Raw genomic sequence first — 72,089 nt, forward strand, 5'->3', positions numbered from 1 at the left:
GCAACTTGATTGTTATCGGGGTCTAATTTCTTTCACAATCTAAATTAGAAGTGATGGGTTATTAAGTTTTGATCCGACCCAACCTGATTGTTATCAGGGTCTAATTTAGATTTCTTAACCTATTAGCAAACACGACTCGATCTGAACCTAGAATACCCATTAACATGAGATGGGATGGGGGTATTAAGCACCTAAACCTATCGGTGCTTAGAGGGTGAGAAGAGAAAACAATTTGGTCTTCCAACTTTGTTTGACAAAAAAAGTATTTGATTCAATGGATGCTGTTTTTATATGTGGACCTACCTCGATCTGAATGACCCATTGGGTTAAAAAAATTTGGCCATGAACCCCACCCGATATTATATTGGGTTGGATTTGGGTCCAACATTAGGACATAAACAATGAATCGAATCAAGTCAAGATCACTCATGACCCGATCTGACCCAACCCATTTGCACCCGTACTCGATCAGGTAGATCTTCTCTTCCAAGCCCTCTTTACTCCTCTCTATTATCTTCTCCTTACTCTCCTATATTGCCACCTACTTCAGTGCCCTCTCTGTCACGATCCAGCTAGTCCTTGACTTGTATTGTTCCCATTCTTACCTTTTTACTTCTAGCCTCTACCTAGTGTCGTCTCTAGGTCCATATAACCACTGCCTTCTCTCCCGCCATCTCCATGAACCTGAGGTTAGTCCGGTGCTTAAACCCATTTAAATTCCCTCCATCTTCCTTGCTCCTAATCCTTGTCTATTTAACCACAAAAGAAGGTTTTCATATGTTCCAAACTCACCACACCAAAAAAATGTTTAAAAAATTTAATCATTTTGATTGCATGCCGAACTCCACTCCTTATTATCCTAAAATAAAACTAAAGAAAAGTAGTAGAGAAAGCATAGCACAACTAAAGTATTCCATAATGTAGAGAGCCTAAACTTCTCGGCAAATCGAATTAGCCCTGAAATTTTACAATTAAGCTATTGCACAATACTTCAGTAACCCAAGCTGGCAAGCACTTGAAAGTTGAAAGAATTTAAGTAACCTAGAGATGCAGCCAAAAAGGATTACGTGATGCAAAAAGGATTAGGTGATGCAATTTTTTGTAAGTTTTTGTTAGTTTTTGTAATGCATAATGCATTAGTTTTTGTAAGTTTCCCTTCCGTCCAAAAAGGATTAGGTGATGCAAACTGGAATGCCAACTCTGATGTAACCAAATCCATATATAGTAGATGCAAAAATAAATAGTAAGATGGCTATGGACCTAACACAAATAGCAAGCCCACCCAAGGGTTCTAGAAAAATTGTGGTATCCCATTTTTAGATATAAACATTTTGAATTTGCAAAGCAATTACAAATTTACTGTTAGAAGTATACCGTAGAAGCCAACGTAGCTGACGCATATTTGTAATCTCGGATATAAATTTGTAATTTGACACTTATTAATAAATAAGATTGGATAATTTGTTTTTCATTCATGTTTGTATGTGTCCACGAATCGTCCAAGAAATTAATAGATGATGCCACATATTCTGAAGGAGTTGAGAATTTGAGGCATATGTCATTAGAGATTAATTTCTAAATGCTCCTGATCGATCCGCTGAGATTAGTGCACAGATCACTTAGTCAGATGGACGAGTCTAGAGTCCACGGTGTAGAGACACTGGAGTGATTATGCAAATACTTGTTAGATAACAAAGTACTGAGCGTGACCAAAAATAGTAGTCACGTGGATATCTATCCACTCGTCAGTGACTACTTATGCTGCAGTTGTATGATTGGTCCTTTGACCTGCGATGCCTCAGCTATTCACTGTGAGTTTACTGTAGTTTGACGAGCATGTGAACTTGGGCCCTAGCCATTCGGGTCCTTGTAGTGCGGATTGGCTACAGTAGGTTCATTTTGGAATAGAGTTGCATCTAGATGGGATCTATCGACCTTGATAGATTAGGAGTGATCCTATGTGATTTATGAGACTGAGTTCGATAGATTCCTGGCCAGGTATTTTGGAAAAAGAGTTTTCCATATCTCGAACTGGAAGTCGTATAAATTTGACCTATGACGGACGATGGAGTTTGACGAGATATCCATAACCTCCGTCACGTCGGGATCCATGATAGAGGAACTGTATCATACGCTAACTACACCTAAAGGTTTAGACATTCCATTCTGCTGGGTTGCCACTATATACTGCTAAGTGTCACAAGTGGATTGTGAGACTCGAAGGCATTCACTTGGTGATTAGTGAACCCTGAGAGTAGAACTGAAATTGTTTCAGTCCACTGAAAGGAGTTTCAGTAATATTGAGATGGAGATCTCAATATGTCTCACTACCAGTCAGAATAGAACCTACGGGGTCACACATATAGAGAATTTAATTAGTCAGACTATTATAATTATGATTTGGAATCACAATAGAAATCAATCATCAATATGATTGGTGACTGAATTAACCTACTAAGTGTTAGTAAATTAATGAAAGAAGAATTAAGTGGAATTGATTGCAATTGGGCTGATTTAATGAGCCAAATCAAATTGGGTTCGATCCAAATTGATTTGGGTTCATGATTGGGTCAATTTAATTAAACCAAGATTTGTGCGGATTTTAAAGACCACATATCGTCGTAAGATGAATATGACTTAAGTCATGTTCACACTATATGGACTTTAAAGTTCACATGGCGTCGTAGGATGCATGTTCCCAAAATAATTAATTCTCCTAATGAGATTAGGAATGCTAATGTGATTAGAAAATTAATCAATTGATTAAGTGGACACATGTCATGCATCTATAAGCACAAAGATTGGATACTTGGCATTAATCCAAGGATGAATTATAGTCCCATACTCCTAATAAGATTAGGAGAGGCCCTAAACCCAATATATAAAAGGGTAGCAAGGGAGACATTATGAATTAATTCTCTCTTCTTCCTCTCCACGCCTCCTCTTCTTTCTTCCTCCTTCTCCACGGCAGCAAGGGGTCTTCATCCCCCTCTTCTTCCATAGTAGCAAGGCAAGGAAGATCCACGTGCAAGGTTCTTCCTTCCTCTTCCTCCATTGCGAGTAAGATCAAAGAAGAAAGGGTTCTTCTTCAAAGAGGTATGTTGCAGATTTCTTCCAATCTATTTGATAGTCATGAGAGGTCTTTGCAAGGAGCTAGCATTCCGGTAAGATCCTATCTCAGATGATTAGATCCTCGTGTGGATACCTGTAGAGGCCGGATACATATGCGGCTTAACCAGGAACCTAGAAAGAACATCAAGCTGCGGTGTTCTACATCTGCAGAATTTTTGAAGATGAGATCTTCAAATTATTTACTTCTGATTTTTGTTTTAGTTATATGAATCTTAATCAGCCCTCCTCAGATCCTAATCTTCCTTTTCTAATGAGTTCAAAGATCTTCTGGATTTGGATCCAGAAAATTTTTTGAATTCTACGATCCGAGGCGCGTTCATACGATGAACGACGTCCCGTTCGAGTTCCGCTGCGAACGTCGCATCGAACGGGGCGTAACTTAGCAGTGGTATCAGAGCCATGGTTCTAGGGAGCCTGATTAGGACTTAAGAATTGATTACCACATTTTTAATCTGATTTTTAAGGGAATTATGCTTACTGGATTTTTTGCGTACTGAAATTTCAGGTTGCTAAAATTTTCAGCATGCAAATTTTTATTTGCTATGATTTTGCAAATTATTTTAGAATTGCAATTACATTATAATATTTTAAATCAAGTAATGCATGATCTGAAATTCAGAGAATAGCATAATAGGTTTAAAGTTTCAGATCTGAAAATATACATGAGATGCATGTGGTAATCATAATGTTCATACTTGTTTAAGGTTATGTTTAAAATAATGTATGCATGAGATGTATGTATTAGTTAAACAAAAATTTATTTGCATGAGATGTAAATAAAATTCTTAAACAATATGACATTTACATAAGATGTAAACTGAAACAATTATGTCATTTACATAAGATATAATCATATAATATATGAAAAGATTTCATAATTACATAGGATGTAAACCTGAACCAATGTGACATTTACATAAGATGTAAATCGAATGACATATGGTATGGGGTAGATGGTTACATTAGATGTAAATCCCAAGAGACCTAAAACCTTCCTAAATCAATCGAGAGTGAACGATACATTGAGCTAGCCATATTTGATTAATTGATCTAATTAGTGTCTAGGCAAGCTCAAAGATGATTACTTAATTAGGACCTTACTCTCTGAGTAAGGGGAGCCTCCCACCTGCTTACCTGGCCAATTGATCGATTACCCCCTATGGAAAGCTCAAAGTTGGAATCACTAAGATCTGATTACCCAATATTAAGTCGATTGGTCTTTCACCGTAGTAGAGTTGCTAAGATCTTTCCGGCATTGATTAGTCTCGGCTGGATACAGTGGGCTAGTTGCATCGGAGGATTGGACCTCTCTATTAACATGAGATGTTGTGGGAGAAAGATGGGGTTGGGCTCCAATAACTATTAGGTGAGGATCCAATCACAGCTTTATTTTCGCGGGATATACGGTGGGTCTTACTTAACCAAGGAACGGGTCCAATAACTGTTAGGTGAGGTCCTTATGACTTGGAGACCAGGTTAGCTCAATATGCTTATGAAGCATTGTACAAGAGTTTTACACTCATCGTCTATGTATCTCCAATAACTACTAGGTGAGGTGACATATAGATTGGTGGGACCGCAGCACCCCACTCGAAACCCTAAGTCGCAGGTTTCCGTATCTTTACCAGGAAAGTGTGAGAGATCCAAAAAATAGTGGGAGGATTTGATCCAATTTTATTTTAAAAGTTCCTAAAACAAATTAATGTCAAATACAAATTTCTAATTAGAATCTTTACTCTCTGCAGATGTCAATGGCTTCCAACCCGATAGTTCGAATTCTAGATAACAATAGGTTGATCGGACCAAACTATAAAGATTGGCTCCGCAACTTGAAGATTGTCTTGAGTTGTGAAAAGATAGTTTATGTTCTTGACCATGAACTCCCGGTGTTACCAACCCGTGCAACCAATGAGCAGCATGAGACGCATGCAAAATGGTTGGATGACGACAATAAGGTTAGGTGCTACATTTTGGCATCCATGTCCAACGAATTGCAGTGCCAGCATGAGAGCATAAAGACTGCTAAAGACATACTTGATCACCTACAAGAGTTGTATGGTGAACAGAGTCGCGCAGCGAGGTTTGAAGTGTCCAAGCGGCTCTTCAAAGCCAAGATGCACGATAGGCAGTCCGTCCATGAACATGGTTTGACCATGCTCAAGGATCTTGAGGAGCTTGAGAAGCTTGGCATGACCATGCACAAGGATTTGCAAACGGATTTGATCCTACAATCGTTGCCATGTTCATGTGGGCAGTTTATTGTAAACTACCATATGAATAAAATTGAATGCACCAAACTTAAATTGTTGAATATGTTGGTAACAACTGAAGGAGCTTTGAAAGGTTCAAGGGGCACAGTTCTCACTGTTGAGCTAGCTTCTACTTCCAAGAGAAAGTTTACTGGAAAGAAGAAGAAGCCTACGAAAAAGCAGAAGACCGAGAAAAAGCCGAAGAAGGAAGTTCCTAAGAAGAAGGCCGAATCCAAAGGAAAATATTTCCATTGCAATGAAGACGGCCATTGGAAAAGAAACTGTCCGATCTACATGGAAAACATAAAGAGCAAGAAGGGTGACACGCCTTCTAAAGGTATGTCTAATATGCTCACTATTGAAACTAATCTAACGGTTTCTTCTATTTCCAGTTGGGTTATAAACTCTAGTTCTAGTGTTCACTTGTGCACTACCATGTAGGATCTAAAGAAAAGTAGAAGGCTTACGGAAGGTGCGATAACCCTACGGGTTGGCGATTGAGCAAAAGTTGCTGCTGTTGCTGTGGGCACATTCCCTTTGCATTTACCGTCATGATTTAGTTTGATACTTAGAGATTGTTATTTTGTACCTAATGCTAGCAGAAATCTGATTTCTGTATCTTGTCTAGCATAGGAACATTATGAATTCAATTTCAATAAAGATTACGTTTCCATTTATTTGCGAAACAAACTGTTTGGACGTGGTTTTATGATTGACGGTCTCTATCACTTACATATGTATGTATCTGTGAACGTATCTGAGCATACAGTGAGTACCATAAGATCTAAAAGATCTAGAGATTAGATAAATCAAAAGTATTTGTGGCACTTCAGACTTGGTCATATAGGAGAAGATAGAATTAACAAATTGGAGAAACATGGGCTTTTGAGTTCATTGACTTCTGAGTCATATCCGATTTGTGAATTCTGCCTTCAAGAAAAAATAGTCAAATTACCCTTTGTAGGACACGGGGAGAGATCCGCTGAAATACTTGCCCTAGTACACACTGATGTGTGTGGCCCATTCGATGTGCAGGCTAGGGGTCAATTTTTCTACTTTATTACTTTTACCGATAATTTCTCACGGTATGGTTATGTCTATCTTATAAGACATAAATCTGAAGCATTTGAAAGGTTCAAAGAATTCAGATTTGAAGTAGAAAAACAGACAGAAAAACTCATTAAGGTTCTTCGATCAGATCAAGGAGGAGAATACCTTAGTGGAGAGTTTCGCGATTATTTCAAACAAAATGGTATAGTTTCATAATGGACACCTTCTGAAACATCTCAACTCAATGGAGTGTCAGAAAGGAGGAATCGGATCCTATTGGATATGGTCAGGTCCATGATGAGCTTCACTAACTTACCCTTATTCTTGTGGGGAGATGCCCTACTTACAGCTATCTACATATTGAATAGAGTTTCCTCTAAGTCCGTTCCTACCACACCGTATGAGATATGGCATGGTAAGAAACCAAGTCTTGGTTATAGACTAAAGCAAGCATCTCGGAGTTGGAACATTCATTTCGATGATGTGATCAAATTGTTTGATTTCATCAAAAACGAAGGGGAACTATGTGTGTACAAAAAGGTCAGTGGGAGGGCTATAATATTTCTCGTATTGTACGTGGATGATATACTCCTGATTGGGAATGATATTCCCATGCTCACATCGGTCAAGTTATGGTTGTCTAAGAAGTTCTCCATGAAAGACCTAGGTGAAGCATCTTATATTTTGGGGATTAAGGTCTATCAAGATAGATCTAAGAGGATGATTGGGCTATCACAGAAAATATACATAGAGGAAGTGCTGAAGAAGTTTAGCATGGAAAACTCTAAGAGGGGATTGTTACTCCTAAGGCATGGGATAAATCTATCCAAAAAGATGTGCCCTAAAATATCTGAAGAGATTCAGTGCATGAGTAGGATCCCTTATGCTTCGGCAATAGGAAGCTTCATGTATGCCATGCTATATACTTGACCTGATACAGCACATGCTGTGAGTGTCACGAGCAGATATCAGTCAAATCCAGACGAGGAGCACTGGATAGCTGTGAAAAATATCCTTAAGTACTTGAGAAGGACTAAGGATATATTTTTGGTCTTTGGAGGAGGCACAGAGTTAAAGGTAGAAGGATATACTGATTCAGACTTTATGACTGATCCTGATGATAGAAAGTCTACATCAGGATATGTATTCTTATGTAATAGAGGATCGGTAAATTGGAAGAGTTCCAAGCAACCGATATTGCAGATTCTACCATGGAAGCAGAGTATATTACTGCATCGGATGCTGCAAAGGAAGCATTCTGGTATAAGAAGTTTGTCGAAGAGCTAGGAGTCATGTCATCAGATGCCATAACCCTTTTCTGCGACAACAATGGCACCATAGCACTGGCTAAGGAGCCAAGGTCTCACCAGAAGTCCAAGCACATAGAGCGGCGATTTCATCTAATTCGCGACTATCTCGAAAAGAAGTATGTAGAGGTGCAGAGAGTAGACTCCACTGATAATGTGGCGGACCCATTCACTAAGCAGTTGAGTCAGAAGAAATTAGAAGTCCATCTTAAAAAATTGGGACTTAAATACATGTCTGATTGGATTTAGTAAAAGTGGGAGATTGTTAGAAGTATGCCCTAGAAGCCAACGTGCCTGACGCATATTTATAATTTGACACTTATTAATAAATAAGATTGGGCAATTTATTTTTCATTGATGTTTGTATGTGTCCACGAATCGTCCAAGAAATTAATAGATGATGACACATATTCTCAAGAAGTTGAGAATTTGAGGCATATGTGATTAGGGATTAATTTCTAAATGCTCCTGATTGATGGATCCATCACGAGGGACGGTGATCGATCCGCTGAGATTAGTGCACAGATCACTTAGTTAGATGGACGAGTCTCGAGTCTACGGTATAGAGACACTGGAGTGATTATGCAAGTACTTATTAGAGAACAATGTACTGAGCATGACCAAAGATAGTAGTCACATGGATGTCTATCCACTTGTCAATGACTACTTATGCTGCAGTTGTATGACTGGTCCTTTGACCTACGATGCCTCAGCTATTCACTGTGAGGTTGCTGTAGTTTGACGAGCATGTGAACTTGGACCCTAGCCATTCGGATCCTTGTAGTGTGGATTGGCTATAGTAGGTTCCTTTTGAAATAGAGATGCATCTAGATGGGATCTATCGACCTTAATAGATTAGGAGTGATCCTATGTGATTTATGAGACTGAGTTCGATAAATTTCTAGTCAGGTATTTTGGAAAAAGAGTTTTCCATATCTCGAACTGGAAGTCGTATAAATTTGACACATGACGGACGATGGGGTTTGACGAGATATCCATAACCTCCGTCACGTCGGGATCCATGATAGAGGTTCAGACATTTCATTCTGCTGGGTTGCCACCATATACTGCTAGGTGTCACTAGTGGATTGTGAGACTTGAAGGCATTCACTTGGTGATCAGTGAACTCTGAGAGTAGAACTGAAATCGTTTCAGTCCGCTGAAAGGAGTTTCAGTGATATTGAGATGGAGATCTCAATATGTCTCACTACCAGTCAGAATAGAACCTACGGGATCACACACATAGAGGATTTAATTAGTCAGACTATCATAATTGTGATTTGGAATCATAATAGAAATCAATCATCAATATGATAGGTGATTGAATTAACCCACTAAGTGTTAGTAAGTTAATGAAAGAAGAATTAAGTGGAATTGATTGCAATTGGAATGCAATTGGACTGATTTAATAAGCCAAATCAAATTGGGTTCGACCCAAATTGATTTGGGTTCATGATTGGGTCAATTTGATTAAACCAAGGTTTGTGCGGATTTTAAAGACCACATGTCGTCGTAGGATGAATATAACTTAAGTCATGTTCATACTATGCGGACTTTAAAGTCCACATGGCATCGTAGGATGCATGCTCCCCAATCAATTAATTCTCCTAATGAGATTAGGAATCCTAATGTGATTAGAAAATTAATTAATTGATTAAGTGGACACATGTTATGCATCTATGAGCACAAAGATTGGATACTTGACATTAATCCATGGGTGGGTTATAGTCTCATACTCCTAATAAGATTAGGAGAGGCCCTGAACCCAATCTATAAAAGGGTAGCAAGGGAGACATTATGAATTAATTCTCTCCTCTTCCTCTCCACGCCTCCTCTTCTTTCTTCCTCCTTCTCCACGGCAGCAAGGGGTCTTCATCCTCCTCTTCTTCCACGGTAGCAAGGCAAGGAAGATCCACGTGCAAGGTTTCTCCTTCCTCTTCCTCCATTGCGAGTAAGATCAAAGAATAAAGGGTTCTTCTTCAAAGAGGCATGTTGCAAATTTCTTCCAATCTATTTGATAGTCATGAGAGGTCTCTGCAAGGAGCTAGCACTCCGGTAAAACCCTATCTCAGATGATTAAATCCTCGTGTGGATACCTGTAGAGGTCGGACACATGTGCGGCTTAACCAGGAACCTAGAAAGATCATCAGGCTGCGGTGTTCTACACTTGCAGAATTTTTGAAGATAAGATTTTCAAATTATTAACTTTTGATTTTTGTTTCAGTTTTATGAATCTTAATTAACCCTCCTCAGACCCTAATCTTTCCTTCCTAATGAGTTCAAAGATCTTCTGGATTTGGATTGAGAAAAATTTTTGAATTCTACGATCCGAGGCGCGTTCATACGATGAACGATGTCCCGTTCGAATTTCGTTGCGAACGTCGCATCGAACGAGGCATAACTCAGCATTTACTACCTCTTCCACATTTTTCTATTTACATCACACCATGCATGCAATAATATGGGTGCATTTCTCCTATTGAAGGAGATTCTCATGAGGCCAAAATTATCCCGTGGGAAGAGATCAACTATTTCCCATACAAGAATCACTGTCTTGGTAGTGTCCTAGAAGTTTAGGGTTATTCTATGTTCATCGATGAAATGGAAGGGCATTTCTACCTATGGTTTGGTGTCATAGAGCTGGGATGGATCTAGGCAATCAGCTCTTCTAAAGCTGGGGTCAGTGCCAAAATATTCGATCCCGACCTCGAGAGTTGTAAAACTAGGCTTATAATTGGGCCTAGATATCTCATCATACAAATCCTAGCCCTTGCCTTTGTCCACATTCACTTTTGGTGTCTTAAAGGCCAAGCCTTGCTTGAGGGCTTGTTTGGCGAACCTGACTGGACTTTCCAAGAGTTGGCTCCACCTATTGGCATATCCAACAAAAGATTGATCATGAATTAGAATGCTCGAGAAAAGGAATGTTATACTCGTAAATTTGGGGATGCTTACAAGGATTACTCCCTTTGAAACCAAGTGATGTAAACTGTGGGTTCGATATCACCCAAAGTGCATGCAAAATCTATCAAGTATACCACAAACATCTCTTCGAAATTAAGTGATGCAAACTATGGGGTGGATATTACCAGAAGCGCATGCAAAATCTACCAAGCAGACCATAAACACGGTCAGATCAAGAAGAAAACCTCTACATCAAATGTTGGAAATCTAAAATATCCGAACACACAAAATGATGTCCACAAACAACGTCAAAGTGGTCGGGAGAACCCATACTTACGGCAGAGAAGCAAACAAGATATGAAGGATCTAGCAAAAGTCACAGCACAAGCCAAAAAATTCACACTCAGTAAAGCAAATATGAGAAATGCCATCATGCAGGATAATTCAAAGAGGATGCAACTTCTGGGGGCGCTGTGGCACCATGCCGAAGTTAGCCTTTAAGAGGTCGATGTAGAATGGGATCTGCGCCAGAGCAAAGAATGATACGAGCAGGCCAATAGCTGCATATATTGGATATATCGCATACTTTAGCTTCTGCTCAATAATAAGAAAATTGCCGGCACAGAAGGAGGCGAGGTTTGCAACAATGGATAGGAATAGGGTGGTGAGGCCGAGGATCAGCTTCATAGGGAGTATCCTCTTGAAATGTGGCTCCTGATGGTGGGAGGTGAGGATAGAAAGGAACGTTATCAGAGAGGTAATCGAGAAGAAGAGGGCTATGAGCGAAGAGAGGGCAAACACTTGGAAGGCACGCTTGCCCTCGAAGATGGGGAAGCCTGAATTCTGGTCGACACCCCCGGGCACGGTGGTTGCAGAGGCGAAGGCCACCGTCGCGATGAATACGGCAACCACGGAGCCCGCCTGCGAGGTATCGTTGATCCACTTGCCAGCGTTCTTCACTAGAGGCTCGTGAGTGTTGGTGAAGATTTCGCGAGCGGTCTCGCCCTTTGCATTGTGATGCATAAAGAATTTGGATCCCGTAGATTTCTTCACATACTGAAAAGTCCGGAGCAATACATGCAAGCAGGCATTATATTAGCCAGATAGCAACAAAATATATATCATTGATCCAATGAGCAGGGAGTATTCATCAAATGGATAGGGGGCATTTTATCAAAAGATATTTATAGTTGTTAACTATCTCTAACATACCCCTACAAATGATATTCCAAATAATGAGGTTTAGGGACTATAGCCATCCACTGGTGCGTGCGTGCGTGTGTGCGAGCACGAGAGAGAGAGAGAGAGAGAGAGAGAGAGAGAGAGACCTTGTACCATTTGATCTCCCATTGCATTTGAAGGGCTGCTACAGGGATGGGCCAAGGCCTATTAGAGCCGAGCATGGCAGCCAAATGTAGCGCGCTATTGCCGTCCTTGTCCACGGCGCCAAACACAATCTCCTGCATTAAATGCATTAATTTCCTCTTCATTATAAGTTCATATACTTGGGATTGCCGGTTCTCCGCTGCTATTAGTACTATGTTCTTCTCATCTTGATCCAGTTCAACTGCTGCCACCGGCGTCTCCTCCAGAATTTTCTCCACCATCTCTGTGATGCCCCTCTTTGCTGCAACTAGGATTGGTGCCGCTGCCAAAAATTTGAATTTATAGAGGGAAAGAAAATGTTAGGCTCCCAGATATTTGAATACATCATATCGATGTCATCTATTTGACTGAATATTTTTGTCAACTCAAAGGGGCATATGACTGTGAGAACACTACTGAACAAAATGATCTAGGTCAAATATTTGAAAAACAACACCATCAAGATTTGAATCCACTAGGCCATGGCATCGTTTGCTTATCTTTAAAATTGTTGACCAATAGAACTACAGTGATTAACTTTCAGAATAAAGCTTGAGATACCTCGAACTGGTTTTTGTTTTGAGTCATCTTCAACTTGTTTGCAGCAACATTTTTCAAGTTTTTTGAGAATTTCATCTTGAATTTGTTGAGAATTGGGTTGCTTTGATCCATCGTTAACATCTGGTGGACTCGTGGTTGGAGGCTTCTGATCTCCTTGTGCCGTGCCGCGCTTCGTTCCGTCTTTAGCATAATTCCATAACCTGTGTTGGCGAAGAAGTTCTTCCATGATCTGGAATGCATGTGTATTCGTTTGCTTCTTCTTTTTTATTTTCTGGACCTTCCATAGCCCTACAATTGCAGTAACTGACAAAGTTTAACAACACACAAATGTTTTTTAAGTGGTAAATATAATTGTATACATATCACTAATAACAAGCTTGCTGCATTAAAATCAGCCCATTGATATTTTCTCTTAGAGAGATTTAGCCAGTAGGATGTCTTTTCTTGTTATATTTAGAGTTTTTTTAATGAACTTCTTTTTTTCGGGCTGGCTACAGCGCCGTATTTCAGACAGGCCTTATTGAAAATTTTAGAATCCCTTGGCTAATTTGAATCCCTACTTTCCTTGTGGTTTTCTGCTTTTCAAAAAATTGATTCTAGTAACTTGCAATGGTTGTTAGAGATGCTAATGGACTGGCCTACAGAGTACTTTAAATTGTTTGGGCCAGGTTATCAGGCTGGCCATGTGAAAAATTTTGCAAGCCCTTTCCCAGACCCGGCCCATTTGTTTCCTTAAATGGCTATGGTCATGTATGCCCCATCTCGAAAGCTACAAAAGTTATTGAAATCAAATCCTTTCTAGTTTGCGGTTAGACATGAGAGGTCTGATCTCTCAAGGATGACAGTATATGTATTGCATGATAGAGTTGACTGGGAGAGCCTCACCTAGCTAATACATGAGATAGCAGGGTATTGGATACTATCTTGTTTTCTCCTCATCAATAGCTGTTGCGATTGAGAGGCTGGATGTTATATCGCTTGCTCCAATCTATAATTAAACAAACTTGGAACTCAAAATTATTTTTGTCAGGAGCCCAACTTCTGAAAAGCTTGGGTTATTTAGATTTTTGAAAAGTTCAATTTTACAATTTACTTAATTAAATGCTCTAGATCTAGTTCTGTGCCATGCCCTTATGCCACATGCAGGGGAGCTCTCCATGTGCACAAAATGGGCCACTCTTGGTATGCCACTCTTTTGTATTGTGAAGATTATTATTCTAGTTCGCTCTGGTGCCCAAAATGACTGTCTCATGATGAACATCCAAAGTTCATAGATGCTTATGGGTTCGTAACATATTAAAATGTTTTGAGATCTTCGAGTTCATGTTGACATATCGATTTTAGGTATACTAAAAGTAAAGCATATAATATAGAGGCTAATGGTGCTACTTGGATGAGGCCAAGTTACGGCAGGCTACATGCTCGGACTCAAGAGCCTTTATATAGAAGAGAAAAAGGCATAACTCAAACAATAATCTTTCACTACCCAATTTCATATATTAAAAAAAGAGCATTTGTAATGAGATGAGTAATGGAAAAAAAAATCATAAAATCAAGCTAGAGTACGAACCAATTCTAGTGATAATTAGCAAGAACTTCACTACAAGCTTGAAGAAATAATCGAAGCATGTGCAGTACTTGTTTGGATATCTTCGACGATTTTGCGAGCCATTTTGTCGTTCTGTTACACCGTTCTCTGCCAAGATAAATAAAGAAAAATGCGATCAGGGCAATTAGCCTAGCAACAACTTTTCAAATGAGTGGTGGAATTAATAACCCTATGTACTATCTATAGTATGATGGCAATTATTTCAACCACTATTGTCATTGTATACTTCTGCCAGAGGTTTTAACAATGGTTTCTCAAAAAAGGGGAAAAAAACTTTTACCTCTATGAGTTGTACTGTTTGTCTTTGGTCAATCCTAAAGGCCACCTTTTTTGTCGAACAATGCTCTTGCAAGCCATTGTTCTTGGTCTCAAAAAGTATATGTAGAATATATGACACTCCAAGCATCAGTGGGCAGTCAATCTGAAGAATATATTTGGGTGCCTAGCATAAAGCCCATAGTTCAAAGTTTCAAATTGTGCATGGTGTTATGGAAAGTCTCCAGGAAAGATAGGTTACATCTTTTGCAAGAAGACAGTGATGCAATTAACCAGCCAAAAAAAAAAAATCTCGGAATCGAACGAAAATTGAAGAAGTTTCAGCTTAGCTTGATGAGCTCCTTTCCTATCTATTTTTCCCTTTCAGAAAAAGCTTATAACTAAATAAAACTTCTTTAAATATTGACTTCTCCCACACGTTTACTTCCTATGACCTCAGGCTTCCTGTTTACCCTAATGATGAAAGGAATAATTTTACAAACTATGCATGCCATATTCTCTTAAAGAATAAGTGGGGACTTTTTTCAAGACTTTTTTCGGTGACCATTTGTGTGTGTGTGTGTTTTTTTTTTTTTTTTTTGGGGGGGGGGGGGGGGGGGGGGGGTTGAAGTGATGCTGTTGTTGGGGCATGAGACAAAAGCAAGATGATATACAGAGGAAGTTCAGCTTAGCTTAGCAAGGTCCTTCACCAATTTCTGTTCATTTTTTCAGGGTTTGAAATCCTTCAAGATATATTGATTTTAAATAAAGGCCATCTTTGTTCATAAGTTCAAGTCATCGACAGAAGAAGCCACAAATGTATGGGACAACAGTAATCTGTCGCTCCTAGGTTGTGCATACCCAAGTTTTCCTGCATCCATAGAGGAAAAAGAAAGGAGAAAACTAAAACCAAGTACGTGTGTGTGCACATGTGGCTACAACAAAATAATCCATCTGTTGCTCGATCTACTACTATGCTTTTGCAAGAATTTACCTGGGTCTCTTTTATCCGTTGTGCGGATGCTACGAACTGCATCTGAAAATAAGAACTCACCATTGTCAGTTTTGCAGAAATGCTAGATAAATCCAAATAAAAAACCTATAAAGGGAAAGAGAATAATCGCTGAAATATTTAATATAAAAAAACAGAAGCTAATAAGTAACCAAAAATATTGAAAACAATATTATATATTTATAATAAATTTGACTTGCGCTTTGCTCCTCTAAACTTGCTGCAATTCTATATGACCAACTACCTACCTAAGAAGAGGCACAAAACGCTCATGAAGACAACATTTTAAAATAATGACCCAATAATGTCGCCTCAAATAAAATAAATAAATAAATTGAATCTACCACATGATTGGCCATGTTACTGAGAAAGGTTTTTAAAACAAAAACAATTGAGTCAAGTTATAATTCTGAAGGCATCAAATATCTGAGTTGGTTATTTTGGAAATGGTTTATGATGGCAAGAATGGTGGTACCCAATATTAAGACTACAGGTAATGTCAATGTAAAGAATAATTTTAGTAAAAAGCGATGCCCAATTTTTATGTGGGGCAAAAGATCCTCTCCAGTCGTCTCTCTATCGTCCCCTTCAACTCCTCACTTCTGTAACTCCTCACTTTTATTTTCACTCTTTTTTGAAATCAATAAATCTTTGCTACCAAAATCTCTAAATATTTTACAAACAATTTCAAAAACCAAAAAGGCTTCATCATGAATGTTTTTCAATTTATTCTTTTTTTTTGTCTTGGGTTTTGAAAAGATTAGACAAATGAATCTTGAGATTAGTAAACCTAGGAATGTGATTAGCCAATACTCTTAAATAGTCCCAAAAGTAGGCCGGGGAAGAACATATGACACCTCAAGCTTTACAATTTAAAAGATAATCAAATGGCAAGCATATAACTTGGCTGATACGTACATACCTACATATATACATTCATAGACAAATACATACATATATTACCTGAGATTTCAATTACAACATCTATACTATGCCTGGGCCTATCATTATCATCATCATCATTGGTCAAAGGTGCTGCAAGAAAAAAAGATAAATCATCTTTTCAACTTAATTAATAGGAATCTGTTTGATAGTTCTAATTGATCTATATAAATTGGATAATTAAATATTTCAAGGAATTATTTCAACAATCCAAAAACAGATCATCTACTTCCCTAACTAGTTCTACAGGATCTTAATTCTTTTTCTAACATAAGAATCACAAGAACTTTTACATACATAGATACGTACATACATACATACATACACAGATACGTACATATATGCGTATGTATGTACATATGTATGTACGTACATAGATACATAAATACATACATATATGTATGAATGTGTATGTGTATGTATATATATACGTATATGTATATATGTATTACCTGGCATTTGGATTTCAACATCTGTAATGTGCTTGGACTTACCATCCTCACCACTGGTCCAAGGACCTACAAGGAAAAAAGAATGAGAACTCATCATTTCAACCAAAATCTCTAAATATTTCACAAACAATTTCAAAAACCAAAAAGGCTTCATCATGAATGTTCTTCAATTTATTCCTTTTTGCCGTCTTGGGTTTTGAAAAGATTAGGAAAAATGAATCGTGAAATTAGTAAACCTAGGAATGTGATTAGCCATTACTCTTAAATTGTCCCAAAAGCAAGGGTAGAACACATGACACCTCAAGCTTTCCAATTTAAAACATAATCAAATGGCAAGCATATAACTTGGTTGATACGTACATACCTACATATACACATTCACAGATAAATACATACATACAAACATGCACATAAATACATAACATACTACCTGAGATTTCAACATCTATACTATGCTTGGGCTTGTCATCATCATCATCGGTCCAAGGTGCTGCAAGAAAAAATGAGAATTCATCATCTCAACTTAATTAGTAGGAATCCATTTTATAGTTTTGATTGATCTATATCAATTCGATAATTAAATTTTTCGAGGAGTCATTTCAGCAATCCAAACAAGGATTATCTACTCTCCTAGCTAGTTCTACAAAATCTTCTTTTACTAAGATAAGAATCACAAGAAACTCTACATACATACACACATGCATACATATATGCGTATTTAATTACATATGTTTGCATGTATGTACATACATGTCTACATATATACATACATAACATATATAAATAAATCCATACATGTATGTATGTATGTATATATGTATGTGTGTAAGTATATGTATGTATGTATGTTTGTGTTACCTGGGATTTCGATTTCAATTTCTATAATGTGCTTGGACTTATCATCTTCATCACTGGTCCAACAAGTGCAAGAAAAAAAATGGGAACTTAATTGATCTATATCATTTGGATAATTAAATAATTCAAATTAGAATTATTTACTCTCCTAGCTAGTTCTACAAAATCTAATTTTACTAGGATGTGAATCATGATTACCTTAATAGTTTTAGTCCTGGTTTCTTTTGTTAATATACTCTGGAAATCCAAGAAAAATAAATGTCTTTCATATCTATGAAGCCCTACTTGATTCCTCTCTTCCCTTTTTCTTTGGGCTCATACAAGTGTGGTAACAATTCTTTAGAAGTTTTGTGTATATGATGTGTGCATATATATGTGCGTGTGAAGTAGCAATTCTTTAGAAGTTTGTTGTGATATAATTGAATCCATGCAGTAATTTTTTAAAGGGTTTCTGAATTTTGATTTAGAGTGTGACTATAATAAAGTTGATATAACAAATTATTGCTTTTTCAGTAACTAGAGAATACCCAGATGGCAAGGTGTGAAAAGTAGCCTTAGATATTAGTAGAGACTACAATCCATGACATGGTTACTACATCACTAGGTATTTGTCTCATTCTTCTTTTTAGGGAAAAAATAGCAAATTGATAGATGGTCCTTCCATTGATCAGACTATAACTATTAGTCCCTATTGACTGGAACTTTTATACCCACCTCAAGTTTCAAAGTTTCTTTAATTTTGGGTCCCTAGTGGTTGTATACACTTATTCCCCAATACATACACAATTGCATAAGTATATGCAAGGTTAATATAACTATTTGCAAGAAGAATATAATTGTGTACAAAAATAATTTTTAACTATGTGCACAAAGAATATAAGTGTTTGTTGGACTAAAAATTAAATAATCATGGTCAAGAGATCTCATGTTAAAGTCCAGTCAAAAAAATGACTAGGTGTTAAGTTCACCCCCCAAAAGAATGGTTCGGTGGATTGCTAGCAAATATAGTTGTTCCATATAAATATCTACTACTTGTAAGCATCCTTGACTAGCCTCTCATTATTATTATCTATTATTTTTGTGTTATAAATGTTATTGTATTCATATATAACAATGTGACCCTTGATTTATGTTGTATCTTTGAGCATTAACTATTATGCTCCCTTCCCTTAAAAAAAAAGTTGAGGAATAAATGTTCAATCTCTATTCTATTTTTCCCTTACAGAAGCACTTAGTTTATTAATATGATAGTCATTTTGCTCAAAATAAAAGATGATAATCATCACCTATTGATGATGATGCAAAATAAGCTATCATGATTATTTCCTAAGACCTCAGGCTTCCTATTTAATTTAATGAAAGGAATAATTTTACAAATGATGTATGCCATATTCTCTTGAAGATTAAATGGAGACATGTTACAGTTTGTTGACTATTTGTGTGTGTGTGTGTGTGTGTGTGTGTGTGTGTGTGTGATGCTGTTATTGGGGTATGAGACCTAAGTAAGAATATATTTAGATTAAGTTCAACTTAGCCAGCAAGAACTATTTCGACTATTTGGAACCAGCAATGCAAGTCCTTCAACAATTTTATTTTTTTTAGGGCTCAAAATTCTTCATCACATATTTCGTACGTATGTACATATGTATGCATGTATATACACACATACACACATATAGAGAAATACATACATATATGTTGGGATTTGTATCCTAAATGTCAATCGTCAGCATGTTGATGATTGAATTTTGTAAATAAATTGACAAATTAATAAAGTGTTATTTGGCATTATTCATCATTTCATTATACATCTTCAAATAAACTCTGATATGATGAAGTTCTTAATACTTATTTTATGATAAAGAAGAATTTATCTTCAAGTTCTTAAACCTATTTGCGACCAAATGATATGGTATTTCTAGGACGACAGCATTATCGAGATTAGGTCGTTGTGTGACATATACGTTAGTTGTTCTTTTAACCAAGGAGTGTGGAGACACTGATATGTCACACAAGTAAAGTGTAAGAGTACATTTCACTAAACGTGATCAATTTCGAAACGCTTTACTGTCAAGAGATGTTCCAAGTGGATATGGGTGTAAGTATCCCTCAGACCTGAGATCACCACAGTGATTAACAAGCAACTCACTGTACTTTGGTACCGGACTAACAGAATTTCTAATTCTACGACGGAAGGTTACTGGGTGTAGTCAAGTACTTACAAAAATTGGTGCATGAGTCAAGATAGAATTGACCCCTCCTGAAAACAGGAGATAATGCTTTGTGTTCAATTTAGCAAAATCTTGGCCAGGGTAATCCTTGTGATAAGTCACAGGATTTCTAAAGTTGATTACATAGTGGATGTACTAATTACAGAGTTGACAGAACTCAGGTACCATTGCTAGATGGTCATATCGATTAGTACAGAAAGTTGTTTCTGTACTGCCGTCTTAGGTTCGAATCTATGAGGTCACACGCATAGAAGTTTCTTGATTGATCAAGATGGCTGATGGATAATTAAGAATCATTCAGGGGCAAATTGGTCAATTTGATTGGCAAATTATCATATAAAATAATTAAAGTAATTATTGAAGGATTAATTAGTAATTAGATTACTAATAAACTCAATTTGATTGAGTAATTGGACTAAGGATGAGCCAAATTGAATTGGATTCAATTTTGGGCTCAATCAGGGTTTTGACCTGATTTGATTAGGTCTGAACCAAGAGGACTTAAGTTGACCAAATTGAATTAGATTCAATTTGTGCTTAATTAGGGTTTGACCTAATTGGATTAGGTTCAACCCAAGGAGATTGGACTTCCCTAATTGTTAGGATTTGATCGAATGAGAATGGGTTTGATCTGAATTGTTCGGATCTCGAAATCCACATGTCACATGCTCATTCATGGTGCCATGAATTAAATTTTAATATGATTAAAAATTTATTTAAATTGTTTAATGGCACCATGTGACACGTGGAAGGGACTTTTCATTTGATGGGGCGACATGAAGAGATGAAATCATGAAATAAATTTGGATGAGATCAAACATCATCTCTTCATGGCACCATGACACATGTCATGCACTTCACTCACCCATTTCCATTTGAGTTTGAATTTTGAATTCAAACTCCACCCACCTCCACATGATCCTCTAACCATCAGATTGTGGACATGGGAGGTGGAATGGGATGAGGGAAGAGGCGACATGATGGAGGGTTTGGATGAGATCAACCCTTCATCATGTGATGGCGCATGACACTAGGTTTGAATTTTGAATTCAAATCCCTACTAAACTCCACAAAATCCTCCCAAAATATTGGATGGTTGGCGTGTGAAGAGGAGTGGAGTTAGGAGGTGGGGCGACAATAAGAGGGGGTTCATCTCGCTGGTGGTCGAAGGCAAGGAAAAAGAAAGGAAGCCTAGTTCATGCATGGGAAAAATTTAGCCTTCCATCTAGCCGACTTCATCCTCTTCTAAGTCCATCTCGCCATAGCTGATAGGGGTTCCTGAAAAGAGCTTTTAGATCAGATCTAAGTCCTCTTTAATTCCTATAAACCATTCCTCTAAGTTCTTCCAAGAAGGCAAATCAAAAGTTGATAGCGTCGGGAAGAACGATTTTCAGTAATAAGGAAGATCCTACGCAAGCTAGCACTTCCGCGGGATTGGATCTCTCCAGAAGCTTCACGTGGACTACTTATAGAGGCCAGACGACTATGTGGCTACGAAGCTCGAGTATCAAATCCATTATCTTCTGATTTCATAAAGGTATGAATCTAGATCTAGTTTTAAATCTTATAGGATCCAATCCCCGAGGGTTAAACCTCTTTTAGGGCTCCTTACAGAGTAATCTCTAGAGCCTATTCGATGGGCATTCGGAGATTAGTTGGGTCATACATTAATTGATTAAGAACTTAATAATAATTATATTTCAGATCTGATATTAATCGTGCAATAATGCTTAGCATAATCGTTTGAATGATCCCGGCATATTGATCATGAATTCTTGTGGTGATATTTAGAGATTTGATTTCTTGTGCATGCTAGAATTAAAATGTTTAATTCGATTTTTTCGCTGCAATTTTCAAAATTAAAAGAACTACGTATGGCTTGATCCCCCTTGTGAAGGGGTACGTAGGCAACCCGAACAGGTATAGCCATTGATTTTGAAAAATTCTAAAATTTTAGCATATTATCACTACTAGACTGCATAGATTACTTTCAGCATATAGAGAAATACATACATATATGTATGTATGTATGTATGTATTACCTGAGATTTCATTTTCAACGTCTGTAATGTGCTTGGACTTATCATCTTCACTACTAGTCCAAGGAGCTGCAAGAAGAAAAATGAGAAGTCATCATCTCAACTTAATTTGTAGAGATCATTTGATAATTCTAATAGATGGATATCATTTGGATAATTAAATGTTTAAAGGAATCGTTCTAATAATTCAAACAAGAATTATTTACTTTCCAAGCAAGTTCTACAAAACCTTCTTTTACTAAGATGTGAATCACGATTACCTTAATGGCATTAATCCTAGTTTCTTTTGTTAATATACTCTAGAAATCCAAGAAAAAGAGAAGTCTCTCATATCTATGAAGCCCTACTTGATTCCTCTTTCCCCCTTTTCTATGGGCTTATGCAGGTGTAGTAACAATTTTTTAGAGGTTTTGTGTATGTGACATACGTGCATATATTCAAATGAAGTAGCATTTGTTTAGAAGTTTGAAGTGGTATAATTGAATCTATGTAATAGCATTTAAAGGGTTTCTGTATTCGGATTTAGAGTGTGACTATAATGAAGTGGATATGACAAACTGTTATTTTTCAAGATCCCATGAGAAAGGTTATACGTTGAAGCAATAGTATTTGAAATAATAGATATTATGCTGCTTTTTCATGTTTCCATGAGATAAAAATTCCATGCTTAGCCATTTTCTAATTTTTGCTAGGTCCAGAATATATAGACCTCTACATGTCTGATCAACTTATTCTGCTAACTAAACAACTTCATGACCATTGACTAGGATATCATCTCAATCTTAATTCTCCAATCAAAAATCAGAAATTTTTTATCCCATAGAATAACTTTCAAACTATTTATAGTACCTAGATGGCTATTCCTCATTCCCCCATATTTGCTCTACACCCAAATAGCACCTAAAAATAATTGTATGATATGTGAATACATGTAAAGGATAAATACAGATAGTTGAAAAAACAAGTCCATCAAAATTTGTTTAAACCAATTGAAACTAATTCTATAGAAAAAAAAAATATCTTTTTGCAAATGCTTTCAATAAAGAAACATTATTACCAATTATTGAATGGTACTAATATTTATATGTGTTATGTAGCCTTTTGCACCTACCAATATTCTTGAAGGCATGCTTTAGCAGAGTAAAGATGTTGTAGTATGCTTTGTAATTATCTGGTAATTTGTCATTTCCATCATGCGAAACCTTTTCAAAATCAATGCCTTCATTTTTGCGGAATTTCTTCTTGTAACTTAGATATTCGACTTTGAGTTGATCCACAAATATACCTACACATGAAGGAAAAGGGAAGAAATTTAAAAACATCAATGCAAAAATTGCTACTTTGCAAGCTAAGGCTTTAGGCCTTAAAATATAAAACTGCAAGCAATAATTAAAAGCTTATCAAAAAATATACTTCCATTGATACTTGTGTATCGTTGGTACTTTAGGGTTCACCACCATAGTTGCTCTACATTTTTTAAATCAAAGGAACTATAGTTTTGATATTTTAAATAGACAAATCAATTATATTTTTGACTTTCACCATTTTGCAAATTAACAATCATTCGCTATCAAAAAAATTATGTTTTCTAAATTATAATCACTAAATTTATGTGTTGTTTTTCAAGAGAAAATTAATTCATAAATTTAATGATTATAGTAAATTTATGCATTAATTTTGTCATTTGTATAAATTTCATATATGATACAAGACCAAATTCCTTAGCTAGCTATATATTATATTTTTATTTTAGAGGATATATTGGGATCTTCCAACTTAGAACTACAATCCATTAGGGTTTGGATTGAGGGATTTGTGTTAGGATGATCTCTTTATTTTGGGAATTTGAAATGTGGCATCATCAAGAGATTTGTATTGTGATTTCTTTTCACTTTCTAGATATCTACCATTGGCAAGCTTTCTTTGATAGCATCTATCTTTGGACATAAGTCCGAGATCAAATTGTTGGATATATTCAAATTATTTAATAATTATAAATATTTTTCAGATTTTTTATGATTTTTAAATGATTTTTAATTGGTATTTGTCGTTTGGCAAAATATTAGATCTAAATGGAAGAGCTCAAATATTAGAGAACTAAAAAGAACTCTTTATTGATCTTTATTTAGTCCTATATTAAATTTGTTTATGCATGTCTACTTGTATTTATACCATCCCTAACTAGGAGAGCCTAGTAGGGCACATAGATTTTCAGGTTAATTATGACATGCACCTGTGTTTGCAGGGCTTGGCTTAGTGCAACTAGCCATGCACATTCATGACCCATGTAGTATACTTTGTTAGTATTCTATATTATATTGGTTTTTTTTTGGGTAACCGCAACATTAATATGCATTCAATCTATTAACCGTTGGAGGCTCTTTAGGGCGTGTTTGGTATGGGTGATCATCCCAAGATCAAAGATGATATAGATGAAGGTGATGAGGATAAAAGGGATGAGATCACCGATTTGGTTGCACTATGGTAATTCTATACGACGGTAATTGCAAATCATTTCTACTCTTCAAATCACCACCCACCTTGGTGATGGGATACCTATTTTTGAGGTTGAAAATTCAAATCAGCCCAGAGCAATGATCTCAGGCTGAAAGTTGAGAACAAAAATATCCTTTAGTCCCACAAAAAAAATTGGTATATCAATATACCGTTAATATAATACATCAATATTATACATATGATATTATATTATATTGATATTATGCATTATATTTATGATATATTATATTATAATATATTATTAATCATATTATTGTCATGTTATTATTCGATGATAATTTTAAATTATAGTAGAAATATATTATTATACTAATATTAATATAATGAAAGTATTTAATATATTACTTCCATTTGCCTGATTTTCCTAATCAAAATAATTATTAGTATTAAAAAGATATATAAGTATAAATAAGAATATTGATTCTATAATAACAATTAATATATATTTATAGAATTAATAAGTTATAGGACTAATAAATATATTTTATGAAATATATTATTAATTAATATATTGATATTTTATTATAATATATTATATATGATTAATAAATGTATTGTTATGGAATATATTAGGGGCAGTTTTGGTATTATATGGTCAACAATCTAAAATTTTTATGGAATACCAAACAGATTAGTTGTGGATATCTGTGAATCTTTAATTACTAGAATATATATAGCATACCAAACACAGTAATCATGAATCATTGAAGACCATATTATTTCGAGATATGAATTATCAGTGATCTACGATCACCTCGGTGATCCTATTTGGATCACCAAATGCCACCTTTCATTTGATAGGCAAACTATTAGCAACCCATGGCGGTTCCTTTTGAGATGTAACTACTTATATGTAGTAAGAACTTTGATAGGCTTGTATCTCTAATATGAACTTTGATAAGCTTGTCTTCTAGTAGCCATGGCGGTTCTTCTTATTCCTTTTCCTCCATTTTCTTCCATCAATTTCTCATTGCTTGTGTACTTATTTTATTCCTCGAGAAAGGAGTCATCTGCCCATCATTATTTTTTTTTTTCAATTACCAATTTTTCAAGATATTTTGGTGTTATCCACCTATACAGGATAGCTATAACTGTGCCATCTTCCACCGCCAACCCCTCTATCTTTCATATCTCTACTGATGGACCATAGACCACTAGCAAGTTCTTGATATCCCTCTCCTTCCTACCACTATCGCCTCTATATCCAGCTCTCCACCAACCATCACCACCCTCTCTCTCTCCACATCTCTACCAAGACATCAACTAGCAGATTAACATAGCTCTTGTGAGAACACCCCACCACAAACAACACCAAACGCGTTAGTAGATGGGTCGGATTTGGAGCTCGAATCCACTTGACCCACATACTGTCACCCGTCAAATAAGATTCTAACACAATCTTTAAATAGTAAAAACAGTTATAGTAGCTTAAATAAATATTCTACACTATCTTTATAAATAATGTAGATAAATGTAATTACATGATTTATTGTCGGTAACTATAATTTTTTTGATAATTAATTATCAATGATTTTTTTATGATCGATTTGATCATTCATTAACAATAATTATTTTATAATTGCTCTGATAATTAGTAATGATAATTCTTTTGTGACCCTTGATATGATTTGACAATAAAAGTGCTGAAAATTGCTAGAGAGTACTAAGAGATATATTGATCTAGTACTTATATATAAGTAACGAATATTTGAATATTTTTATGTTCTCATGATGTCATCACTTGAAGCTGGTAAATCCATCAATTGAACTGGCGACCCGTGTTTCGGTCCATCTTTTGATTTATTGAATGATCCAAGTTTTAAAATATAAGCCTGCCTTCTCCACGCAGCAACGATACTGAGAGATGAAAACACTAGCAATTCCTGTTTAAAACAAGTTGAAGAAGTAATACTTCCATTGCAAGTTCGGATCCTCTACCATGTTTTGCCCCAAGAGGACTATTCAGCCCTTGCCGCATCATCCTATTGTGAGAGAAGTAGAATTTTCTGCCATACGATTTTTGCACAATAGAGTTCTATACCACTGTCAATAGCTAGCATATCATTCAAAGATGGAGTTATATTTCAAAAATAAACGAGAATAAGCTGTCTCTATGATGGATGATGTGGTAGCAATCCACGATGGCAAAGTTGGACATATATGAACTTTCAACTTTCGCATCTTGAAAGATACTAAGTTTATAGAGAAAAACGAGCATTTACTTATTCTATCCCATCTCATAATCACAGAACAAGGTTCCATTTGGCACTATGTCCCAGCAATAAATCCAATACGGTAATATAGGATCTATGGTTTTGAAAATTTTGGATGAGCTTCGAAAGTACGGATCGAGAGATACGCGCGCGCGCAGAGAGAGAGAGAGAGAGAGAGAGAGAGAGAGAGAGAGAGAGTTACCATGGCAGATTACACTCTCAAGTAGGCTGAAACGGGTTCCACTTTTGAAAACAGACGGCTTGTTGGCCAGGACATGAAGAGGCGACTCCCCCTTCTCGTTCACGTAGTCCACCAAATCTGGATAGCGTTTTATGATCTCCAAGGCCAGATCTATGCACCACATGAGCAGGACTCAAAATTAGGAACAAGGCTTCAATAATGTCGGCAATCCCGAGCTAGTTATTTTTGCACATGCACCCACAATGATAAAGGAGGTATATGATCTTCAAAAAAGACATGGCTATAGTGCTTTGTAATTTTGGGAGGATATTCCAATATTTCTGACTGCAGCTAATTAAATCTACCATTAAGTGGTACTTACCAAAACGCTCCGCGAAAATGGCCTCGTGGAGGATGGTGTCGCCACGTACCCTCCTGACACCAGGGGTTGGCTTAATATTTAATTTCTCCTCCACGACAGACTGCAGGGCGAAGAAGACTTCCTTCTGGCCGTGGCGCACAGCCTTGAAGAGGGGCGTCTCTTGCCACCGGTTGTAAATCTCGACCACCATTTTGGGGTGCAACCTGGCCATGGCCAAACACACACCCACCATCCCAAGAGCGGCGGCGATGTGGAGCGCCGTATCACCCCTATCGTTCTGGATCGCCAGAATCTCCTGTCTACGTTTGTCGAGCACGCTCTTTTCCAGGCAGCCCACGAGAAGCTTCACGTTGCTCTCTTTGCCGCTCGATACGGCCAAGTGCAGCAAGGTATCCCCAGCCCAGGTTATCTGGGTTTCGCGGACCTTCTCGTTCTCGGAGTAGGAGCGCGCCACGTCTTGCCACCTGCTCTGCATGGCCTTCCTGAACAAGTCTTCCTTGACGGCGTCGGGGACGTCCTGCGTCTTCTCATCTTCCGCTTGGGGATGGATATCAAAGTGTGGCGAGCTCATTGGGAATGTCTAAGTGTGTAGTGGTGGCCTGTGGGGGATGGTCGTTGCAGCAGCCTGAATACATTTAATAGCCGATGCTTGCCGGGCCCTATTTATAGGAGGGGGCAGCAGTATCAAACTACCCTGGCTCCTGAATCCGGATCCTATAATTAATGCACCCGTGTGCTTGCTCTTGAAGGCAAAAAGTTTCATCAAGTTACCCTGAGCTCTAGGTTGTGCACGTACCATATGTGGGTGAATGATACGTTAATACAGTATCTGACCAGCAAATATCAAATAAGAATAGAACATAGGAGAGTTGTCTGCGTTATCATCAATAAGACGCGGCCCAAAGCTCAAAGCCTGCTGCAAAACCTACTGTACAACTCGAACTTTGTTTAGACAATCAAGATTAATTCATTAGTTAATTACTGTCATTTTCAAGTCCCTGCTACCAGAATTTAAGAGCGCTGTATTTTGATCGAAGAAGCAAAGCATGGAAGGTATTTTGCTGCTGCTTCGATTCAGTGGGAACTTTATTTCCAAGTCCATCTGCGATGCTTGGTGGGCGAAAACATTGGTGTTTTGCAGATGCTGCAAGAAATTAAAAATTTAACATGGGCTACGCATTAGTTAGAATGTGCCTGCATTGAACTCAATGCTACGAGGAAAACCCTGATACAAGCAGCGAGAGGAATCAACCAAGTGCGACGTTTATCACTTGAACTCTACTCTGACTTGTCAAGTTCAAGCACTCATTGCGTCATCCCTCATTTACTAAACTGTTGTAAGCCGGAAGTGGAGGCGCCGAATGTTTGAATTTTGGCAAGGAATGTTACATACGTCACCTTTTGGTGAATGCAATACTGCACTCCATTCTCCGTAATGAAATGTAATTCCAAACACCTTAATGTGGTCCTCTAGGATAAAGGTCGCTGGTCACGCTTCGCGAGAAGTTACTTTTGAACATGCAACCTCCTACAAGCTGGGAGGTTATTTATCTACCACGAGCATTTTTCTTTGGCAAAAGATTAATAAAGGAAAATTCAAAGCAACATAGAATAACGCAAAATAGTGGCAAGAAGCGCTTTAAGCTACCGAGCTTGTCGGTGATGCAAGTGATTCGTCATTCCAAAGCAAAACTATACTTCTATTTTTTTTGGAAGGAACGTTTCCAAAGCATAGCTTACTATTTAAGAAATGGACATGTAGCGCTTGAAGCAAGTGAATGTACGCATATGGGACCATATATGATCGATGGTCCAATAAAGCATGAGCCCTTGGATCATACATGGTAAGTGGCCCACCTGCGATGCACATGATAGGACATCAAAAACCATGCTTTCATACATCTCGAAGTGTGATGCGAGTACCCAAACTTCATCAGGTTGGACAGAACCCTTGTGCTATCACACTAGTGCAACAGGTGGTTCCAAAATGAAAGATTATGACGGAGCGATGAAATAGTGATGCCGGACCAAATTTTAAATGGAAGCAGGAGAAGAGGGGAAGAGAAGGAGGAAGAAGAAGAGAAGAAGGAGAAGGGAGGAGAAGAGAAGAAGAGGAAACGTGGGGAAAAGAAATCTTTAATTCTTCATTAAACCCTAATCAAGAAAATAGTTCCCTATATATAGGGCCCAAATACACAATTTGCATGAAACCCCCCTTACACAAAAATAACTCCTAATAAGCCCACAAATAACACAAATAAGCCCTAAAATGCAAATGAACCCAGAAATAAAATAAACCACAAATAAATTCCTAAATGCAAATAAACCCAGAAATAAAATAAAATAAATATGCAAATAAACGAGTCTGATTCAATCCGGGGGCTCAGGATCATCTGGATGAAGTGCGGACCAAATTTTAAATGGAAGCAGGAGAAGAGGGGAAGAGAAGGAGGAAGAAGAAGAGAGGAAGGAGAAGGGAGGAGAAGAGAAGAAGAGGAAACGTGGGAGAAAGAAATCTTTAATTCTTCATTAAACCCTAATCAAGAAAATAGTTCCCTATATATAGGGCCCAAATACACAATTTGCATGAAACCCCCCTTACACAAAAATAACTCCTAATAAGCCCACAAATAACACAAATAAGCCCTAAAATGCAAATGAACCCAGAAATAAAATAAACCACAAATAAATCCCTAAATGCAAATAAACCCAGAAATAAAATAAAATAAATATGCAAATAAACGGGTCTGATTCAATCCGGGGGCTCAGGATCATCTGGATGAAGTGCTCTGATGTCCCCATCAACTCCTCCCGAGTGAGAAAAACTTGACCCCGTCGAGTACAGGTCTGGCCGGCTGTCGTACTGCTCCAGAAGATCGGGGTCGAGGCGCTGCAACTGTGCTCTGGAAATCCACGTCACATCAGACTTTGGTCGACCTTTCCACCGAACAAGGTAACGTTGGTAACCACCGTTCCTGGTTGAAATAACCTGCTCATCCAATATATGTTCTATTTGTTCTCTGCGTGCATGAACTGTCGTGACGTAGGCGACCAGGATGTGTGCTTCTGGGCTGGGCGACGATCGGTGCGCGGTTGTAGCTGATGGACCCTTTCAATTGGCTTCTATTTGGATCTGATCACAGCACCTTGGCTAGTCTGCTGGGCTTGTAAAATGGAGGAGAGTGGACCTGCTGAGTTCGTGAGATGGGATCAGGCCTCAGTAGTGAGGGCCTGCTGGCTTGGGCCTGTGAGGAGGCAGTGGGTGGCCCGGCCCAAAAGGGGCCTGTCTGGGGTCGATGGAGAGGTGCTCGGGTGAGTTGCAATGGGCGAAGAAGAAAGGGATGAGGGCCAGGGGAAAGGGAGGGCGGCGAGCTGTGGGCGAGGAAGCGGTGGTGAGTGGTGGAGGGGTGCGGCAGTGGTGCAAAAGATGGGGAGAGGAACACGGCGGGGCAGTCGGACCGTGAGGAGGAGAGGGCGGCGGGCGGCCTGTGGAGTCGGCCGGTGGTGAGGAAAATGGGAGGGAATGTACGATGAGGCCGTCGGCGTCAGCTCGGGCCCCGGCGGGATGGTGGCGTCGGCTCGGGCCCCGGCGGGATGGTGGCGTTGGCTCGGGCACCGGCGGCTCGGGCGGTGGACGACGGAGGAGAAGGAGGGGCTCGGAGGCGACGGCGCTCGGCGAGGGGGAAGCACCGTGAGGGAGCGGCGGCACCTCGGCGGTTCGGCGAAGATGGCGGCGGAGGAGTCACGACGACGGCAGCGGCGGCGGGGCGACGACAACAGCGGCGGGCAGACGATCGGGGAAGATGAACAGGTACCCTTTCTTCTTCTTTTTTTTTTTTTTTTTTTGTGAACCCTTTCGGGTTCGGATTATCGGATTCGGGTTTTTAGAACGCAACCCGCTCCGATACCCGTTAACGACAGCAAGTGCAATTCACGTGCACGGTTTTTTTTCTTTTTCTTTTTTTTTTTTTTTTGGGACCCGGGTTACCGGGTTGTGGGTTAACGGTGTTGCCCAAGGTGACAAGCCAAGAGGGGGGGGTGAATTGGTTTCTTCTAAATTTTGGTGCTTTAAATGTTTTCTTAATTAAGTGCGGTGGATGCTTCCTTAAACTATTTGAATGATTTAAACTAGTGCAAAGATAGAAGATGATGCAAGAATAAACGTAAGCACAAGCACAACACAAACACAACAATATATAGTGGTTCGGTGCTCTCCTTAGCACCTACGTCCACTCCCCAAGCGTCCCCTTGGGAATTCACTATAATCCCGCGGATTACAGTTGGATTGTTTTCCGGGCTCACAATCCAAAAACCTTTGTTGGTTTTACGGGCTCACCAACGAACCTATACATTTGGTTTTCCGGGTTCACCAAAAACCTTTGTTGGTTTTGCGGGCTCACCAACGAACCTTTACACTTTGGTTTTCCGGGTTCACCAAAAACCTTTGTTGGTTTTGCGGGCTAACCAACGAACCTTTACAAAGTGTTTGACAAACCAAAAGAAAAGATTCAAACTCCTAAATGAGCATATGAAACAATATAAACTACAAAGAAGAGTTAGAAAGTATTTATCGCTTTGAAGTGGCTTTGCTCTTCTTTGTCAAGGATGCTTCACTCTTCAAGGGAGGATGGAGCTCTTGATGCCTCTTTGAATCTGCTCAATCCCTTTCTTTGATTCTTGAATGAAGCACTTGGATGAAGCTTGCCTTGCTAGGGTTCTCTCTTGAATGCACTTAATGTATTTTTCCAAAAGCTTGCTTCCTCTGATGAATACTCCCTCTTAAATACTTCTCCAACCTCCAAATAGTCCTTTCTGACTGTTGGATTGAAGAAACTAGCCGTTTATAGCCGTTGGGAGTCCAAAAAGCATTTCTGCACAACTAGCCGTTATGTTCAGCCCGTGTTTGGGTCGGCTCAACCTGTCCTTGGGTCGACCCAACCTTCACTTGGGTCGACTCAAACATTTCTTGGGTCGACCCTCTCAGAAAACACAGAAACTTGAAATTCAGCCTTCCTTTCCTTGGGTCGACCCAACCTTTCTTTGGGTCGACTCAACCTTGGGTCAGCTCAAACTTTTCTTGGGTCGACTCAACCTTGGGTCAGTTCAAACTTTTCTTGGGTCGACCCAACTTTCAGAAAATTCAGAATCTTGAATTTCAGCCTTTCTTCACTTGGGTCGACTCAACCTTTCTTTGGGTCGACTCAAGGTTTACTTGGGTCGACTCAACTTCTTCTTGGGTCGACCCTCTCAGTAAATCCAGAGAACCATTTTCTGAGTTGTTTGAGGATCTGGATGTTTGGGTCGACTCATGCTTTCCTTGGGTCGACCCAACTCACTGTTCATCTGTGCCATTTTTGCAGAAGTGTGCCAAATGATTTCTTGATGTGCCGGGGTCGACCTAATCATCCTTTGGGTCGACTCAATCCACACTTTGCTGCATTCTCAAGGTTAGATTCATTCAAATGAACAAAGTCATGTATCTATTTTCAATTAACCAAATATACTGAGAGTAATGAACTTATAAATGAAGTATCAATTTAACTTATAGCATACTCTAGATAATTGCTTGTTAATCATCAAAATAACACTATCATCCTCAATCTCCCCCTTTTTGATGATTACAAAATAAAGAGTATAAGTCTATTGATACTTGTCTTTAAAATCAGTTTATAAAAGAGATTAAATTGCTGAATTTCAGCTTTTCATATATACTTGTGAAATCTCCCCCTATATCATTCAAATATTGCCAATTTGACTTTTTGAATTGCTCCCCCTTTCATTTATAATTCATTAGCAATGAAACTTCAAAAATTGGAGATAAACTCTGAGTTTCAGGTTATGTATCGGGGTGCGAGAGGTGCGTGCCAAATTCTGAATTTATATGTGCCAAATTCTGAACTTTGATGGAAATTTTTGATTTAGTCAATTTCATTGTTACAAATTGCTCCCCCTTAGATGTATAAGCTTTCTTATATGATTTTCAATTTGTTTGCCCATTTATTTCTCTTTTCTTTATATAACTTTTATCTTTATTTCTCCCCTTTTTGTTATATTTCTTTACTTCTCCCAAAATTAATACTCTTTCTTTACTTCTTAAATAAAATACTCTTTCTTTACTTAAATTGAATACTCTTTCTTTTCTTAATACTCTTTCTTTTCTTAAATACTCTTTCTTTTCTTCTCCCCCTTTTTGTTATCATCAAAAATATATATATGTGAAAAGATGCAATAAATAATAAACTTCAAACTTCATTGATCAAAATAGGAACATTTTCATACATTCATGTCAAAAACAAAGACAGATACAATGTTCCTTAATCAAAGTTTAAGATACATGATAAACACAAAATAAATATGAGAACTAGATACATATCCTAGGCTTTAAAGAAAGATCGTGAGACTCTCCCGGATAGCTTGACTACGGCTCTCTTGGGTCCCATTTCTCCAAGATCTTGAAGTATTCTACTATTTGGAGATGATTGGAGAAGATTTGAGAGTGGGGAATAGGGTTTTCAGAAGAGGACAAAGGGTAAACAGTGCCCTAGATATGCTCTCAGGTCCCCTTTTAACAGTGGGGTCCCGACGTTGGGTCGACTCAAGATTTTTCTTGGGTCGACTCAACGTTGGGTCGACCCTGTTCTGGGTTGGGTCGACCCAAGTGCAGAATTTTCCTTTTCTCTTCCTTTTTGCTTCTAAAAATTTTCCTTGCTTCCAATCCTTATAAATTCTTTCTGGGACAATGATACATGAGTAAGAAATCTATAGATAACACGTTTGACTCATGTTTCATGGATTTTTAGAAATTGGAGGAATGTATCATGAGACTACTTGCTCCCTTTTATATTTCTTCAATAAAAAAGGATCACATATGCCTAATTCCCTCCTTAGCGTGCAGAATCTATCTTCACTCAAGGGTTTTGTGAATATGTCGTCTAATTGTTTTTCAGTGCATATATGCTTAATACATATGTTTCTATTTTGCACATGATCCCTAATAAAATGATATCTTATTTCTATGTGTTTGGCTTTAGGAATGAGATATTAAGGATGTAAGCCAGAAGTGATCTCTAAATGTAGATTCCAAAGATATTTTTCAAATCAAGTGTAGATGGAATCTTTTTCAAGTTATTTCAAGGAGTATCAAGAATAATATTCAAAGAAGGCACGAATGAAAACTCAACATCTTTATATATATATATATATATATATATTAAGTATATAACAAGATGAGAGCAATCTAATTAATTTTCAGAGTATAGTATAAGAACAAATAAAGATCAAAACTTATATACTCAAAAAACATAAGATTATGTTGAATCCTTAATTCTTAATGACTTCAAAGTTCTTTCATGATATAAAAGTATTGGAGCATAGATACCAAAATATGAATTTATGCAATGTAGGATATAAAATTCAAGGCTTTGAAAGTTCTTTTAGAGCTCTCTTAAAAACTTTCTTTTACTCCTTTAAAGATCATAGCATCAAAATCAATTAAAATGAATTGGCTCATGATTGAAACACTAAAGTGCAAGCCAATAAGAGCTCATTAGTAGATTCCAAAGTAAATTTCCAATACTAAGACAAATGGAATCCTTTTCACTTAGTTTTCAAAACAAGTGATTTACCAATTAAGTACAGATAAAAATCCAACTTTCAAAAGATATTCAATGAAGCACAAAGTTTAATACCACTTTACATTTAGTATTCTTTCTCTTATCTTTAGTTGAATTTCAGATTTTAATGATAAACGTAAATAAAACTGAACCTTTATGATATCAAGAATGTAGAGTGATCTAGAATTATTCAAAATTTATAACAATCACTCTTTTTAATCTTTTAAGAACAAGTTATGCTTCCTCTTAATCTTTGAGAAAATGTACTGAAATATTAATCAGAAAATGATTCATTTGAAGCTCAAATTCTTTCAAAAGCATTTACATTTTCTTTCTTTTAAGAATCATTTGAGTGAGCTGAAATATTTCTAGACTTGAGATCATTCACTCTTTTAATAATATATATACATATATATTTTGATGAAAGTCTTTAACAATGTAGGAGAGAAAAAAATATATAGATGATCATTGAAGTATATGTATTTATAGAACTCAATTTCTTAATCAAGGTTTTTCAGCAATGTATATATGAAGCACAATAAATCTTTTCAATATCAAAATAAAATCATATATTAAAAATATTTGTTTGCAATCAAGATCATCAAAAGACACATCATTCAGACCAATATTAGTACACTTTGAAGATAAGAAATGATATGTTTCAGATGCGTATCGGGACAAGCAATCAAGGCATCAGAATTATTCTATTTTTCTTAAGCTGTAATTTTATCTAGAAATTCATATTGAGTTTAAGCTTTTATATAAAATCAGATTCTGAATTTCATAAAGATTCTCAAGGAGGCTTTCAAAGTTGTAATTTGAGATATGTATCTTCTCATTGTAGCTCATCTTAAATCATTACGATTGAAAATACATATTTCAAGAACATTAGAGCACATCCAGAATCTTTGTAATTCATATTGAATTTTGGTACAAATTGGAGGACATGATGTTCTAATGTTAGGCAAGATAAAAGATAAATCAGAATCAATTCATTTTGCCTAATTTGCAAATTCAAATTATGCTTTTCTTTTATTTTTCAAAATATATTCATTAAAACAGAATGATGTTGTTGTTGGTAATACCATGTTTCAATCAAATTTTATAGGCCTGAAGCATTACCAGTTATATTTAGGAAAGATCTTTGTTATTTGAATATTGAAGACACATAATTCAAAATATCATGTCACATGCAAAACATAATGTGCATTAAGTCATAACATCATGTATTAAAACATTAAGAGCAAGCATGTCAAAGATCAAAATTTATTCTTTTCAAATAAACTCTCCCTATTTATATATAATTCTACACTGATTTTATCCTTAAGGTGTGTTTTCAAGTGATCGAAACTTCATTTGGCTTTTCACAAGCTTTTTATATACTTTCATTTATCTTGTCATTCATTTCCTTATTTTTGAATTTCTTTCTTTAACCATTTAGTGAACATTCTAATCTTCATTTCTTTTGGTATTACTTTTCTATGCTCTATACTCTATTTGCTCCCTATCCGGTGGAGTTGGAAGGGGCACGAGGTACTACCACTAGCCTCCCTCTTGTGCCGTCCCTAATATGCCCTACACCGAATAGTTGGGTCAAATAGTGTCGGGTACTACCACTAGCCTCCCCATTGACACCATCCCTATGATGAGCAATATAGAAGGTTTAAAATGTTCACTTCAAACTTTTTTCTGTAATTAATTACGGATTTTATCTCTTCCAAAGGAATGTTCATATTAGTCTCACAATTATGCCGAATGTATTATGCTTGTTTTGCTTTTTCTTAAGATTGAAGTATTTGTCTTTACTTAGATTTTACTTCTCTTGAATAATATCCATTCTCTTTTCTTTATCTCTCTCTCTTTTTGTTATTCTCAAGTAATTTACATGAAAGAGCAGAATAAAGAAATAATCTTATATGCTGCATATGCATGTATATCATGCAAACAGCATTTTCATTATGCCCAATGATTCATAGCTTATCACAAGTTATTTTGAATTAGAGATTTGAGGCATAAACTTGTGTATTTCATGGTTATGCATTATATAGGAAAAAGTAAACTTCAATTTAATCACACCATGAAACAATCATCACTAGCATGAGAATGAAGCATGATATCAAGATGATCAGCAATTAAGGGTTTAATCATGCTACCATATAATTTCAGACTATTGATTTTGCTCAACTAACTCATAAGAGAAGAGTTTAGATTACCCGTGCATTTAGCATTCTTCAAGCCAAATACCTTTTAGATTCTTTACACCCTTGGCTGAAGAAAATCTTCCTCTTTTTTTTTGTTTCCAAGAGAATGTTTATTGTATCTTTCATCGAGGTGTCCTCCAAGTTGAAATTTCTTGCTCACAAATCCTGTATCATTAGCAAAATCTTTTTCTTTTCTTGAAGGCAATTCATTAGGTTCTCTAGGATACAAAAACATTCATACAACATATTTCTTAACTAGATGACTTAACATAAGATATGACAATAATTGAATATTAAGTCACTTCACTCAAGAGATTGTCTAAATATAAGCAAGCACAAGTCACTTGAACTAAAGAGATAACTTCATTAAGTAAAATGGTTCAAGGACAAGCATATGAGGTAATAGAAGGATTCATCAAGGTCAAATCAATTTTTTTTTATTTTCAGAATTAATTTAGCTTAGATTCTATTTGCTTAAGATAATTATCAATAAGATATACAAGTTGAGTTTTAATCAAATTATTTTAAACAATTGTTTCTATCAAAATTCAGATTGTTACATAGAATCAAAGTGATAAACTATATTCTCAATAAAAGATCTAGTTTTAATAAGAATAATATAAATTGATCTTTCTACAACTAGTATCTTTTCATTGAATATTCTATATGCATTGTTCAAAGAGTAATATCCAAAGAAATACTTGTTTTATCAGATTTGGCATATATTTCATTCTTGAGAACATAATATGTATAACTGAAAAACATGAAGGTATGCAACATTTGATTCTCTGTTTTTCATGAGTTCACATGGGGTTTTCTTTAAAAATAGATTTAATAGAAACCTTATAATATGACAAGCTGTGATGATAGTATTAATCAACTGCTATCACAAAGCATTGTCCTTACACAACAAAGGTTCTATATTTATTTTTTTTATATATATTTTTATAACCCCTATATGCAATAGTGTTCTTGGTGCAAGCACAATTGTATTCAATACCATTTTATCAACAAATTGGTTTTCAAGGCTGTGCCATGAATTTTCACAGTTTGCAAACCTTTTTCATTTGAAACCTTTTGTAAGTTTGTGCCAAAGCAGAAAATATTTCAATTTAAGTGCCAAGAGTAAAACCAACATTAGCTTTGAGAAATCATCCATAATTACAAAATTAGAGAGCTTATCTCCTAGGTTCACAATCCTAGAGATCCAAATAAGTTCTTATGAAGAGTTTTCAAAGGCTAAAAGGTGAAAACAATATTTTCATATTTAGAAATGAATCTAGTTTGTTTTTCTAGATGACATACATAGCAAACTTTGACCTTGCAAAGAATAATCTAAGTGAACCAATGACAAGGTCTTTTGAGATCAAGTCCATACTAGTATGAGTTGATTTTATATGCCAAAACTAGACTCTTTAATCTTGGTATTCTTAATGCATATATTTAAAAAAAAATTATACCAAGTAGACATTCTTATGTTTGTGATCAATAGAAGATAATGTCATGGATAAGACCTCTCAATCAAGCATATAGAGAATTTAAAGAGTTATTCTAAGAGTATTGATTAAGCAAGTTATCCATCAATAACTGAAGCATAATATAGAAAGATGGAGTGATTTGGATATATTTTCTTTTCATGCCAAAAGTATCACTTATATCACAGAAATGATTAATACCTGCAATTTATGTTTTAATTGGATACTAAGGCAAAGAGAATGATGATATGCAAGGATTACTAATTTCATTATTCTTTTCATTTCAATTACTTTTCTTAAGTATATTTTAAGTTTCATTCTTTAATATATGTCTAGAGCACCCAATGTCTAAATTAACATCTTTTGGTTGGAGCCTTGAGTGCTAGATACACTTACAGAAAATATTCAGATTTTCAACTTAGAACCCAAGCTCTTTTGGGTCCTTGTAGGTTAGCTATTATTGTTCCTTTTGGAACCCATATTTTCTTAATAGCTATTTTGTCCATAGACTTGCAAATTTTAGGATTACAAGGAGTGAATTTCTGCATCATCTTGTTAAATTTAACAAACATAGATTTAACATGAGTAGTAGATAAACTTACAATTTTCTGTTTTTGCCTATTAGGTTCATCAGATAAATTAGAATCTGTTTTAGGACAGATAGTAGAGGATTTAACACACATGTCATTAAGGGATTTTTGTGTGTACCAAGATTGATATCCTAATCCATCCTTTTCAAATTCAGCTCTTTGATTATTTATCATTAAGTTCAGCTTTTCAGAGCTAATAGTAAATTTTTCAACTATAGGCTTAAATTTGTTAACTTCTTTAGTTAACCTTTCATTGTCTTCTGAAAGCAATTTGTTATTTTTCTTAAGTTTATCATAGCTTTCAGTGAGAAGTTGGTTTTTCTGATTTAGTTCTTTATTTTTCTCAATTAAGATTTTAGTTTCATTAGTATGTTTCTTAATTAGTGTTTCATAATGATTAGACAGTTTCATTTTTTCATTTACTAGGATTTTCTTTTCATTCTTCAGGTTCTTATTTTTACAAATGAGTTTCTTATGTTCTTTCATTAGATCAAGAAATGCATCATGTAACTCATTAAGTGTAAAATCATCTTCAGTTTTATCATATACTTCATATTCAGAAGAGAAGACACTTTGTGTTTCAACACATACCTCGTTCTTGTGTGCCACAAGGCATAGGTTTTCAATATCTGCTTGCCTCTCATCTTCTTCAAAGCTAATTTTTGATTTGCTAAAAATGTTAGTGCTTTCATATTTAACCTCAAGCATATTCCATATGTCTTTAGCAGTTATGCAAGAAGATATGTAATTAAATTCACTATCATCTAATGCACAAAATAGAATATTCATGGCTTTTGCATTTTGCTGAGCCCTTTCTTTATCATGATTAGTGTTTGTGTGTAGCCCATTGACTATGATACTCCATAAATCGTAGTCATGTGCTTGAATGAAAATGCGCATGCGTGCTTTCCAATATGTGTAGTTTATACCATCAAATAGTGGAGGTCTATCAATTAATTGTCCCTCACTCATAGAACATCCCACTTGGGTTGTCATGATCTTTAACTCTTGATTGTGAGATCAATGAGTACTATTAGAGCACCTTGCTCTGATACCACTTGTTGCCCCAAGGTGACAAGCCAAGAGGGGGGGGTGAATTGGTTTCTTCTAAATTTTGGTGCTTTAAATGTTTCTTAATTAAGTGCGGTGGATGCTTCCTTAAACTATTTGAATGATTTAAACTAGTGCAAAGATAGAAGATGATGCAAGAATAAACGTAAGCACAAGCACAACACAAACACAACAATATATAGTGGTTCGGTGCTCTCCTTAGCACCTACGTCCTCTCCCCAAGCGTCTCCTTGGGAATTCACTATAATCCCGCGGATTACAGTTGGATTGTTTTCCGGGCTCACAATCCAAAAACCTTTGTTGGTTTTACGGGCTCACCAACGAACCTATACACTTGGTTTTCCGGGTTCACCAAAAACCTTTGTTGGTTTTGCGGGCTCACCAACGAACCTTTACACTTTGGTTTTCCGGGTTCACCAAAAACCTTTGTTGGTTTTGCGGGCTAACCAACGAACCTTTACAAAGTGTTTGACAAACAAAAAGAAAAGATTCAAACTCCTAAATGAGCATATGAAACAATATAAACTACAAAGAAGAGTTAGAAAGTATTTATCGCTTTGAAGTGGCTTTGCTCTTCTTTGTCAAGGATGCTTCACTCTTCAAGGGAGGATGGAGCTCTTGATGCCTCTTTGAATCTGCTCAATCCCTTTCTTTGATTCTTGAATGAAGCACTTGGATGAAGCTTGCCTTGCTAGGGTTCTCTCTTGAATGCATTTAATGTATTTTCCCAAAAGCTTGCTTCCTCTGATGAAATACTCCCTCTTAAATACTTCTCCAACCTCCAAATAGTCCTTTCTGACCGTTGGATTGAAGAAACTAGCCGTTTATAGCCGTTGGGAGTCCAAAAAGCATTTCTGCACAACTAGCCGTTATGTTCAGCCCGTGTTTGGGTCGGCTCAACCTGTCCTTGGGTCGACCCAACCTTCACTTGGGTCGACTCAAACATTTCTTGGGTCGACCCTCTCAGAAACACAGAAACTTGAAAATTCAGCCTTCCTTTCCTTGGGTCGACCCAACCTTTCTTTGGGTCGACTCAACCTTGGGTCAGCTCAAACTTTTCTTGGGTCGACTCAACCTTGGGTCAGCTCAAACTTTTTTTGGGTCGACCCAACTTTCAGAAAATTCAGAATCTTGAATTTCAGCCTTTCTTCACTTGGGTCGACTCAACCTTTCTTTGGGTCGACTCAAGGTTTACTTGGGTCGACTCAACTTCTTCTTGGGTCGACCCTCTCAGTAAATCCAGAGAACCATTTTCTGAGTTGTTTGAGGATCTTGATGTTTGGGTCGACTCATGCTTTCCTTGGGTCGACCCAACTCACTGTTCATTCTGTGCCATTTTTGCAGAAGTGTGCCAAATGATTTCTTGATGTGCCGGGGTCGACCTAATCATCCTTTGGGTCGACTCAATCCACACTTTGCTGCATTCTCAAGGTTAGATTCATTCAAATGAACAAGGTCATGTATCTATTTTCAATTAACCAAATATACTGAGAGTAATGAACTTATAAATGAAGTATCAATTTAACTTATAGCATACTCTAGATAATTGCTTGTTAATCATCAAAATAACACTATCATCCTCAAACGGGTTGAGAACTTACCCGTTACCCTGATTCTTTCTTCAACCTCCCGACGAATTCGGGAGGGCGTCGATCTTCGCGGCAGCGGCTGCGGGCGGGGCGGAGGTCGCGGCCGCGGCTCGGCGGCGACGGTGGCAGCCGATCTCGGGTTTCCCGGCGGCGGTCTTCTCTGTGGGCCCGATGCAGGCGGTTGGCGGCAGACACGGGCGGCTCGGGTTGTAGCAGCGGAGGGAGGCGTTAGGGCGGCGACGGAGAGGGAGAGCGGTGTCCCACTCCCGAATCTGGCCACGGACGGCGGCCACAGGGGTCGCGGCCGAAAACTTCCTCCGTCAGGACCGTTGCCGCACGGTTGACACCAGGACGGCGGGTTTCCGTGGGGTCACGGTGACCTCCGGCAGCGAATCAAAGCGGCGGTGCTGGTGTTGTCGGCGGCGAGGGGTAGAAGCGGTGGCCGCGAGCGTGGTGACGGGTGGCCATGGGAACAGGGTACTGCAAAGGGTTTTTTTTTTTTTTTTTTTTTTTTTTTTTGCTCTGGTGAAAACACAGACCGAGAGAGAGGGAGGGTCGGATGCGGATGGGCGGCGATCTGGGCCTTCACAGACTCAGCGGTGATTTTTTTTTTTTTTTTTTTTTTTTTGAGCAGACTGACAGAGGGAAAGGCCCTGTTCTCCTTGAAGCACCGTGAGAACCAATGGGAAAGGAAGGCTGTTGTTGGATCGGGGCTTTGGCAGCAGGGGCAAAACCAGCCTTGCTCTGATACCAAGTTGATGCCGGACCAAATTTTAAATGGAAGCAGGAGAAGAGGGGAAGAGAAGGAGGAAGAAGAAGAGAAGAAGGAGAAGGGAGGAGAAGAGAAGAAGAGGAAACGTGGGGGAAAGAAATCTTTAATTCTTCATTAAACCCTAATCAAGAAAATAGTTCCCTATATATAGGGCCCAAATACACAATTTGCATGAAACACCCCTTACACAAAAATAACTCCTAATAAGCCCACAAATAACACAAATAAGCCCTAAAATGCAAATGAACTCAGAAATAAAATAAACCACAAATAAATCCCTAAATGCAAATAAACCCAGAAATAAAATAAAATAAATATGCAAATAAACGGGTCTGATTCAATCCGAGGGCTCAGGATCATCTGGATGAAGTGTTCTGATGTCCCCATCAAATAGCTTTAAGTTGATGCATAGTTTAGAGGCGTCAAAGTTGATTTTGTTTTAAATTCTTGTTGTTCAGAAATGTCAAAATCATGATAGCAGACCCAACATTTTAAAACGTATATGACGTGACGTACGTAGACCAATATTTTCTAACCATTAGAATAACCTATTGCCTTCCTATTAAATTCTCTCCCTATACCCATTTATGCGCACACTCACAGACACATATGCATTTAGACAATCATAAAATATTGGAAAAAAATTAAAAAATATTAAAGAAATTAGCTCTAGGAATATAAAATATATAGGGCATGCAGAAATATTGTCATATAAAAAAATGCAGGGCCTCATAATTTCTTTGGCTTTTATTTCCATGGAGAAAAAACTCCCTTAACGTAGGGTTGTTTCAAAAATTTAGTTAGAATGAAAAAAGAGTATCTTGTGAACTAGTTGATCCTTTTTCTTGCCCCAAACCAAACGTAGCCCAATGTTAACGGATTAAGTAAAAAAATCCAAGAAAAATAAATAAATAATTCCAAGCATCACTCTTTCTCCTATCTTTGCTTCCTCCTATGTTAAGTTCCAAGCTTTCTGCCGCAGTCCTCGTTTGCTGTAGGCACGGGCCCACTCTCACAGCCAACAATGAATTTCCAAGTATTCCTTCTAGAGAGGTTTAAGTTGGACCAATCCGAAAAAAAAAAAGTGTCCTAGTGCACGAGACTCCCGCCTATACAAGACTTGAGGAGGATACCCCATTATATAAAAAGGTTATTTCTATGTCTTGAACTTGTAACTCTCATGTCACAAACTCATAATAGCAATCTTACCATTGTTCGAAGTCTTACCCTCTCTAAGCTATGGTGTCCTCAAGCAACTCAGAAATCACATATGTTTGATCACTCAGTTTCTTGATAAACCTATAGAACAATAATCTAATCAGGAATAAAGAAGATTTTTCTCAATCTATTTAACTTGAATCTCTCAAAAAAAATTTAGAAAAAGATAAAAAAAATTGATGGTTAAAAATCCGAGATGCATAGACCCTATTATAACAGTGAGGTTTGTCCTTACATAATTTAGGCAGATTTATCTTTTTAATTCTAATAGGACTTTCTTTCCTAAAATAAACATCCTAGTAGAAATATTCTAAAAAAGATAAAATTCTTAAGGAGGTAGATCTCGACTGGCAGCTCTAACGGCTATATTTTCATAAGAACAGTACGGAGGGAAAATGTTAGTAACGGTTATATTTTTGTGTCTAACGGCTAGTTATGTATTCCCTCCTACTTAGAGACTATAAATACAAGGGAACCAAGTGGATTAAAAAAGTGCTCAACGACCAAACTTCAAGACATCAATTGGAGAGCCCAAAATCTAGAGTATTGAAGTAAGCAAAACCATTGGAAGCATCAACCTCAATCATTCTACATCAATCCTCATTTCTGGAAGTTGGTGAAGCATTCAAGACATCCTTCTACACCAACGACTTCTCTATTGGTCCTATCACTGTTTGCATTTACTCTTTTATTGTCTGAGCAATAGTGTATTTAAATTCTTTCCATCTTATTTGTTCAAGTTTCAGAGGGTTCTGAAACTTGGGGAAAAGTCTTGTCCCAACCTTAATTGGACTGTGTAAGGTTGTGGTTGGTGAGTCGGAAAAAATCAACTGGGTTCGTTTGTGATCCCGGAAAACAACAAGTTGGTTGTAAACTAATAAAACAACCGGGTAGGTTCTAGTCGGTGAGCCTGTGAAAACCGATCGGGTTCATTGTGCACCGGAAAACAACAAGTTGGTTGTGAGCTTGTAAAACAACTGGACTGTAATCCAAGAGATTATAGTGAAATTCTCAAGAGGTCTTGGGGAGTGGATGTAGGTGCAAGGTTGGCACCAAACCACTACAAAACTCTATGTTTGTGATTGTTTTGTTTTACATTGTTTCTATTATGTATTTACTGCTTTATCTTAGATCTATTTCAAGTGCACTTACATTAGCAATCACATTCCTTCTTGCTAAACCTTTGGATTGAATTCAAGCCTTGCACCTAAAGAGCTTTAGCAAGATATCTTTCCGCTGCACTTAACTCTAAAACTGATTAAGTTTAAATATGTTAAGATTAATTTTTTTTTAATTACCCAATTCACCCCTCCTCTTGGGCTGCATATCTGGGCAACATAGAGATCTTCAGACATTGATCAGCAGGGAGCCTGTCTAGCAGATTGACTGGGGGTGGATTTGGAGATTGAGAATTCACCCTTGTGTTGGTGCTCTTCCTTTGGAAGGTGGCTTGGTGATGCCTACCGACCAGGAGTTTGTTAGCTAGGCGAGGTGTGAAAACTACTTCGTATTGCGAGGTATGCTCGGATGTCGAGGAGACCATCTGCCATGTTCTTCTTCGGTGCCCCAGGGCGGTGCAGATCTGGCGGTGTTTACCTACTCTTCCGATGAGGTGGGGGTCGGCTAAGGACCTACTACATCATCTGAGGGAATCCATGTGGAGTCCTAGCACCATGAGGAGGGAATTATGAGAGCATACCTGGCCTATCACATTTGGTTGGACAGAAATGCCCGCTTGTTCGAGGGCAAGAGGATGTCTTCGCGGTTAGTGATGGAGAGAGCTCTGATTCATGCTGTGGAGGTTTCCACAGTGACCACTTCGATTTCCTTTAGGACCTCTAGGGACACCTGGGGTACTCATACCTCTTTCACAATGCCTGGGTTCGCTTTTTTCTTTTGGGTACCCCCACCCCTGATCATTTCAAAGTGAATTCGATGGTGGTATGTTGATGGATAGAGACTTGGAAGGTGTGGGGTTTGTAATCAGAGACTATGCTGGCAAATTGATTGCGACTGGGGGCCGGTGGACCCCAGGCCTGTCTGTCATCGAGGCGGAGTTACAGGCAGCCTGGGAAGGTATCTCCTATGCAAGACACGTTCTGGGAGCCGACAGGGTGTATCCTGAGGGAGACTCCTCCACGATGATTGTTTAGAATCAGGGAGTGGATAGGTATGGGGATGACCATCCAGTGATTTGGGAGTTCCGCAAACTGGCCCGAGAGTTTATCTTTTTTCAGGCTGCACATGTGTTTCGAGAGGCGAACAGAGCAGCAGTTTGGGTCGCCTCATTTGTAGCCCAACACTCTGGAGAGTTCATATGGTCGACATTGACAGTTCTACCCCCACCCTTGGATCTTTTACTCTTTTTGACTTGGCAGGATGTACTCATGTTAGAGATATATGAAATGCCATTTTTCACCCAAAAAAAAAAGCTATCCAATTTTTAAAAACAAATTATTTTAATCGGACGTCGTATGACTAAGTGATGGCTTCCAAAAAATTTGGTCTACGATCTAACTTCTCAATGTAGCTGATTTTGCACCTAGAACCTATCCAACTCTATTCATACTGGACAAAATAATTTACATCGAGTCAGAAATTTAATTTACACCGAGTCAGAATTTTTTTTGGATCAAAGAATCTAACTAGTGGAACGATAGCAATGGATGCAGTTTAGATCCTGGAAGTGGAAAATATCGCATGACATGTAGCCTTTTATGATTCCAACTTTGATGAGACATGATAGAAGATAGGGGATTTTAATCTTATTACTGCAGAAGTCCTGAATGCCCTCATTGTTGTCTGGTCCTATACCCGATGCGCCACCATCACTACAGGAAAATGGGCCTTTCCCGACTCTTTTTTCAGTAGCGTTGGAAAAAAAGCGTACCGTGTCGAACTTCACGGACGCTTCAATTTAGCATCGGTAATTCTCAGGAATAGATGACGCTTAAAAGTGTCGTCATAATCCTACAGAAAAAACCCACACTTTTTAAAAAGGGTTGGTAATAGACGACGCTTATTAGGGTCGTCGTACTTTGAGTGGTTAAGACAATGCTTATAAGCGTCGTCCTATGTCCAATTCCCAAACAAAACCAGCGGCCGACCCCCCTCCTCATTCTGCATCCCGATCTAGCCCTGGCTCCTCTCCTCCTCCCTCCTCTCTGACGACCAGCGACAGACCCGTGTGCTCTCCAGCCGGCTTCGAGCGACGTCCGACGCCAAGCTCCTCTCTTCCTCCCTCCTCTGCGGCGTCGTGCTACCACGCGTCCGCAACCTCCTCTCCTCCTTCCTCCTCTGCGGCACCGACCGGCCAATCTCATCCTTCTCCGCTCGAGAAAGAGGTATCATTTGATAACCCCACCGAATAGAAAATTTCTTGATAATTTATTGGTGGATGTGTGTAATCCGAATGCTTTTGGTTGTAGTTATGCATTCTTTGTACTTTACATTGATAAAAAAATGTTCTATTGTCTGGTAGAAGCAAGTGAATTAGATTTTTCGTTCGTGGTTGGGAGCATTGAGAAATATTTTGATAACCAAATTACATGATGGAAGCTGTGATAGTAACATCCGAGTGTTCTTCCCAATTTTCTTGTTCTTATTCGCCTGCTTTATTCTTTTATGTCCGGTAGTATGTCGTCTGTTGTCAAATTGCTAGTAAAGGTAATTTCTAATATATTCTCCCCCATAAGGTTTGCACGGTGCTACACTTAAAATTATCATAATGTACATGAAATCATTTAAAGGTTTGCACGGTGCTCCTACTACTGAACAGAATAGTGCAAATCCAATACACACTTCTCTTGTAGTGCAAACCCAATACCTAATCTAGTCATTGTTTACTGGCCTTTCCAAGATTCTTACATGCCATATGCTTGAAAGATGATAAGAAGCCAAAAGCAAGTTAGTTATGTTTTGTGATTATAGAAAACTACAACTTATGAAATGCATGGATTATTTTTTTCATCTCCTTCACATCACAGCTCAATGAATGCTTCCCCAGTTGTGTTGGCTCAGAGTTTTAAAATACTTATCAGGCAGCTCTAAAAGAATTCCAACTTGTCCTATAAATGGATTTCCATAGTGTCTTCTTCTCTCTCTTTTTTATGTATTTATAGCTGGGAGGGTCAATATCCCTTGAACAGTTTGAATACATAAGTTACACTGTGACTCCTCTAACTCTAACAACACATTGTCCTGCCTATCTAGTTATAAGAGAAGATTAGATTACAGGGGATCATTTTTAGATCATGAGAAGTGCCGACAATCTTTCTAGTCCCAAGTAAATGTTGATTAGATGGCTTGATCAAAACTGGCTGATCGATCTGTTATATTATAATTGGTAACACAAGAAACGGAGTGATTTCACCTGATAAGAAGAGCCCAATGAGTGATGATTATTACATCAAAATAGTTTAAATTAATCAATATTCCGTAGTGGGATTCAATAAAATAGAGCATGCCAAAGCAGTTTCGACCACGAATTAAGTACCTCGATTTTGACAGGTGCTCAAATAGTGTTGAATGTTCATTTCTCTTTTGACTGAATGGGAGAAGTTATGTTGGATGTTCATTTCATAAGCCATTTCACTCCAAATTAAGAGCATTTTTTTTCTTCTATATATCAGAAAGCTTTGTATATAACTTGGTTTGGATAGAATGTGAACTATAAATGCATTAGTTAAAAAGGAGCACCTCAGCGCTCCGTATGATTTCCACGAATTGATGGAACCGCATACGATGTCTCAATTCCTTAGAAGGTACAGTATGAAACTTTTAATCCTTTAAATACTCAGTATTTATTATTTAACTAATATTGCTTCTTTTTGTGCATACTAGGTAACAACATGCCGCGAGAAAAAACGATTCAGAGATGTTGAGTTTCAGCACACATCCGTGGGATCTTCTTCCGATCAGTCCCTACGGTCCCAGCAGCCCGACGAGCCCCAGCAGCCCGACGAGCCCCAGCAGCATAAGTCTCAGTCTGAGCACGTGCCACCTGTTGATTGTCTAGATATGGATGACGTGCACATCCAGGATAATTTGATTTACATTTTTTATATTAATTTTTCTTACAATCCATGGATTTTTATTTTATTTTTTATAGATGGACTGGAGAGAGTGAGGAGGACACGAGGACCCACTCAAGCATGGAACGTGTGGAGCCTACGTGAGGATGAGAAGATCGTCGTCCAATGCAATGAACTGGGGCAGCCTATCAAGAGGGCTGCAAGCATTTTATCGGTTTTTTTGGGATCGGTTGCGCGAAAGGGTCAGTTATGTCCGCTCAACTATATGAAATGGAATGAAATGTTTCATTTGTATAAGGTTGAGCTTCTTAAAGTTATTGAGGTAAAGAATTGAATTTACTTACTATCATAATTTTATTTTTTGATTTATCATTGCTATAATATTCTTAACTTTGGTATAAAAAAGTTTGTCCTTCCTGCAAATAGCCATGATTGGGTGCTGAAGTCCGTCAACCACAAATGGAAAGAATATAAGGCGAAGCTAAAGGCGGACTGGAAGCACATGGAAATGACTGAAGAGGAGGTGGCCCGTGTTTGTCCTCCTGATGTAATCCCTCATCAATGGAGGGAGCTTGTCCACTACTGGTTTTCAGAGAAAGCTCAGGTTGTGTATATTTTTTCAATACCTTACATTGTATTTACTAATAATATAGATTACAAATTTATATATTAAATATATTATATTATTTATTCTTTTTTGGGAAGACATATTTCAACTTTGGTAGAGCTGCACGAGCCTCTCAGACTGTTCCTCATACTTCAGGCTCGATGAGTTATGCTAGGCGTAGAGCTGAATTCGTAAGTTTTTTTGAAACTCTTTGAAACTATTTTAAACTGTTCTATTATATAGTATGTATCATGATAACTAGCTTATCAATATACTTTTTGTTGTAGATGAATGATAATGGGAGGGAGCCTAGTAAGGTGGAATTTTATAAGATGACTCACACCCACCAAGATGGCAGTTTTGTTCGGAAGGAGGCAAGAGATATATTTGTATGTATTCATCTTTGAATCTTTCAACGATATTATTATTAATTCTATTATTGCCATATATTAATATGACTTTTTCTTTTGAGAGATATAGGACAGGGCAACAATTCTTATTTCAGAGCGTGTCGGGGAGTCATCATCATCCAACGCGACCAGTCATGTCGAAGCTCAGGTGCTCGCGAATTATTGGGCCAGAGCGTTATGGTCGAGTGAGGGATTATGGCGTTGGAGTTATCCCCACTCAGATGTCTGCAGTAGAAAGTATACAAGAAATGCTGGAGAAGGTAGTAGCAATGCAGAAGTTAGTAGACTTCAAGCAACAATTGAAGATATGAAGGATCGCCATCAAGCAGAGTTGGTAGAGCTGAAGCAAAACCAACAAACTTTGCAGTCTCAGCTTAAACATATTTTATCTATGTTGCAGCAATTTCTTCCTCCTCAGGTAAATAACTATATATATTGATGACTTTACATAATTATCGCTTATTTTGATGAGTTAATGATTTTATATTCCTAACTTCTAAAGTTTTTCTTTTTTTTTTGTAGATTTCTGATACTTCAATAGCTCGTAGAGATGATGATGGTGTTGAATCCGGTCCCTGATATTTTTGAGATTGTTATCTAAGGACTTTTATATGTATCTTTCTTATATTTTTCAAAATACATTGTAATTCTAAACTTATTATGTAAATTTCATCATATATGACAATATGAATTTTTTGAATGATCTGAATGTTTGTTTTGATGTAAATGTAATGCAGGTTCATATTGCTATAATATGTTTCTTAATATGTATTTGTTTTTCGAAATTTTTTTCTTAAAAAAATCCACTCCCGACGTTTTAAAGCGTCGTTAAAAAACTCCTCTGGCACGGGCTGGCACGCTTTCGCTGACACTCAGAAAGCGTCGGTAAAAATGTTTAAGCGATGCTAATAAGCATCAGTAAAAACCTGCTATAACCGTTGGAAACAATCCCGCCACTATCCGCCACGCCCAATTTCTAGTTTATGCCGACGTGTTTTTGCGTCGGAAAAACCCCATACATCGATGCTTTGTTTAGCGTTGGTAAAGCTAGACTTTTGCCAACGCTTTTTCTTAGCATCGGCAAAAAACGCCCCAATTTCTAGTTTATGCCGACGCATTTTTGCATCCGGAAAAACCCCATACGTCGATGCTTTGTTTAGCGTTGGTAAAGCTAGACTTTTGCCGACGCTTTTTCTTAGCGTCTGCAAAAACTTTTTCCACTCAGGTATCGCCGATGCTTTTTGCGACGCTTTGTTTAGCGTCGGCTGGGTTTTCACCGACGCTTATTAAGCGCGATAAAGGCTATAAAAAAACACCGAAAAAGGCCTATTTTCCTATAGTGTATTACAGTCACCTTCTTCTCTCTCCATATTCATCACTCTAAATCCACCTCCCCCCATCACCTTTTGAGGCTTTCTCTCCCCATCTCTCCCTCATCTGCCTAAGTCTAACTCTAAATTTAGAGGTAATGGAGGAAGTAATCTCCACCCTTGCCACCTTCTAGGTGGAGCACCTAAGGCATCCATCTTGTCCACCCATTCCCACCAGTATGTAGCAACCCCCTCCCATCCAACCCCCCTCCCCCTCCCCCCCCCCCCCCCCCCCCCCCCCCCCCCCCCCCCCCCCCCCCCCCCCCGGCAAGTCTACAAGACCATTTTCTTGGCTCCTCTGCCTCCCTCCATCTAAATGTGCCACCAAGCCCACTTGGCGCCCCAACGTCCTCACCATCTTCGAGAACCTCCTCCGCGACTTCCAAGCCACCCCTCCCCCTAACTACTCAAGCTTTCGCAACCTAATCAGCATCGGCATCCTTAACAGCAGCGTTTGGCCAGCATGCTGCAACTTCTCTGACAATAGCCTCGGCCTCTCCCCTCCCGCTGTGTGGCGCATGCAAAACTGGCCCTGGCTTTTGTGCCTCCCTCTATAGTCGGCAAGCTCATCGACACTCGCTCCTCCAAAGGCTGCAACTCCTACTACAACAAAAAAGGTTTTTGCCGACTTTGTATTGCCGACGCTAGTTAAAAGCGTCGGCGATTTTTTTTTTGGAGACAGTAACCGCCGACGCTTCTGAGAATAAAAAAGCTTCCAGCGACGCTTCTTTTAAGCGTCGGCGTCTGGGTACATTACCGACGCTTATAAGCGTCGGAATATTTAATCACAGACGCTTATAAGCGTCGGCATAACGGAAGAACACGACGATGCTTATAAGCGTCGTCGGACTTCATTCCTCCCACAACAAAACCCGATCGACCCCCTCCCTCTAAAGCCCTAAATCCCCATCTTACGCCGACCAACTCCCTCTCTTCTCAACCCTTTTCACCGATTCATCCATTCTCCTCCGCCGAGCACTCTTCGTCGTCGCGATGGGGGGAGTCGCTGCTGATGCGGGCGTTGAGAAAGCGGCGGACGTGGGTCTTCCTCTTCCTCGTCGTCTACTCCCTCCTCCTCTCCTCTTCCTGGAACCTCCTCCTCTCCATCCGCTCCTGGTACAACTCGGCGGCCGCCTCCGCCTCCTCCCGCGCCGCCACCGGCTGGAAGGCCCTCTACGCCTCCGTGCTCTACGGAGGGGTCTTCGGCCTGCTCCCCATGGGGGCGGCGCTGGCCGTGGTGGTGCCGGCCACGTTGGTCACTTGGATCACGATCCTCCGTGCTGCTCGCCTTCGCCGGAAAGCCCCGACGGGCGGTCGTCGCCGACGGCCGTCGGATCACCGCCGACATCACCGGTTTCGCGCCTCAAGATCCTCCTCCAAGAGGGAAACCTCGTCGCCGTCGTCGGCGCCGTCCTCAGCTTCGTTGCCCTCCTCCTCCGACGGAGACGAGGCGGAGGTGAGGACCAAGATTTGTAGTCCTTCTATCGCCCTTTTTTTTAGGGGTTTGTAATTTGGATAGTTTTGGTGTAATTTTGGAAGGAGGATTTTTCCCCCCTTTTCTTGTTTAATAGCATCTATATCACGGAGGCCAAACAAATTAGTTAGAAATTTTTGCCCTGAAAATTTTAGGATCCATAGGTTCTTTATCGGTTCCTTTGATCATCCACATCTTTTAAGTAGCACTCCTCTCTCCCTCCGAACCCCCTCACTGCCTCCTAGTATCTCCAAGTTTGGGATCTCCGACCATTCGAGCCTATGGCAGAGAAGGTGCTTGATCTTACTCTCTCTCTTAAACCTCCTTCTCATTAGAGACATTCTTTTCTATGTGATGGTACTCAATTTGTGATGCTTTGTCTTCTTTTCTACATAATAGTACTCATTTTGTGATGCTTTGTCTTCTTTTTTTTTTCTAGTTTTTGTTCTATCATTGCATCTCCAGAGTCTTTCAGAATATTTCATCTAAATCATTACATTTTTTTTCATAATCTATAAAATTTGGATTTATAGTTGTACCTTGTCTATTTTGTGTTAAATGCTTTTTGGTGGATAGCTATATTCTTCCTTAATTCCTGGGATTTTCTTCATTTACTTCTTGCTGTTATCACTAGAATCCGAGGATAAAGTATGGGCTTGGATGTCTCTCATCTAATTCTATGTAATTCTCTTTTTCTTGGAGTTAACCTTTCTTTTGTTGCTTTTTATTGACCGAAATTGGTCCATTGCATTGTTATTGCTTGAAGGTCTTTCCTCTGCTCTTTTGGTGTGCTTTTGAGGTTTTAATTGTTTTTGGGTGGGAAAAATTGTGTTACAAGCTCATGATTAATAGATAACAAGATTGTTCTCTTGTAATTCCCTCCTTCCCACCATTTGTGTTACTCGATCTATTGTTCTGCTTCTTTGTGTAGCTGACTGAGCTCTTTTTGCTTATTTTTCACTGAAATTGTGCCTCCCGTTATTATCTTGTTTAAAGCATTACTGAATATTTTGAACTCTGATTTGATAACTCACTGGTGATATGGAACATTGAATGGAGATTTGTAGGAGATTTTTGGCCCAACACATACTCGTATGTTGACAGGGCTTTACACATATGGTGTCTTTTTATCCTTATGTTTGCACCAATAATGTGGCTTACATGTTCTTCATGTGATCTAAGAACTAGATCAGTTTCATATCATCTCCAACATGGCAATCATGATGTCATGCAGACAGCTTTACAAGCTGATTCATTACATTCAATGCTATTGTGCCTTTTCCTTGTCTTCTTTTTTTCAAGGAAATTGCTTCTTAGTACTATGACTTTATCTATAATCATATGTTTACATGTGTTCTCTTATGTTTATTGATCACTTCCAATTGGACTCTATCATCTAGGTACCCTATCATACTGTCGACCAAATATATGGCCTTCCATTTTCTTTGCCTGAGCTTGAACAAGGTACATGGGCATCTCTCTCTGAATCCATATATGTGAATTAATACTGGAGAAGGTTCTTCAGTTGTTGTGTAAATTGTATATTATCATCTTCATGAGATTCCTAAGAGGAAGTTATATCCATCACTGTGAGAACTTTGAGAATATGGTCCCTTCCAATTCTCATTTGAAATGCTTCTGAAATGTTGAGTGATTCATGTTGGTAGAATTAATTGGGTGATTCTCATAATAAATTTTCCTGTAATTTCTTTCTCTGATTATTTTAACTCATTCTTTTATAGATCCAAGATTCTTCACGCTTATTCTCTGATTCAAATTCTAGCATCCATCACTCCAAGTTCTTGACCCAAAGATTCATCAACACCTAGGTATATTTTCAATTTTTGTGATTATGTATCACCGTCTTTATAATTAAAAATTTAACTTTGTTATCAAGATATAACCATATTTTCTTTATTTCTTTTTTTCTTGTCCTCCAGCTTCTTTTTTTCAGTCAAAGTTTGTTCTGTTATGAATGACATAGAATTGTGCCATTCTAACATTTGTTAAATGCTTGATCATGTAACTTTTAGTAATATCTGTTTGGGTGATAATGGACAGTGATCCAAGTTCAATCTCTCCTACTTTTGTTCTTTATATATTTTTATTCTAGGTTTCTGGGTTCAACTACGGATTGTGACATTGCCTCCTCAGATAAATTACTACATCTACTTGTACATTTTATATAAGTATCATATTTTTTTTTGAAGAGGCTTAAATAAATTTTGGTATTCTTAACTTCTTAAGGTTTTTTATTACAGGTTCTTGATACTTCATCTGCGCGTAGAAATGATGGACCCCATTGATCCCTGAAGCTTTTATTTTGGAGTTTATATGTATTTTTTTTATGCTTTTCGAAGTACATTGCAAATGTAAATTGACAGTATGAATGTAATTTGACAATATGAATGTAATTTGACAATATGAATGTTTAATAAATATGTTTGATTGTGCTATGAGTATAATCTCGTTTAGTGTGAATACCTTTGATTTTGTAAACCAGAGTTTTAAAAAAAAAATTAAATTTTTTTTAAAAAAAAATTATACTCTAACGGACGCTTTAAAGCGTCGTTAAAATCACGGACGTTATCTATTACCGACGCTTTCAAGCGTCAGTAGGTTTGACTTTAACGACGTTTTAAAGTGTCGCTAGTTACCGATGCTAAAAAAGCGTCTCTAAATTTGCAATTAGCGACGCTTTGTTTGCGTCGCTAAATTGTACGTTACCGACGCTAAAAAGTGTCGCTAATGACCGACGTTTTTGGAAAGCGTCGGAAAATGTTTTATCCATTGTAGCATAGGCGACGCTTTACCGACGCTTGGGATAGCGTCAGGATAATTTTTTCCGACGCTTAAAAGCGTCGCTAATGGCCAAAAAAAGCGTCGCTATGCCCCAATTTTCTTGTAGTGTCAATGCCATGGTTGTGGCATTGCATCACCGATGTCGTCTAGTTCCGCTCTCTCTATGATGCCAATGTCACAACACTATGTAAAATAGTAAGCTTTCAATATAGATCGAATGTCCTAGTCTAGTTTCCACACATAATCAAAAAAAAATTGGGAAGGAAAAAATAAATTTATTTAAAAAATAAAAACCAAATAAGAATTTCAGCTCACCCAAGACAATCTTACCTCACCAAAAAACATTTTCTTGTTATCGTAAAGACACTCTCACCAAAACTCTCCTCTACCGATTTTTAGAGTAACTCTCTCCTCCTCTTAATAAAAACTATGACAAAAAAACAGCACTGTTTTCTACTAAAAAAAAAAAACATCACTATCCCACTTGAACTAAAATACAACTTTAAATATAGGAGATTGATAACCTACTCTCGTTATAGTAGGTTATCAATCTACCCATTTTTCATTGGACAAAAAAATGATCCTTACTTTTTATAACTTTAAGGGTTATTTATGTCTTTTACATCCCACATAATTCACCCTCTCAACCCCCTAATTAATACCTTCTCCCTCTCTCTCATACATATATATAATATATATAGTATACACATATATATATATATATACACACACACACACATATATGCACATGATACATATACATATATGTGTGTGTGCATGTGTATATATATATATATATGCATACATATATATATATATGTATACATGTATATATATGTATACATATATATACATATATGTATACCGGAGAGAGAGAGAGAGGGAGAGAGTATTAATTAGAGGGTTGAGAGGGTGAGTTAATATGGGAGTGTAAAAAGACATAAAATACCCTTAAGAGTTATAAAACTAAGAATTTTTGTCTACAAAAAAATGGGTAGATTGATAACCTACCATAAACAGAGAGTAGGTTATCAATCCCGTTAAATATATTATACCTAAGACATAACTTCACTTAACAATTGATCCGAACTACATTAATATTAAGGCTGGGCAATAAATCTTAACATATTAATACCCTCTCCATGGTAGCCAATGGCTATGCCCTACTCTCTGGCAAGGTTGGTTACTCCTGCGGACCGGTGAGGCGACGGAGGCTGCCAATCGCTGATGATTGCATAAAAACTAAATAGAAAATTAATTGAATAAAGCAAGAAATCATGAAATGATTTGGGAAATCTGATAAAAGCGCCGCACGCCCATAAAGATTTTCCTTAGAAAAAAAAGATCTTGTCCACCTGAGTGCATGGGGCCGCTGACAGTCTTCTTCTTCTTCTTCTTCTTCTTCTTCTTTTTTGACGGGTTCTTCATATTATGCGTATACGAATACACCCAAGAAAATCAAAAAACACCAAGCTCAGCGGAGTGCCAGTGGCCAGCTCCCCCTCGCCTGAACCACAGGACATATCCTGAGTGTGGGGCGCATAAGCAGCCACCCAGTCAGCTGCCCGGTTGGCCACTCTAAATACATGCTTGGCCCGTCGAAAGCCACACCATCCCTTACCATCATCCCAATATCTCGGATCAGGGGGTGTCTGGGCTCTCACCACTCGGATCCCTCTGAATTCACCTAATGACCGTAGCCGAATCGCCCTCCCAGGATGATCGAGCCGGCCCGCAGCACCTGCCGCGCATGACGAAAGACCCTGCCTAGGCAGCTCGTAACTCCGCTTCCGGAACTGATGTGTCGAACAACTGGCAACCGCCCGCTGCCACTATCCTGGAGTGAGGGTCCCGTATAAACATAGCCGCCCCGCCTCGCGTACCTCCATCCAGCACCGACCGTCAAAGATTGACCTTGAGGAAACTCAGAGGTTGGGGCTCCCAGGTGAAAAACCACTGTCCGAGGAGCTACGCTGAGCAGAAAATGAACCCCAGGTGTCCTGAGCTATCAAGGGTGTATCTGAAGGGTGGGTGGGTCTGGACTCCATCGCCAGTGCTCGACCGGACTCCGCCAACAAAACCTCGGCGAACATCCTGCGCTCGCGAAGGTGCGAGCGTTTCTTGCCAGCCAGATTTGATCGGGTTATGCAAGTCGCTCTGATGGCCTCCTGACATGTCCAAGACTAGCCAACCACCGTCGATCATCTGTAGGAAGAGTCGCCTCTCACGCCATGCCTCTTCTGAGATCCCTGACCACTGGCCATGTCGACCTCGCCCATGCGCACTGGAATAGCACATGGTCCACTGACTCCTCTGCCCCGCATGCCCCACACTCCTTAGGGATCCCCAAACCACGCCTGCGCAGCACTGCTCTCATTGGTAGGCGGTCCCACGTCACCTTCCATAAAAAGAGTGCTGCCCTCGGGTGGAGCCCGGATCTCCAGATCTAAGTGCAGTCCGGCCCCCGCTCATGCTCCCGCTGGATAACCCGGGATAGATCTCCCAGTCTGACACTAGCCCTGCATGATGTGCCCCAAACCCTGACGTTTGGCCCCTCACATCCTGGTACTGGAAGGGATCGGATCCTCTCAGCAAAGAGTACCCCGAAAAACTATAGCAGTCTGGCCTCATCCCACTCTGCCCTCCCTGGTGCTAGGAGTCACACACTGGAGCCCCTCTGCTGCCTCAGTATCTACCATGGTTGGCCAACGCCTCAAAAAAATGGTATCCACCCACAGATCTGAAAGTGAATCCTAGGTTCTTCGGTGTTTAGCATGCTGATTTTTTTTTTTTTTTGAAAACCATGGCTGAACCTGATCGGGTTGCCTACGTACCCCTTCACAAGGGGATCAAGCCATACGTAGTTCTTTTTAATTTCAAAACAGCGGAAAAATGAATCAAACAATTTAATTCATGCATGCTTACAAGATCAAATCTAGAAATCAGCACATTAAGAACACATAGGATTATGCCGAATCGTTTAAACAATTATGCTAAAACTTTTATGCATGATTAACTATCAGATCTGAAACTTAAGAACTCTATTCCAATTAATCTCCGAATATCCATCGAATGGATTCTGGAGATATCTCCGTGAGGAGCCCAAAAGAGGTAAAACCTCGGAGGAATCGGACCTGAACCTTGACACCATAATAAATGATTAATGCTAGATTAATACCTTTTATGATGGATGAAAGTTGTGAATCTGATTCTTGACTTCACAGCTACGCACACGAATGGCCTCTACGAGAAGTACACGCGAAGTCCTGAAGGATCTTCTTCCGCAACAGTGCTAGCAGTTGCGAACACTTGAAAGCTGAAATCTTGCCCGTCGGGATTCAATCAACTCTTGATCAATCATCCTTGAAGCAGATGAGATGAGGTTGTAAGGAAAGTAGAGAACTCAGATCTGATCTTGAATCTTCTAGATATTCACCCTGAAAATCCTATCTAAAATGGAGAAGAAAGAGGAAGAGGAGGCGGGTGAGGAAGAAGGCTGCAATGGATGTGTTTTTGGTGCCCATGTTTGATCCCTTTTAATGGCCTCCGAATTTTCATTCAAAATTCAAAATTTATTTTCAGAAAACCTCTTTTAGTTGGCACTGCAAAGGAATAGGAACAACCCAAATCAGATCTCAACCAAATCTGATTTAAATTCAAATTTTAAACACATGTGCAAGAGGGAAGGAATTTGAAATCCATGCGGCAAGGTAAAACACTTCATAATTTCGAAATCACCTCTTGAAATTTGAATTTATACCATTCAAAAACTCATACGCCACCTTGGTTGATGGTTTGAGTGATTAAAATCATTTAACACATTGCTTAATGTTTGAATTTAAATTCAAATAACAACAATGTCGCCATGTGTCAAGCAATGGGTCCATGTGCCATGCAATAATTTGGTTTATTTAAAATTCATGAAATCCAATTCCATGTCGCTAATAATTGCCACATCATCTGAGCCTAATCCCCTTGGGTTGCACCTAATCAAATTTGGTCAAACCCGAATTAAACAAAGCAATTTGGTTGAACCCAATCTAATCAGGTCAGACCCTGATTGAGCTCAAATTGAATCCAATTCAATTTTGGCTCATGGCAAACTCAATCAAATTGAATTAATTACTTTGTGTTGGACCTAATCCAATTAGGTCAATCCCCAATTAGAATAATTAATTTAAAATAATTGATCAGCTTAAGTCCTTTTTGGTTCTAACCTAATCCAATCAGGTCAAAATCCTGATTGAGCACAAACTTGAATCCAATTCAATTTGGCTCATCCTTAGCACAATTACTCATCAAATTGAGTTTATTTGTATTTAATTACTAATTAATCTTTCATAATTACTTTAATTATTTTATAAGATAATTTGCCAATCAAATTGACCAAATTATTCCTGAATGATTCTTAATCATTCATCAGCCTTTCTTGATCAATCAGGAATCTTCTATGCGTGTGACCTCATAGGTTCGAACCCTAAGCCGATAGTATAGGAACAATTTCCTACACTAATTGATGTGACCATCTAGCAATGTACCCAACATCCAGATAGACTGAATATATGCGAAGCAAATATTCTGAACCCTGAACTATGGTTTACTGTATAATTCAATTCCTTTGACTCCTAATGCCAGGATGACTTAGAGCTCACTGTCAAACCCTATAATTAGTACATCCATTATGTGATTAACTTTAGATATCCCGTGATTCCTCACTGGGATTACTCTGGCCAAGGTTTTGCTAATTAATCACAAGACATTATCTCCTGTTTTCAGGAGGGGTCCAAGTCCATCTTGACTCACAACTGACTACGCAAGTACTTGACTGCACCCAGTGACCTTCCGTCACTGAATTAGAAATTCAGGTAGTCCGGTACCAAAGTACAGTGAGTTGCTTGCTAGTCACAGGTTGCGGTCTCAGGTCAGAGGGCCAAATTTATACCCATATCCACTCGAACTCTCTCGACAGTAGATGTTCCGAAATTCTGTCGAGAGATGTTCCGAAATTGGTCACGTTCAGTGAAATGTACTCCTACACTTCACCTGGTGTGGCATACCAGTGTCTCCACACTCCTTGGTTAAGAGGACAACCAATGTATATGTCACACAACACCTAATCTCGATAATGCTGTCGTCCTAGGTAACAACATATCATTTGGTCGCAAACAAGTTTAAGGACTCAAGATAAATCTCCTTTATCATAACATAAGTCCTAAGGACTTCATCATATAAGAGTTCATTTGAAGATGAAATGATGAATAATGCCCAATAACACTTTATTAATTTGTCAATTCATTTACAAAATTCAATCATCAATATGCTGACGATTGACATTTAGGATAACAATTCCAACAACTCCCACTTAGCCTAATGCCAATCGGACAGTATCTAATACCCATCTTCGACTTGTGTTCGTCGAACTCTTTGATGCCGAGACTTTGGTAAATGGGTCAGCCAGATTTTTTTTGTGTCAATCTTCTGAAGATCAATATCACCTCGATCAATGATCTCTCGAACCAGGTGGTAGCGACGTAGAATATGCTTGGTCCGCTGATGTGCTTTAGGTTCCTTGCTTGAGCTATGGCCCCAGTATTGTCACAAAATACAGGCACTGGACCATCAATGGAGGGTGTCACTCCAAGCTCGGTGATGAACTTCCGCAACCATACAGCTTCCTTGGCAGCATCAGATGCTGCGATATATTCTGGCTTCACATGTAGAATCTGCCACTGTATGCTGCTTGAAACTCTTCCAGCAGATGGCCCCACCCTTAAGAGTGAAGATATATCCTGACACACTCTTGCTATCATCTTGATCTGACTGAAACTGAATCAGTATATCCTTTAAGTTTTAAGCCAGAATCACCATAGACAAGCCACTGATCTTTAGTATTTCTCAAATACTTAAAGATGGTTTTTACAACCTTCAGTGGTTGCTACCTGGATCAGACTGGTATCTGCTCACTACTCCTAGTGAGTATGCCACGTCTGGTCTAGTACATGTCATGGCATACATTATAGATCTCACTGCCGAAGCATATGGAATTCTATCCATACTCTCTCTTTCTTGAGGGTTGTCGGACAATCCCTTTTAGAGAGGTTAATTCCATAGCCCATCGGAAAGATAGCCTTTCTTGGAATTAGTCATACTGAACCTCTTCAGTATAGTATCAATGTATGTGGATTGGGATAATCCAAGCAATCTTCTACATCTATCTCTATAGATCTTCATCCCTAGGATGTAAGATGCTTCTCCCAAATCCTTCATAGCAAATTGAGATGATAGCCAAACCTTTATTCCTTGTAATGCAGGAATGTCATTCCCGATTAAAAGAATGTCATCCACATACAAAATAAGGAATATAATAACTGAACCATTTGCCCATTTATAAATGCAAGGTTCCTCTTCATTCTTAATGAAGCCATATGTTTTGATTACCTTATCAAAACGTATATTCCAACTCCGTGAAGCTTGCTTTAATCCATAAATGGATTTTTGAAGCTTGCACACTTTAGACTCATCTGCAGATGTAAAACCTTCAGGTTGTATCATATACACTTCTTCTTCTAAATCTCCATTTAGAAATGCGGTCTTTATATCCATTTGCCAGATTTCATAGTCTAAATGTGCTGCTATCGGCAAGCACAATCCGAATGGACTTGAGCATTGCCATAGGAGAAAACGTCTCGTCATAGTCAATACCATAACGTTGACCGATAACCCTTGGCAACCAGACGGGCTTTATAGGTCTCTACCTTTCCGTCTGCGCCTCATTTCCTTTGAATATCCACTTACACCCTATGGGTTTAATTCCTTCGGGTGGGTCAACTAATGTCCAAAACATCATTGACCTTCATGGATTCCATTTTGGATTGCATGGCTCCAAGCCATTTATCAGAGTCATACCTCTGCATTGCATCTATATATGTGATCGGATCCTCATCGTTTTCATCAAGTTCGATAGGATCCCCATCCCGGACCAAGAAACCGTAGTATTTGGTCCGGCTGACGTGGTACTCTACCCGATCGCCTTAATAGTGCATCTATTATGGGTTCTGAATCTGATCTAATCAAATCCGACTCAAGTGGTTCAATAGATGGTGTCGGATCTTCTACATGTTGAACTTCTCTAAACTCAACATTAGAGCTATTTGTTCCTTCACCAAGGAATTCCTTTCTAAGAAAATTGCTCTATTGCTTACGAACAATTTTTGTTCTTCAGCAAAGTAGAAGTAATATCCTTTAGTTTCTTTAGGGTAACCAACAAAGAAACATTTGTCAGACTTGGGTTCAAGTTTGTCTGTCTTCAAACGTTTGAACGTACGCCGGACACCCCCAAATCCTAAGGTGAGAGAGCATCGGTTTGCGTCCAGTCCACATCTCATTGGTGTTTTATTTACAGACTTACTTGGAACCTTATTTAGAATATAGCAGGCTGACTCAAGAGCAAATCCCCAAAAGGATATGGGCAGATTAGCAAACCCCATCATGGATCGAACCATGTCTAACAGAGCTCGATTTCCCTTTCTGACACACCATTATATTGTGGGTGTACCAGGAGGAGTCCATTGAGAGAGAATCCCATTTTCTCCTAGATATGTCAAAAATTCACTAGAGAGGTATTCACCTCCTCGATCTGCTCGAAGAGTTTTAATACTCTTTCCAGTTTGTTTTTCTACTTCATTACGATATAATTTGAACATTTCAAATGATTCAGATTTATGTCTCATTAAATAGACATAACCATACCTTGAAAGGTCGCCTGTAAAACGTAATGAAAATATGAATACCCACCTCTAGCATCTGTGCTCATTGGCCCACATACATCAGAATGTACAAGGGTCAATAAATCACTGGCTCGTTCACCTTTTCGGTAAAAGGTGATTTGGTCATTTTACCAAGAAGACATGATTCACAGGTTGTCAATGATTCACAATCATTAACATCAAGGATTCCTTCTTTACTTAACCCTGTTCATCCTATTTCTTGTTAATATGACCTAGCCTATGATGCCAAAGGTAGACATCCGTGACATTATCTATTCTAGGGCGCTTATTGGATTTATACATTACATGAACAGGCTGTGACAAAATGTAAATGCCATTACTCATAATTCCATTCATTACAACAACACCATCCAAATGACATTGCAATAATCCTTTTTTATTGATATTTCATAACCATTTTTGGCCCAAAAGGCCTACAGAAATGATATTCAATAGAAAACTTGGACAATAGTGACAATCACTAAGGACATTTACATGAGAGCTGAATTTAAGTTTAAGAATTTCTAAAGCTAGAACTGGAACTGGGTCTTCCATCTCCAACATTCAGGAACCTTTCTCCTTCTTCAAATCTCTTACAGACTTGTAGCCCCTGCAACAAATTGCAAATATTAAAAGGACTACTGGTATCCAAAACCCAGGTCGAATTATCATAAATAGAAAAATTCCAAGGTGTTATCATATAAGTACCTTGATTGGCAACTGATTGCCCACTTTTCTTAGGCCGGTTCGGATCGAGGGATGCAATGTAAAGAGGACAGTTCCTCTTCCAATGTCCTTGCCTTCTTGCAGAAGAAGCACTCCGCCTTTCTCTGATCAGTCTTTTTATTATTTTTCTGACTAGGCTGAGCATGGTGCAACTGTTTCTTTTGGATTTTATTTTTCTTTTTCCCTTTCTTAAAGGAGCGACCCTTGGATGAACCTTCCACTAAGTTCACCGTCTTCTTAAGAAGTTGGTGATCATTCTCAAACGTCTGTAGTAACCCCAACAATTGGTGATAATTCACTACAGGTTTTGTCATACGAAAATGAGTGAGAAAAGGACGGTAATGATCTAGGCCAAATGAGTTTAGTATGGGGGCATCCTCCCAATTGATCATGAAGGGAAAGCCAAAAGAGCTTAGACGCTCGATCAACTCAATCATGTACAGTACATGATCAGTTACCGAGGTCCCATCTTTCATTCGGGGCGCTGAAGATGGCACAACTAGTTTTGTGCCTCTCAACATCGTCAGGAACGCCGAATGATTCATTCAAACACTTGAATGATATCTTCCGGCTGCGTATTCTCAAAATGCCTACTAAACTCATCACTCATTGCTGCCCAATCATGATGCATCGAACAGTGATCCCGGTCACTGAGCCACTTCTGATAAGTGTCTCTGGCCGATCTTGAGCATTAGCAGCGGGCTGCTCAGGTGCTTGATCCGTTATCACATAAGGCTCCTCATGCTCTAGCACTATTTTCAGTTCCTATGCCAATTATTGAAATTGGACCAGTCAACTTGTCATTGTCCAACAATGAGCGAAGTGACAAATTAGTGGCCATTTCTGCATAAAAAGAAAATTTGGCTATTAGTATATGAATTGACTAAACTCAATAGACTTGGACTTTAGTCTAAAGGTATTCCCACTATTTTATACAAATTGGTAGTGTCGGGGGAAAAACCCCAAGTCATACCGCCACGGAGGCGCTCGGCCAAAAAGCGCCGACCGGAAAGGCGCTCGGCCAAAGAGTGCCGACCAGAGAGCACCAACCAGAGGGGTGCCCGGCTAGAGAGCGCCGATCCGAATAGATGCTCGGCCCAAAAGTGCCGACCGGAGCGCCAAGAGGCGCTCGGACCAACCAACGACCAAGTAGGGATGCTCGGCTAGAAAGAGCCGACCAAAGGACGCCGACCAGAAAAGCGCTCGATTAGAAGGCGCTGACCAGAGAGGAAAGAGCGCGAAATAAAGGCGCTCGGCTAGAAGGCGCTCGACCAAAGGGCGCCGACCAGGAGCATTAGAAGCGACCCCGCCACAGGGCGCCCCATTGGGCGACCAGCTCGGCTTGGCACCCCTGCCGAGCCGATTGCCTTGACCAGATGTTCAACTCCTACCTAACCCCCTGAGGGACTTGACAACTCCACTACAACCTGCCGCTATCTCCAAGCCGTCAAGGCATAGGATCCCCGCAGGTATTTGGCACGACCTGCCATTAACGCATGAGACCCCCTCAAGTCTCTGATGCGCTCAGTCATTTAATGAACACGGCTCAAGACGATCTCCGGATCACTGAACCATCAAAACGTATGGCTCTCCCTGACCGCCGGTTCATTCGGTAATAAATGCGCTTACCATCCATGGACCCCGGGCCTACCACGGCCGGCGGTTCAACCACTCCAACAGGTCCGATCGACCGTGACAACTCCCTGGTTCCGGTCTGAGTCGGCCTTATTTTCCACTACGCCATTAATGGGCCAAATCGTGCCCAATTATTACAAAAGAGGACAAACTCCCTGTCACCTCCCGGGCAACATAAAATCCCTCTATAAAAGGGAGCCTGGGAGGAAAGAAGAAAAGGGAGGGAACACAAGTAAACAGCACAGACAATTAAGCACCAATATCCTCTTCATCTTCTTCACCCTCTGGCTTGCTCTCTCCACATATTTGCCCCCTCTGTAAGCATCGGAGGGCCGGCGTCGGGGAGCCCGGCCACCGGCTTTTTTGCAGGACGGGACAGGACAGGACGCACTCTCCTCTTCGCTCTCTCACACCCCCAGGAGGGCACAGGAGGACGCAGCCGGCCGGCGCACCGCCGTCCGCCCCCCCCGCGGCGGAGCTCCTCCTTCCCCGGCTTCGCGGCGGCCCCCGGGTTCAATTTCCAGCAACAGTTGGCGCTAGAGGAAGGGCCCGAGTTCGCTGCCATGAAGCTAAGAAGCAAAGGGGCTTCCAACGCCTCTCGACGTCCTCCACCCAGCCCTGAGCATTCCGTCCGAAACTCACCATCTCCGGCTGAGCCAGTTCATCAAGTTCGGCCGGAGCAGTTTGATGCCCTGGTGCAACAGGTGCAGGCCCTGGCTACCGCTGTCCAAAGCCTGCAGCCCAGGGGCATCCCAACGGCACCGCCTCCTCCGGCTCCAGTTCAACCGGAGCCCCCTACAAGCGGACTTCCCCTTCGAGGTCAGGACTCCCAAGTCCAGGCCTCCCTCTGGAGAGAGCACCCAGCCAGGGGCTACGGAGGCTGGCCACAGCCTTCAGAAGCTGAGTCGGTTCCAGGGCAACCTGCGCTCGAACGAACCACTGCAGCGATCTTCCAGAATGACGAACTCGACAAGAAGGTCGAGAAGCTGGAGCGCCAAATCCAGGCACTCCACGGGAGAAAATCAGGACGTGACGACGACTTCGAGTTCACTACGAAGTCCCCTTTCTCCCCGGAGATCGAAGATGAACCGGTTCCGCTACGGTTCAAGATGCCCCAGGTGGAGCCCTATAACGGCAAGGCTGATCCCCTTGACCACCTAGAAAGCTACCGGGTCTTAATGGCCCTACAAGGAGCCTTGGAGGCTATGATGTGCAAGGCTTTTCCGGCGACACTCCGAGGACCAGCCCGGCTGTGGTTTACCGGGCTGAAGCCGAGTACTGTCTCCTCCTTTGAGCAGCTCGGCAGACAGTTTGCCGGCAACTTTGCCGCCAGCCAGCCCCAGCGATGGACGTCCGACTCCCTCCTAGACATTAAGCAAAAGGAGGGAGAGTCCTTCAGGGAGTATTTGGACCGGTTCACCGCCGCAACATGGGAGGTCCGGGAGCTTGACCAGTCAATCGCAATGTCAGCACTGAAGACTGGATCCCGGTCTTACAGGTTCCTCTTCTCAATCGAGAAGAGTTTCCCCTCGGACCTCACCGAAACGTTCGCTCGGGCGCGGAAGTACGCCAAGGCGGAAGAGGCCGTGGCAGTTAGGCGGGGCGGGACCGAGCAGAACCCCAAGAAGAGACGCTGCGAGGAGCGCGGCCAGCCCAGAAGCCCGTCTCCGCGACGAGCTAAGAATCCGCCCCGCCCGAAGAGTCCACCCCGGTTGAGGGGACCGCCACAGCAGAGGTCACCACTCCGCCCGAAGTTCCAACTGCGGGCCCATGCACCCGAGGAGAGGTATGAAAAATACACTCCCCTCAATGCTCCTCGGGCTGAAATCCTCATGGAGATTGAGAGTCGGGATTGCATCCGGCTCCCACCTCCGAAGCCAGACACTAGAATCCGGCGTGATCTCCGGAAGTATTGCCGTTTCCACCGGGATCACGGCCATGATACCGAGGAGTGTTACCAGCTCCGAAATGAGATCGAAGCACTCATCCGCCGAGGGGTGCTCGATCGGTTTGTGCAAGGCCGGCGGGAAGGGAAGAAGCCCGCCGAAGGAGCAGCACAGCCTGAAGGTTCAAATGCCAACAGGCCCATCGCCGGCGTCATCAGCACTATCCGAGGCGGGACTTCGGCTGGGGGGGCCTCAGGGGAAGAAGCCTCCTCGAAGCGCCCGCGCACCTCTGAAGCCGTCTCCTTCTCAGATGATGATCTAGAGGGAGTCGAAACTCCCCATGATGATGCCGTGGTCATCTCCATGATCATAAATAAATTCGATGTAAAACGCATCCTGGTTGATAATGGAAGCTCGGCGAATGTTTTGTATTTTGGTGCTTATTGTAAAATGGGGATGACAAAAGAGCAACTACGGAGGATGAATGCTCCGTTGATTGGATTCACTGGGGATTCAGTCCCAGTAGAGGGCGAGATCGACCTTCTGGTCACAGCCGGGCTCGCCCCTCGTGAAAGTACCGTGGGTATGAGCTTCCTTGTAATACGCCTGCCCTCGGTCTACAACGCCATCCTCGGAAGGCCAGGACTCAACGCCCTCCGAGCGGTGGTCTCGACTCACCACCTGCTGATGCGATTCCCCACCAACCAGGGAGTCGGCGAAGTTCGAGGAGACCAAATGATGGCAAGGCGATGCTACCTAGCGACCCACGAGACAAGACGACCAGCCGAGGTACCTGCCGCAACAACTGACCAGCCCTCAACTGAAGTTATGGAGGCACGGATCAACCCCCAGAAAGAGCGGGTAGAGCCTGGTGAGTTGTTAATTCAAGTTCCCTTACGAGAGAACTTTCCCGAGCAAACCGTGCAGGTCGGCTCTGGCCTCGGCGAACACGAGAGGAGTCGCCTCGTCAACTTCCTACGAGACAATATGGATGTCTTCGCATGGTCGCCTGCAGACATGCCGGGGATAGACCCGGAGATCATGGTCCACCGGCTCCAAGTGAAGCCAACCAGCAAGCCCGTGCGACAAAAGAAACGAGGCGCTGCCCCTGAACGACAACGAGCAGCAGCCGAGGAGGTCGGCAAGCTCCTTGAAGCTGGCTTCATCCGGGAAGATATCCTACCCGGAATGGCTCGCCAACGTGGTCCTCGTCAAGAAAGCTAGCAGGAAAGTGGCGTATGTGCGTGGACTACACCGACCTGAATAAAGCCTGCCCAAAGGACAGCTTTCCACTCCCCAGCATCGACCAGCTCGTGGACTCCACCTCGGGTCACGAGCTGCTGGCATTCATGGACGCCTTTTCCGGATACAACCAGATCCGCATGGCACCAGAAGATGAGGAAAAGACAGCCTTCATCACCGACGGGAGAACTTACTGCTACAAGGTAATGCCATTCGGCTTGAAAAATGCCGGGGCAACTTATCAAAGGCTGGTCAGCCGAATCTTCAAAGACCAAATAGGCCGAAACATGGAGGTCTACGTGGATGACATGCTGGTGAAAAGCAAGGTGGCGCAAGACCACATAGCCGACCTCAATGAAGCATTCTCCACACTCCGAAAGTACCAGATGAAGCTCAATCCAGCTAAATGTGCATTCGGGGTCACCTCCGGCAAATTCCTCGGCTTCATCATTACACAACGAGGAATTGAGGCCAATCCAGAGAAGATCCGAGCCCTCCAAGAGATGGCGCCTCCCAGGACGGTCAAGGAGGTACAACGGCTCACAGGCCGAGTCGCCGCCCTCGGGAGATTCATCTCCCGCTCGGCCGAGCGCTGCCTTCCATTCTTTGCAGCCCTCAAGAAGCCGAAGAATTTTTGTGGTCGGACAAGTGCCAGCAATCTTTTGAGGAGCTCAAGCATCTACTGGCTTCCCCTCCCCTGCTCACAAAGCCTCAACAGGGAGAGCTTCTCTATCTATATCTAGCTGTCTCCCCTGTAGCGGTAAGCTCGGTCTTGGTCCGAGAGGAGGGTAAACTCCAAAAACCAGTATATTACACCAGCCGGGTCTTGAGGGACGCCGAGACCCGATACTCCAAGCTGGAGAAGACTGTCTATGCCCTGGTCATCTCAGCTCGAAGGCTCCGACCCTACTTCCAAGCCCACACAGTGGCCGTACTGACCGATCAACCGGTCAAGCAGATCTTGCAGAGATCAGACCGTGCGGGCCGAATCACTAAATGGGCCATCGAGCTCGGGGAATTCGACCTCGAGTACCGATCCAGACCGGCGATCAAAGCACAAGCGCTCGCAGACTTTATAGTCGAGTGCATCATACCGGACGAGGCCGAGCCCGAGCCTGAGCCACCAACGGAGCCGACCCCGAGTTTGACATAGACTCTGCATGTCGATGGCTCTTCAAACTCGGGGGGTAGTGGAGCGGGACTTATCCTCACCAGCCCGGAGGGGGTGGTCGCCGAGCAAGCCTTGCGCCTCGAGTTTTCCCGCTTCCAATAATATGGCGGAGTACGAAGCGCTTGTCGCCGCGCTCAAGCTAACCAAAGAGCTAGGAGTGAAGGACTTAAAAGGCCTTCAGCGATTCTCAGCTCGTCGTCAGCCAAATTATGGGCGACTTTGAAGCCAGAGACACGACCATGCAGAAGTATCTTCAGAAGGTACGGGATCTCACCTCGACCCTTGGATTCTTTTCACATTCAACATGTTACCAGGTCGGAGAATCTCAGGGCCGACCAGCTATCAAAGCTGGCGTCCTCTCGCATGAGCGAGCTTCCCAAAACGGTAGTACTGGAGTATCTCCAAAAGCCCAGTACAGACGAGCCTGAGCAGACCCTCTGCACTGAGTTCGAGCCAAGCTGGATGGATGAACTCACCAGCTACCTGCAAGACGAAGTCCTCCCCACCGATGAACGAGAGGCTCGCCGAATCAAGCGCTCCGCCACCCGATACATACTATATGAGGGAAGGCTCTATCGGAGATCTTTCACATCTCCCCTCCTCAGATGCCTCCGCCCAACGGAGGCTGATTACGCCATGCGCGAAGTCCATGAAGGAATCTGTGGAAATCATCTGGGAGGGCGAGCATTGGCCCACAAAATTCTACGCCAAGGATACTATTGGCCGACACTCCAGAAGGATGCTATGGGCTTCGTCCAAAGATGTGACCGGTGCCAAAGGAACGCCAATATTCAGCGCCGGCCCTCGGCTCCTTTGACTTCTATCAGCTCCCCTTGGCCTTTTGTCCAGTGGGGAATTGACATCCTCGGGCCATTTCCACTGGCCACCGGGCAAAGGAAGTTCCTGGTCGTCTCCATCGACTATTTCACAAAGTGGGTGGAAGCTGAGCCCCTCGCCCGGATCACCGAGCAGAAGATGCGTGATTTCGTCTGGAAGTCCATTATCTGCAGATTCGGGCTTTCCCGCATCCTTATCTCTGACAACGGTCGCCAATTCGACAACATCCACTTCAGGGAGTTCTGCTCCGAGCTTGGCATTGACCATCGCTTCACCTCGGTCGCGCACCCTCAGACGAACGGAGAAACCGAGGTAACTAACCGTACTATTTTGCAGGGTCTCAAAGCCAGGCTCGACAAATCCAAAGGACAATGGGTCGAAGACCTATACAATGTCCTGTGGGCTTACCGGACCACGTTCCGCATCCTCACCGGCGAGACTCCCTTCAACCTGACATACGGGACGGAGGCTGTCATCCCACTGGAGATTGGGATTCCTTCTCCAAGAGTCGAGCATCACGACGCCAGCTCCAACTCTTTGTAGCTCAGAAGCAACCTTGACCTAGTCGAGGAAACGAGGGAGGCCGCCCGAGTTCGTATGGCGAGGTACCAGCAAAAGACAGCTCAGTACTACAACGCCAGGGTCAAAGTCAAATCTTTCAAACCAGGGGACCTTGTCCTCAGAAGAGCTGAGGCCTCCCGACCAACTGAGCAAGGAAAGCTGGCCCCAAACTGGGAAGGACCATACCGAGTCACGCGCATCCGCCGACCCGGAACTTACAAATTGGAGTCTCTAGATGGGACTCCCATTCCGCGGAGCTGGAGCTCTGAAAACCTCCGCGTGTACCACCAGTAGAACCCCAAGGGGTCCCTCATTATTCAACTATTGAATTTCATTCTGTGGATTTCATTTCATAATAAACTTATGATCTGCATACTCATTTCAAGCTCACCGATTTTTCTGGTTATCTCATGATCCCAGGTTTATTTCTCCTCCCCTGACCACGGTTGGGATGCCCCGATATCTCGGGATGATAGAGTACCCACGTGGACTTCCCTGAAGATGGTTCGTGAGTTCGTGATGCGCTCTCCATCGGCCAACGAGCTCGGCTCGTTCTCCTACCCTGACCACGGTCAGGATGCCCTATCACAACGGGATGCCCCGATCCGTCGGGATGGCTCGAGACGTCGAGATACGGTCTTAAGTGACCGACGAGCTCGGCTCGTCCTCCATCGACTTCCACTGACGAGCTCGGCTCGTGCTCCATCGGCCAACGAGCTCGGCTCGTTCTCCTACCCTGAACACGGTCAGGATGCCCCGAGACGTCGGGATGCCCCGATCCGTC

At 40.2% G+C, this 72,089-nt stretch overlaps 2 protein-coding genes, 1 long non-coding RNA gene and 1 pseudogene across 3 annotated transcripts; 1 reads left to right on the top strand and 3 right to left on the bottom strand.

Moving 5' to 3' along the window:
* Positions 1 to 10,937: 10,937 nt before the first annotated feature.
* Positions 10,938 to 12,249, bottom strand: LOC120110685 (ankyrin repeat-containing protein ITN1-like). Its single transcript, XM_039126276.1, has 2 exons — positions 11,971 to 12,249; positions 10,938 to 11,698 (listed from the first exon to the last, which is right to left on the bottom strand). Exons 1-2 carry the CDS (start codon positions 12,247 to 12,249, stop codon positions 11,087 to 11,089), a joined length of 891 nt encoding a protein of 296 aa, XP_038982204.1. The 3' UTR covers positions 10,938 to 11,086.
* A 1,894-nt stretch (positions 12,250 to 14,143) lies between these two features.
* On the bottom strand, positions 14,144 to 16,471 carry LOC120110605. Its single transcript, XR_005511777.1, has 3 exons — positions 16,408 to 16,471; positions 15,427 to 15,468; positions 14,144 to 14,264 (listed from the first exon to the last, which is right to left on the bottom strand). It is a non-coding gene; the product is annotated as an uncharacterized LOC120110605 (long non-coding RNA).
* Positions 16,472 to 16,619: 148 nt separating this feature from the next.
* On the bottom strand, positions 16,620 to 27,869 carry LOC120110686 (85/88 kDa calcium-independent phospholipase A2-like). The gene is made up of 7 exons (XM_039126277.1): positions 27,257 to 27,869; positions 26,896 to 27,045; positions 23,075 to 23,248; positions 21,967 to 22,032; positions 17,269 to 17,328; positions 16,839 to 16,904; positions 16,620 to 16,651 (listed from the first exon to the last, which is right to left on the bottom strand). Exons 1-7 carry the CDS (start codon positions 27,825 to 27,827, stop codon positions 16,620 to 16,622), a joined length of 1,119 nt encoding a protein of 372 aa, XP_038982205.1. The 5' UTR covers positions 27,828 to 27,869.
* A 22,100-nt stretch (positions 27,870 to 49,969) lies between these two features.
* On the top strand, positions 49,970 to 53,896 carry LOC103699712 (annotated as a pseudogene).
* The last annotated feature ends 18,193 nt before the right edge of the window (positions 53,897 to 72,089 follow it).

Source organism: Phoenix dactylifera, chromosome 4 (genome assembly GCF_009389715.1).
Source record: "Phoenix dactylifera cultivar Barhee BC4 chromosome 4, palm_55x_up_171113_PBpolish2nd_filt_p, whole genome shotgun sequence".
In the NCBI taxonomy this organism is placed as follows: domain Eukaryota; kingdom Viridiplantae; phylum Streptophyta; class Magnoliopsida; order Arecales; family Arecaceae; genus Phoenix; species Phoenix dactylifera.

Bases quoted from the DNA above. Each gene is read 5' to 3' on its own strand.
- LOC120110686 (XM_039126277.1), bottom strand. From the start codon at position 27,827: ATGAGCTCGCCACACTTTGATATCCATCCCCAAGCGGAAGATGAGAAG. The intron at 22,033-23,074 runs GTAGGTGCAAAA...TTCTTCTTGCAG, and splicing joins GCATGCCTTCAAGAATATTG to CTCCTTGGACTAGTAGTGAA. The intron at 16,905-17,268 runs GTAGTATGTTAT...TTTTCCTTGTAG, and splicing joins TATAGATGTTGAAATCTCAG to GTCCTTGGACCAGTGGTGAG.
- LOC120110685 (XM_039126276.1), bottom strand. From the start codon at position 12,249: ATGGTGGAGAAAATTCTGGAGGAGACGCCGGTGGCAGCAGTTGAACTG. The intron at 11,699-11,970 runs GTCTCTCTCTCT...CGGACTTTTCAG, and splicing joins GGGAGATCAAATGGTACAAG to TATGTGAAGAAATCTACGGG.